The sequence below is a fragment of the Pongo pygmaeus genome, chromosome 17 (genome assembly GCF_028885625.2).
Source record: "Pongo pygmaeus isolate AG05252 chromosome 17, NHGRI_mPonPyg2-v2.0_pri, whole genome shotgun sequence".
NCBI lineage: Eukaryota > Metazoa > Chordata > Mammalia > Primates > Hominidae > Pongo > Pongo pygmaeus.
This window is the reverse complement of record NC_072390.2, coordinates 70,791,045-70,863,133: the sequence shown is the minus strand read 5'-3', so window position 1 is coordinate 70,863,133 and position 72,089 is coordinate 70,791,045. Positions and strand designations below refer to the sequence as shown.

The window sequence follows — 72,089 nt, the reverse complement described above, 5'->3', positions numbered from 1 at the left end:
TCCTCATAAGTACTTATCTCCCCGACATAGAAGTCAGATACACTTCCTTCCAGGCTGCTGTGAAGCAAGAATATGGACTATCCCAATCAAATACACTAGAGTAAGCCTTCAGTTCAGAAATAGGCACTGCAGGGAAACCTGTCTGATTCAGTTAACAACGCCAGTGGCAGAGTTCCAGCACGGTAGTCAGCATCAATGGTACTGAGACTCAGTGTCTATGCCCATAGGTAGCAATGGCAGTGTCTTCACTAGACTAGCCCTGCAGTATGTTGTGGATGTAGTTGTTGGCAGCATAATCCTAGGACGGATTTTCTGGTTTTCTGGAGACTGTGTCCATCTATACTGTTTAATAAATTCCTTTGCTTCTTATACCTGCTAGAGAGGCTTCTGTTATTTGCAACTAAGCAGTACAGCTGATATGTTTTTCAACCTTTAAAAACTGAGGAAATTTACCAAAACCCCTGAATTTCTAGTTTCTTTTGGAATATCAGATCTGGCAACCCTGAACTTAACTATTCCTGTAAGGTAACATTGAGCAGGATCTCACATCCTAGGCACATGCCACGCACCTTATATATATTTTCTCCCTGTAAGTATTTCATTGTTTAACTCCTGTCCACTTTTCATTCCTGCAAGACCCACAGTTTTCTATAGCCGTAACACTTCAGGTCATGTATTTATAGTACCTAATACTTTGACCAAGTCAAAATATAATATTTATATTCATTTGTTTCTAGTTAATGTATGTATTTAGCCTGAGTCACTAAATAACCTTTGTTAAGAATTGTAACTTGTTTTAAAAAATATGGTGGGCAGGGATGAAATAAAACAAACCACTATGTGGATTGTTCACATTTTCCCAGCAGCTAACAAACACATTGTCTGTATCATGCAAGGCGCCAATAAATGTACAATGACCTATTAATTTATTTATTCACTCAGCAAATGTGTATTCACTCTCTGGTACAGTGCTTATAGTAAAGTTCTTATAATGACCCAAAAGCTTCTGAATTATTTGATACTACCTGCCTACCCTGAACACAATTTTGAAGGAATAGTTCCCAAGAAAGGGAAGAAAGAAAGCAAAAAAGGAAAGAAGAAAGAGAAAAGGAAAAAAAAAAATGGAAAGGACACAGAAGGGATTAATTAAGACTATATGCAAAATATGAGTACCTGAAAGCTGTTAGTTGTCTCCATGATGCAGTATGGGCTGGAAGTGGTTCCCTGAGTGAGTTTGACCTATGCTTCTCTATTATACTGCTACATTACTTCATCAGATGTCTCTAATTGTTAATTATGTAGAATGATTGTGGAACCATGCCACAGTAAACTAGTTAGATCATATTTAACTGTCTTTTCATCATAAATTACCCTCTATAATGTATGCTTGTGTCCATAATCAAAAAGGCAAAATCTATTGTTATAAAAATCTTAGTACAAAGGATGGGAATCCAAACAATAGATGGTGGAAAGTTGAGTGTAAGTAAATTATAAACAATAACACTTCACAAGTCAGACCATTGGTGGGTGAAACTATTTGTTATTAACAGACACACTTGTTGTCATTTTAAGTAATTAATCATTACTCATAAATATAATTTGTATTGTGCATTTGCTTTGGAGCCAGATATGGACTCTGCAACTTGACACGATTTTGTTGTCTTCAGTTAGTGATTTATTGTCCCTGAGTCTCAGTTTCTTCCTCTGTGAAGGATTTGATAAGAAATAAAAATAAAAGAATAAATACTCCAAACTGGATCGATGTGGAAAACACATTCCAACCCCTCTGCTCCACACACATGCACACACAAACCTACCTCCCCAACTCACAGAAATATTCTGGCCAAGATTTTAGCAGTAATAAAAGTAAATTCTTGGAACATATCCAATGGACTTCTGATTAAATATTTAAATATAGCATAATGAACATGTGGATTTAGCATCAACCTTTCCTAAGATTCCATCAAAGTAAAGAAATAAAATTATATAAACCCTTAAAGACAAATTGAGTAGGAGAAGTCACAACAGGGAACAAGAAGTTATCAACAAATGTTAGAAGAGAGGTATGATAATGATAATTGACTCAGTGCAGAGGAGAACATTACCACACAAATTTAGGATAATGATATAATGCAAAGCATGCTTATTGGTGAGGCAGAAACCTAAAAGTTATCAAGAAATAAAAATACATGATGTAGTGTAACATGGTAGAAGGAGAATAAAACAAGGGCTAAAAATAGGGGAACTGGTTGGAAATGTGTATGTTCAACAAAATCCCCTCCCACCCTAGCCAGCCAATTATTCTATTTGAAAGTTTGCAGTACTAATACCTTCTAAAAAGATAAAAACATAGTTGAATACAAAGAAGTAGGAGTCAGATGGCATTAGATTTTCGGGAACAACACTGGGAGCTAGAAGACAACGCAGCAATCAAAAATTCAAAGGGAAAATAATTTCTATACCCAACCAAACTATCAATCAAACATGAATGAAGCCAAAAAAGAAAATTTCCAAATACATAAAAAATACTTACTACCTATATGGTTTCTTTTAAGAAGCTACTGGAAGATGTAGATTTGCAAAATAAAACAATAAATTTAGGAGTAAATATGGCATCCAAAGAAAAATCTCAGGACAATATTTGTGCACCAGACCTAAGGAATCCTCAACACAGACTAGAAGAGGAAAATGGGTGCATAAAGTGGAAAGATTCCAGAAACAAAAATGGAACTGACAAAATGCTATGCTTAGGAGCTTGAAATAAAATAGAAAAACAACAAAAAATGCCTGTATGTTGTTTAAAAGAAAGAAAATAACACAAAAATTTAAGACAGAGGATTGTTAAAAGATATTTCACACAACTCGAAGGAAAGCTGTTCTCTACACTTTAATATCAGATAAAATAAAATTATGGCAAAAATCATCAAGATAGGGACATTCCTAAACATAAAAGGTGCAGTTCACTGATGAGCTATATCAATCATGTTTGTCTTCACTTAAAAACTTAGCTGAAGGAATTAAAGCAAAAACTGACAGAATTCTAAGCAATGACATATCCATAATCATAGCAGGATATATTAACTCATGTCTCTCAGAAAATCCGTTCTCAAAAAGAACAAAAATTAGTAAGACCATAGAAAGTCTGATAATATTAACAAGCTGACAGAAGTCATGGATTTTTTGTTTTCTGGTTCACTGTTATAGCCCCCACCCCACTGCCTAGTTGAGTGCTTGGAACACAGTAGATATTAAATGTTTCCTGAATATATGAATGAATAAACAAATAGAACCCAGAATGCAACAAATAGACAATATACATTCTTATAAGTACATGCAGCACATTTACTTAAAAATTAACCTGGTGTCAGGCCACACAGGAAAATCTTAAAAAAAATTATAAATGACACAATCTGCATCCTATGACAACGCCTTACTTATAGTTAGCTGGTGTTTACAGTCATCATTTCATTTCTTTACGGAGAATTTAAGGAAACTCTTGAAATTTTTTAAGGAAGTGTATTGTTAGAGTGAAATTTTGACATTACAGAGAAAAAATATGTTGAAGTTCCTAGTTAATACTTCTTGCTCTGCTAGTAATTAGAATTGTTACTGAACCCAAAGGGAAGAATTAACTTAACTCTAAGTTTCAGCAACCTCTTCTAAAATTTGGTAGTTGGACTTTTGTATTTGCAATCCCTTCCAATTCTGACACTTGTTTACTACTTATCCATATTAAAAGTCCTGTCTGTCTTTCCTTCTTTTCCTTTTTATATCTGTTAACTGAAGAATGCATTGTGGCATAGTTTTAAATAACAAAAAGCATCTTGACCCATCCTAAGGTAAGTTAAAAAGACCTTGTGAGAAAGTTCTCATGTTAAGCGTATAGGAAAGTTGCCATGCAGAGAGTGAAGCCTAAATAATATGTACTATAGGAGCTGTCAATCAAAGGAGACTCAATAGCACATACATATATAAATGGAATACAGACTTAAAGAGGAAGGTAATTTCTGAAATGCCACTCTGTCTTAAAGATGGCCTCTTGGGGTCAGCAATTTGTCCAGAAAGGACACAAGCATCCTGCCTTGATCTGGAATGATCTTGGCATTCTTTTATGCTTCCTGCACAAGTTTAAGGCCTTAATATCCATTCAAACTGTCAGACTACTCCAATTATCTCTGGTACAAAATATCCCACAGTTCGGTACTGTAAGACATTGTGTGGCTTATAAATGACTAAGTTTTGCCCTGACTGATAACATTTTCCCAAAGTCAAACAGACTCTGCTTTTGTCTCTCTGCTTGTCTCAATATAGCTGCACTTTATTTCAATACTTCTCTTGTAATTGAGCAATTCCATAAAATCAAATAAAATGATTTATAATGGAATGATTACTCCAGGGTAACATTTCAAGTGAAATTAAGATTGAAATCTAATTTAAAAGCTTTAATGTAAATGGGTCATTAGAGGAGGCTCTCCGGGGAATTTGCAATTAAACTAAAGTGACAAGGGTTTCGTAGGGGTGATAGACCTAAAGGTGTTACAATACTGATACATGCTCATTTCAGATGCAGCTGGCCTTATCACAACTGCTCAACAAGATCAGAGTTGCTGAGTGAAAGGAGCAATCAAGTCTAACAAAAACACTCCAACCCATTACAAGAATTTCTCATGAAAAAAGAAAAAGAGTTCTGATTTATGTAAAGGCTTCAGTGAATTCAGTATATTTAATTGACATTAATTAATCTAGTTAACTGCTGTTAATCATTTCCGTATTTATCTCTTATCAAAATCTTACTTTTATTCACTATAACTATTCATTTAACAATAACTTTTCTATTAATACAATCTTTAATATGTAATTTGCAACTGTGTAGTCTTTAGGCACAATAATAGAATACCTCTCCTTTCCCCCCAGCCTTTCTGAATCCTGAATATCTTTACTTTTAGAGGTTTCCTTTTTGACCCTATAGCTCCTTGACAATCAATCATCAATTTCCTTTCTAAATTCCTTTTATTTCTGTTATTAGATCTTCTACTTATAGTAAACCTTGCTTGTGACTAGGTCTCAGTTCTCTAAAAGGAAACTATGCTGAATACTTTACAGTTCTTGCAATATTGCATTTAACATAACAATGGCCATAAATATTTGATTTTATTAATAATAATAATTATGTTAATAGTTAACTTTTATTGACCATTTAAAATGAGTTAAACTCATTTGAAATATGTTAAACCCTTGATGTAAATTATCTCATTTAATCTTCACAATCATTCTAGATGGTAGAAATATTATTATTTCCATTTTAAAAATCCATAAACTGAAGATTAGAAATGTTTCAGTAACTTATCCAAGGTCACAGAGCGAATAAGTGGCAGATCCAGGAGGTAAAACCAGGACTGTATATCTCTAAAGCCCATGGTAGTACCTACTGTGTTATGCAGTGAAAAGTTGAAGTTGCCTAAGATCAACAAGAAAAGCACATTTGTGATGATCCCTTCCCATTTTGTGTATCTGTATGTCTGACTGATTTTATACATTGGCAGATTTAATTGGTCCCAGATCTTTAAAGGTGAACTCTTTCAAAAATAATAAAAATACAATTCTTGAGCCATCCAACAGATGCTTCTAAATGTTTAGATTTATTTTTATGAAGGCTTCATAAAAAATCAATTCCAATTTATACACTTTATTTTTGTGGATGACAGAAGATTTGAAGAGCTCTATTGAGAGAGGTGGCTGAAGTTTTACTTATTGCTTTTGAAATTTTCCAATTTTATTTATACAACAGCTTTTGCAGAAGCAACAACACCGATGGCTCACAAACCACTCTTTTTTGTTGTCTATCATGTATAAGACAAGGGTCCAGTGACAGAGTGGAGTTCAGATGATGAACTGTATAGCTCAATAGAAGAAAATCAAGAGATTGCACTAGCCACTTTAAGGAAGGAACTTGGAGAGAAAATAATCATTCTGAGACTACATACTTTCTTACCCTTCTCTTACAAGGATACAATCTTTTCTTCAGATCATGAAAATAATTATATGATTCACTTTAATGTTATCATATTTGGTAACTTGCATAAATTTGATTTGCAGAGCAATGGAGGTGGAGGTAGAGTAAGGCGGAGAAATGGTTTCTAGGGGGAATGAAAGATGTAACAGCTAATAGATCATCAAGTACCTAGAGAGCTATACAATATTGGCAACTCCTTTTAGCTTGTTCAGATGGGTCCTCACATGGAAAAGCAAGTATTGCTGGACAGTCTCAGAAGGCAGCCAGGTATCTGTCTAACTTCTCAAGAATGAGCATTGATTGGTACTGGTAGTCAGAGAAATATCTAAATACATGTAGTCACGGTTTAATTCTACCTACAGTTAATTTTTGGAGAATTATTTTTTTCTATTGTAAAAGGCACAAAGGGAATCTTCTGGAAAAGATATTGATGCAGGATATTTTCTTGACCCCTTTGTGGGACTAGCAAGAGGGGTGCCTCATTTACTCAGCCTGCCTCTGTCTACCCCTCATGGGAGGCAGCATGTGAGCAAATGAGTGCAGGAACTGCAGTGAGAGAGTGCAGGAACTTTGGCACCTGTAGGTGTAAACACTACGCAGGCTCCACAGCAGTGTCCAGGCAGGGATGCCTCTGACCCCAAGGCCCAGAGGGCATGTTACAGTGCTCTCTTATCTCTGCTGTTTGCAGAGAGCAGTGTGTTATCAACTCAGTGGGCCCTCTGCCTTGTCACATGGGGTGGCTGCCTTCTGCCAGCAAGGGCAAAGGCAGGGTGACAGCCTTTTTGGTGACCCGCACCCAGTGTGTCCCGAATTCTTGTCCAGTACCCAAGAGGAATGAGATCACATGGACAAATGGAAGGATGGTGAATGTGGAGAATATTGTCCAGTGATGAAAATGGCTATCAGTGGTGAGGGGAGCTGGAAAGAGGATGGGAAGGGAAGGTTGCTCTCCCCTGAAGTCAAGCTGCCTATCTGCCTCTCTCTTCCGAACTCAAGCTTCCTCTCTTCAATGTTCAACTGCTTCTTCCCAATGTCTGGCTGTTTCCCCTCTCTGCCAGCTGAGTCTGGGGTCTTTATAGGCACAGGATGGGGTAGGCGGGCCCTGGGTAGTTTAGGAAAAGGCAACATTTGAACAAGGGAACAGGGATAGAACTTCTCACTTTGAGTCACAGGTTTCAGGTTTTGGGGCTTGAAGATGGGGTTTTGCCAGGGACCCGTCCCTGTCTACCCAGAATTTTTCTGCCTCCTGCCTCTATCATTTTATCGATATTACATTTGCACCCATGGTCTCCAAGCCATACAAGATATGGCCCTAGCTACCTGTTGAACCTCTTCAATCTCTTCCCCATCATTTACCCTCTTGCCACTCCACTCCAGCCATCCTGGGTTTCCATGACTCTTGAACACATCACACTTCTTCCTGCCTTCCACCTTAGGGCCTTTGTATTTGCTGCCTACTCTACTTGGAATTCTTTCCTAGATCTTTTCATCCTTTGGTTCTTCTCATTTAAACTTAGGTCTCTGCTTCAGTGTCACCTCCAGAGAACTATCCCTGACCATTCTGTGTATATGCACACATATACACATACACACAAAATAGTTTAATCTAAGAACTCCCGTTCTTTTAAAAGTTGACAGCAACTGATGAAAAAGAAAAGATGCACAAAATGTCACAGGTTAGAGAAGACTAGAAGATGAGATAGGTAAGTGCTGTGTGGTCTCCCGTATTAGACCAGGAACCAGAAAAGGATATGAGTGGGAAAACGGGTAAAAACCAAATAAAGTCTGTAGTTAAGTACATAGTATTTGTCTTAATCCATTTGGTGTTGCTATAAAGGAATACTTGAGACTGAGTAATTTATAAACCAAGAGAAGATTTATTTGAGTGATGATTTTGGTCTAGAAATGTTCAAGATTGGTTATCTGGTGAAGGCCTCAAGCTACTTCCACTCCTGGCAGAAAGTGAAGGAAAGCCAGAGTGTGCAGAGTTCACAGGGTGAGAGGGAGGAAAGAATGAGGAGCGGAAGGTCCCAGGCTCTTTTTAACAATCAACTCCCTTGGGAACTAATAGAGTGAAAACTCACTCACCCCTACCTCCACCTAGGTAGGGCATTAATCTATTCATGAAGGATTCATCTGCATAACCCAAACACTTCCCTTAGAGGCTCCACCTCCAACACTGCAGATCAAATTTCAACATGAGGTTTGGAGGAGACAAAGATCCAAACCACAGAAGTATTGTACCAATGTTAATTTCTTAGCTTTTGACAACTTTACCAATCATGGTTACATAAGATTTTAGCATTAGGGAATGCTAGGTGAAGGGTATACAGCAGCTGTCTATACTATCTTAGCAACTTTCCTATAAATCTAAAATTATTCAAAATAAAAAGTGTAGTGAAAGAAATTAACCGCTAAATAAGTTCTAAGGCTTTCTGTATCATGAAGCATGACAATTACCTAGTCTTCCTGTTGCCTTCGTTTTTTTCTTCTCTTGCCTTTTTTTTTACTGAGTCTGGAGTTCAGTTTTCAATACTGTAGTAAGGCTTTCTGGAGAGGACTTGCATCCTTGGTTTGTTGTGTTAGAAGTATGATGAGAAGCATCATGAAAAGTTGCAATACCACGTAATTCAAGGCTCTGGGCTCAGTTTATTCATTCATTTCCAAGGCATGCTGTCCAGGCTTTCCCTGGGCACAAACCTTAGAAGAATTCTTTGCTCCCTCTCCCAGATGGCTGACACTGGTCTGGTCTTTTGACCCTCTCAATGACTTATTAAAATCTGTGGACATCACGTTTCTGCAAAACACTCTTTATGGTCAGATTTACTGAATGTAGAGACAGATTTTCATTTGAAACAAAAGAAAGTGATATTTGGTACTTACTAACAACTGTGGACAAGAAACTTGCTTAGTCCTTTGGGGACACAAAGATTAAACAAACACAGACACTACCCCAAGGAGTCTGTACCATATATCCATGGAGGGCCAACCTATGTGAAGGAGGAAAGCTATGCTTATAACCCAAGAGTCATAGAATGGGTGACCCTTTCAAATAATCCATATGTTAGGTAAAAGCTTTGTATTCCAGGCACTGCCACTTACCAGCTGAGTAATCTTGGGCAAGTAATTTAACCTGCAACTCTAGTTTGTTAACATTAATCTGTAAAATGAAAATAATAATAATATCCACATGTGCAGATTTAATGAATTAATTTCTGTAATATACCAAGAACAGTACCTGTTAAATGTCAATTGTTCAATAAATGTTAGTTATTATTATTTAAATAAATATATAAATAGCAAATAAGACTAACAGTGTGAAAATTTGGTTGAAAATCTACCATCTATCATATTGTTTATTAATAATTTATGGTAAGTTATTCTTCCACATTATCGTCATGGAACCTACAATGAAAACAAGACTATCGTTTTGTCTATGGATTTGTGCAAAGTATAAGCAAAAAAGCAACATAAGCATAGATTTCGTCCCAATAAAACATAATACAGGCCCGCTCACTTTGCCCAAAAGATTTTTTTGAAAGTACAATACAAAGTAATAATTTCGTAGTTTGAGAAAAAATTCTCATCAATTTACATTATTAATTTCATATCTGATTGATCTTAAATTGGCCATAGTTCTTGAGATGTGAAATGTCAGTATTTCCTGCTCTGTTTACTTAACAAATTGATTATAGCTAAACGAGTTGTGTATTTCATTAGTTATCTGATAGGCAGGTAATCTTAGCTAATTCTTATCTACTTCATAGGCAGGTAACTAGTAAAATACACAAATTCTTTAGGTATTTGTCGACCTCCACTGCTATTCCAGTCTCCTGGATCAGTGAACTGGAGGCACTGATGATTTGTGATAACTTCCAGACATTGTAAGATAAAATTTTTGTCATTTTAATTGGTAGACGAATTCTGATGATGTTAATAGAATGGGGTGAAGCTAATGATTTTGATGAGACATATTTCCTCAATTTCACAATATTATTGGAGAGATAACAAGGTCTCTATAATAATAGTGTCTATCTGTCCTCCTCACCCCTAGCATTAAATTCTAACATCTAATCTCAAATATGAGCTTTACAAAAGAGAGAGCAAACTAAGAGAACACAGAAAAAGACTCCATGGGCTTTCTGTTCTGGTTTGTCTAGGCTCAGAACTGGTAAAATAGAGACCATGTCATCAGAAAAATTGTCTTTCATAAACACAACTCTTTTCTTTGCTTCAACATGGTCTAACTTCACGATTCTGGAAAGATTATCACATTTCAAATGGATGACCCTCAAAGAAAGAAGTAATGGCAGGTCTTATATTAAGGTGTTGGCCCCTGACAGTTCTTGCAAGACCATCAGCTTTCTATTTCTTGATCTTTCTATTTTTATGATGTGTTACCTGTTTTCTTAAAAAGCAACAGCATGAACATGGACTATTTAACAGAAGAAATGAGTTCAAACCCTTGGTCAATTATTCACAATTCTGTGACTTTGGGCTTATTCCTTCCTCATAGGAAAACAGGTGATATTTCATGTATTCATGCATAAAAGACCCCTAGGTGCTATATCATGTTCACATAAACCTCACAGTAATTCCTAGAGGACCTCTGAAAGAGGAGGGCACTGAGTTTGAGGAAAGAAGGGACTTGTTCAAGGTTATAATAACTCCTGGAGCTGGAATCAAACCTAGATTTAGTCTGACTCTGAACAATAAAATTAGCCGCACCTACAATGTGCCAGGCACTGTCTTAAGTATGCTATAGACATTAACTAATTTAAAATTCACGGCCATTCTAGAAGGCAAGTACAATTATTATTATTTCACAGAAATCCACCATGACGCCTTCCTTTGTCCACACACTTCTCATTTTATAAGCCCCCATTTATATGTGTATATGTGACATTTTTCTAATTTCTTTGTGACACATTGAATTACAAATGCTATTAAAGCTCATGCACTTGTTTCCCAACATTTGGGAAAACTAAGCTCAGCCCTATTTTGACATTTTGAGTGAGTTTTTCCTTTCACTGTAACCCTTTCTCCAGGCCCCCATGTGGCATATAGAGCAAGGAATACTTAATCCTCAATTTGCAGAGCCTCTTCTTTTAGTACACATAGAGAGGTTAAAATGCTAACTTCATTTATAGTATGTCACCATTCATTTAAAAACCCTCTGTGATTTTTTACCACCTTTATCTTTTCTCCTGAAGCAAAAAGTTACTTTTTATTGTTTTAAAAACCTCCAAGAAGCAACAAATTTAACAAGAAATTAATGACCAGGAGACTTATGTCAGTCAAATTCTGAACCAAATTGAACCCTAGGGTTTTAAAAATGCTCAAACACCACCGTATTTTGTGGGCATTTATTTTTTCTTGGCATCATGCAACTTCCTGTTTCTAAGAAAAAAGGATTAAAATGTCCCATTAAAAAAAAAAAAAAAAAAAGCAGAAACTCCAAAAGCTTCTTGGACATCAAAGAGACCTTACACAACAACATTTTGATGAGTTAAGTGTAAAGGAATCAAAAACACATGGATTAAATTTCCCATAAAACCCACATGTGTTTAAAAATCAAGAGAAAATGTGCTTGGCCAAACGCATTTGGGGTTTTCTCAAACCCCAAACATTTGAGGAATAGTGTGAGATGTTTAAGGAACCCAAAACACAGCTGGATCGGCCTATATCATTCTCAAAGCATATGCCAGTGGGAAATGTTAAAGGAGATAAACCCACAAAACGATAGAGTTTTGCTCAAAAATCACAACTTGATTATTGATCAGAAAGTTGCAGTTTTCAAATATACATATTTTTAATCACCTCTAAACTTAGAAAGTTATAACTTATATAACCTGTTAGAAGTCATTTATTAAAGAGCTCGTCTTTTTTTTAAAAAGAAAAAGGGATCACCATTTCCAACCTTCAGATTTTCCAGCATAAGCAGACGGGATCTTTTCTGCAGCTTTCAAATTTCTATCAAGTTACACCATGTTTTGTATTATACTTGATTTAGCTTTGCTAGACTAGGCACATTATTAATTGGCTCTCTTTTTATTTACAATACTATTGCTCGAAATATATACTAGAGAGTATAATTGAATTTTGGGTTTACTGTAATTTTAAAAAGTCAAAAGAGCAATAAACATAAGCATTAGTTAACAATTGCCTCTGAGAACCAGCATAAATCATCAAGATTAAATGATTTTAAATCATATTTAAACTCCTTAATTTTAATTTATGGTTGCCAATCTATTTTCAGTCATTGTCGACTGGAATTTCTTGCAGTGCTTTATATCTTTAGAGGTGATGGCAAGGGATGTTTGAACATTCCCTTTTTATGGGGGCCTACATTATCAGGCTGAAATCATTGATCCGTGCCTTTTCTTTCTTATTACTTTCCTAGTGCCTTCTATTTATTTTAAAAGTTAGCCAAGTAGTGGGGAGGGGAATTCGATCATGAATTTAAGTACTTTCTCAAGTCTGTTTTCTAATTTAATAAATAAGACTTTGATCCTTAGAGTAGATCTAGTTTATAGATGTATAAGTAAATGAATATTTATTTTAGCTAAATGATACCATGTATCACTTTTTGGATTACGGATAGAACTATCATGATTTCCAGGGAGTACAAAGGTTAATGAAACCGTCACTGTGCCTTCTTAACTCCCGCAAATAGCTAAATAGAAACATTGCAAATTTCTCTTTCCCCTTTCTACTATAATCAACATTACATATCCTGCAAAAATATAAAATAGTGAAAATACAAAAAAAAAAACCCGAAAGTATTTTTCCCTGATGAAAGCAGCACTGATGTGGGGAATGATTAATATTTTTTCCCACTCCCAGCCACAAGCACTGCAGTATGAATTAGCAGTTTCTACACACTTGGATCTCAGCTCAGCTCTCCAAAGGGTAATTTCTGATGTATAACAAGGTCACAGCTCAAGAGTTAACCCTGTAAACTAATAAAAACAGCAATAGCAGCCAGAATATCATTTATGGAAACCCACCATTTGCTAAGATCTGAGCCAGACATTTTACACACTACTTCTAATGTTCACAATAACCTGGACAAATGGATTTCTAATGTTTCCATTTTACAGTTGAAGATGTTGAGTCTTAAACACATTAAGTCATTTGCTGATGAATATACAGGTCTGTTTGGTGACAAAGCCCACACTCTGTCCTCCACCCTGTTGCCTCTTATATGTTTAAGGTGGATAAAAGAAAACAGTGACCATCTCTTAGGAGACTGACCAAAGGATAGAGAATAATACAACCCTAGCTTAAGAAGTTAGCAGGCTGTCATACCAATATGACCTGCAAGTCTTGAAATCACAGATCCTGTTCTGTTGCTCACCCTAATAAATATTCTATGTCGCATTGTGATACCTCTTTTGCCCCAGACATGACTTGGAACTGCTTGCCACATTTATAGTCTTTTGAATATCCTTTAAACATGCCCGGGGCATCATTTTGGAGAGCGGTCAATTGCTCAGGAACTGATTCCATGATGTTTTCGAGGCCATCACCTGTTTCTGATTATTTCTTTCCAGAGCTTAGCTAACAGACATGAGTGTTATACCTTGGGAATGAAAAGTCTGTGGCCAAGAAAACAAAATCACATCCATCAGCCTTGTGCTCTTCCTATTATTTTATCATCCCAACACTCTGGATGATGTGTCATGGGACGAAGAGGAAATCTGCTAAATGACAAGGCTTCTTAATTCTATACAGTCTTAAAGGGCTTTCCATTAATGACTGGGGACAGAAATCAGACTGGCAGGCCACTCTAGATTGGCAATCCATGGTTAAACTAATTAGGAGGTGATTCTAGACTTGAGCAGGCACTATACTGTGGATGAGAACTACAACAGGCCAAGTTTCTGAAGAATAACGCCAAAACCCAAAATTACTACATGAGACTAAATCAGCAAAGTGAAATCATGAAAGAAGTAAAGCTCCTTAAAAAGAGAGAAACTGTGCTGTCTTGAAAATCAGAGTGAATGTTTCGAATTACACTAAACTAAAATTAGGGGACATGGTGGAAGTTGAAAAATAGGGGGAAAAAAACAGAGGCATTCAAGTTATAAGACCTGGTACCTGCATTTCAGGTTTCTTAAAAAACTGAAAGCAGATATTTTTAAATGCCTAAAATGACTAGTCAATAGACAGACAAATACAGAGAAAAGATAATTCACAAAGGAAAAGAATTATAAAGAAAAATATTTATTCTTACTACAAACAAAAGAAATCTAAACTTTTAAAAATGATGCATTATTTTGGTCTGTTAAATTTCAATTTTTAAAAGCGTATAATAGACTTTGATGGTGAGGGTCAGAAGAAATGGATGGTTCCAAATATTGTTATTTGTTTCACTCTGAATTGTATCTGAATGGATACAAATCTTTTACAAAGAAATTGGGCAATGCATATTAAAATCCTCGGATATTTATGCATTTTGGTCTCTTGAGAAACTGATTCTAAGGAAATAATCTTAAGTAAATGTACAGCATTGTTCATTACAGCATTATGTAGAATCACAAAATATAGAAACAGCGCTTAAATGTCATAAAATAGAAGAATGTTAAAGCTGTTCAATGAGATGATTTAAAATTTGAGGATTATGAAGACTAACAAAAACTGAAAAATGCTTTTGCTATAATATAGACTGTAAAGAGCAGAAAAATTCTGACTATAAGCAATACAAAATTTTGTATTGGTAAAAAGACAGGAAAGAAGTATATCAGAACAATAGCAGGGATTTTCCTACCATGGTGAGACCCTTGCTAATTTTATTTTTCTTCTCCATTTTTTATGCCTTCTTAAATGTGATTGCATTACTATTTTTTTAAGGAGTAGAAGTAATATTTCAAGATCAATATATTTTTAAATAACTCATAGAAGGACCAGGCCAAGCAGAAAAACTATGAAGACAAATGCAAATAAAAAAAGCATTTATATTTAAGAGAAGGGTAACAACAGAAAGGCAAGTAAAAAGGCCGTACAATTTACGAAGATGAAACTTTTTTTTAATCTGGAAGAAAACAATATGTTGAAACATCAAAGAAAAGCTTTGTAAAAAGAAATACATTCCTTTAGAAGGAAATGAAATAAATTTCCTTCTAAAATAGGTTGAAATGTACATAGTGATGGGGAGGAAAGAACAGGTATCTATGAGGTTGACTGGGCTGGAGTGCCATGTGCTTGCCATTTTAGCCCATGCAGAGTCACATCAACAATTATTTGTCTTCCTATGTTTGAAATTATTTCTGAGTGTCTTCCCTGAGGCCAGAAGACTTCACTAGACTTCTCAAACTCTCTCCCAGCTCCAAAATTTGATGAGATGTATTAAATAATGAATAAACCATAAAGTATGCTAGCAAGTTGCCCTGATATTTGATTCCAGTTTGTGAATTTACTGAGACCCAATTGCTTATTAAGGGAAAAAAAATTTAATTCTTGATCTAGTAGAGTCACTTATTGGCATAATCTTTCCACAGGTTATTCACTGCCTGATTAAAAAAGAAATGGGAAATGAGGATGATGCTTTTTTCTGGAAAATTAAAAAATAATCCTGTTACTATCTAAAATAATTTGTCTTACACAGGGACATAGCATGGCTGAAATGGCTGGGAGGAGGCAAAGAAACAGTCTATGTCAGGGGTCCCCAACCCTGGGACCATGGACCAGTGCTGGTCTGCGGCCTGTTAGGAACTGGGCTACACAGCAGGAGGTGAGTGGCAGGCAAAGCTTCATCTGTATTTACAGCTGCTCCCCATCACTGGCATTACTGCCTGAGCTCCGCCTCCATCAGATCAGTGGCAGCATTAGATTCTGATAGGAGCACAAACCCTGTTTTGAACTGCACATGGGAAGGATCTAGGCTGCATGCTCCTTATGAGAATCTAATGCCTGATGATCTGTCACTGTCTCCCATCACCCCCAGATGGAACCGTCTAGTTGCAGGAGAACAAGCTCAGGGCTCCCACTGATTCTACATTATGGTGAGTTGTGTAATTATTTCATTATTTATTACAATGTAATAATAATTGAAATAAAGTGCACAATACATGTAATGTGCTTGAATCATCTCAAAATCATCCCCCACCCTGGTCTGTGGAAAAATTGTCTTCCACAAAACCACTCCCTGGTGCCAAAAAGGTTGGAGACCACTGGTCTATGTACTAGTGGTAGACTTGCCACAAGATGGTATAAACCTTTATTTGTAATCCCTATCTTGAATAAAAATTAGCATTTTTTAATGGAACAAAAGACTGTGATGTTGAATTCACAATTTGTATAGCTCATTTTGTACACCATTGTGTTTCATGTTCTATCACACATCTAGCCTTTATAGATTTTGATGTTCCCTCAAGGACATTTGGATGTCACATTGTATCATATGGGGGAGGTGATGCTGGAGGCTAATGGGAAGAACAGGCAGAGACATCTCCCTCCACCACTTTCAGAAATATCTTCCCCCTATATCCATAGAGATCCACAACAGGACCACAGTCAATGTGGCTCCAGAAATAAGAAGTGAAACGTAGGTGTTTCCAATATAAGTGGAGAAGACAAGGGACAGAATCAATGTGTTGGAGTCTTGCTCTTTGCAGAGTATGTCTTTGCTATAAATGAATGTCAGGTAGAGGTAGATATTGGTTGCTGTCTTCTCTCTTCTGAAGAGTTAATGATCTAGTTAAGAATCCAAACATGCAAGATAAAGGAAGAGAGGGTTAATTTATATTAAAAAATGAAAAGGAACAAAAGAGAAGGAAAGAAACAATACAATAAAGGCCTTCATTGATGTAGGATGTTTCCCTGAAGTCTATGATCTTTATTCTATACAAGGAAAGCATTACAGACTTTACAGAGAATAGTGAGACTTGACGATAAAGAGGTCATTTGCCTCTCTGGTGGTGGGTATTTCTTCATAAAATAAACAAGATACTTTTTTAAAAAAAGTATATTTATGCAAACATAAATTACATGGATAAGATTTCATATTTTTATAGAGACAACCTCAGTACTAGTGTCAATAATTTCTTTTTGGCCAATTATGGACCAGATCAGGGAATGACAGAAGCCCTGAGATTCAATACATTTAAGTGGTAGGCACTTTTCGATTCACAAGAGGACTCATTAAACTTTGTTGTCTAACCTTGACTGAATCTCAAATAATTTAGATGGTTGTATGGGAGAAATGATGTACACAGATAGAAGAAGAAAGGTTGACTTACAGAGTATTTCTTTATGTGCTTTCTTACTTGTTTTGCTTTCTTGTTCTTAAGTTTCAAAAATCCTGCAGTAACTGGAATGTATTTAACCATGTGCTGCCCGGAGGGAATCAAGGCTGTAAGAGAAGGAAACAGAGATTCAGCCTGAAGAATGCCTGCCTATGCTACCATTGCAAACATGTTGTTTTATGAAAATATATACAATGCCCCTTGCTTAAAAACCATGTACTTTGTTAAGATGTTAAATATGCCTCCTTTTCATATGGGCCTACTGTTTTTTGGTTATCACCTTAACAGAGAGAACAAAAGTCTACTTTTACCCTAAGGACAAAGTCCCAAATTGATGAAATTTTGCAGATGAGAGCTTATGGCAGTCTTTTAGAAATGTTATTTTTCCTGGAAATAGGAGTAGACATCTCCCCTTTATCTAGACCTATAAAGCATCAATTGTCCCCAAATTACTCTACTGACCTGGAATTTACATTTTTTGAAGGTAGTGATTTAATATGCCTCTGTTTTGCATAAGGTGAAAGTAGTATTTTCAATTAAACAACAATGTGCTTCAATCGTTCACTCTGCCTCTTTCTACAAAAGAATCCCCAGACAAAAGAATGTATTATAAAATATGTTACTTCATTGAATATATACTAAAATGATATATCTGTGTGTAAATTGGTCACTTATGTGTTCACCAGTATTGCTCTAATATCTTAAACAAATATGATACTTTAGCCAGAGTAGTCTCTGTAACTGCTTTATAACTACTATAACTTTGGCCTTTATTTAGTCTATGTGAACTATTATTTCCTGAAATCCAAGTAGCAGGAACTAGCATTTATGGGAATTCGCTCTGTGACAAAAAGACTATGCCAAGTAATTTAGGTCTATCATCTCAGTTGATCTTCATGGACGTATCTGTGAGATAAATGTCATTATCCCTGTTGCGCAGATGAGGAAATTGAGGCAGAGAAAATTCAAGTAACTTTTCTAAGGTCATTTAGATGATATGTAGAATACAATACTGAGCCCCAAATTTATACACTATTTACTGTATCACCACTAGACCATTATTATGTAACTACAGGTAGCTTATGGAATTCATTTATTCATCTTTTCTTTAAAAAATATGCATGTATGGGCACAACATTGGGAGCCTTTAAGAGGCATAATATGCACCTGCCATAGTAAGATGGGGAGAAAAAATCTAAATCATTGTTTTAAAAAACCCTCTGCACATGAGAGGATATTTTTAGGTTAAGGGAGACATACATGTTTAAAAAAAAAGTGACAGAGACAGACTGATTGACAACACAGGAGAGATGGGAGTTAGTTGAACAGTGAGCTTTTAGAGAAGGAGGCAGAACTCAATGAAATCAGTAGGAATTAGCCTTGGAAAGAGCAGATGTCCTACTGTGGAGGCATGAAGGATATGAAGATAGCTGAAGTCCAAGAGATTATTGGGTGTAGAGAGAAGGAAAGGCGTGGGATCTTGGTAGAGAGTCTTGGAATTGTTTAGCAAAGTATAAGATGGGTCAACTGTCCAGAGTGATGGGTGGAATTTGGAGTTTAAAGACAGAAAACAATCTGACTCAGTAAATTTTGGGACTGAGCTATACAAGGTGAAAGGGAAGGATGAGGAAGAGCAAAAGGATCCAGGAACATTTCGACAGCCAGATCAGCAGAGTCCCATTAATCTCTACAGTGAAGCTTTTCAACCAGGCATTACAGCATATGCTGTATAACATTTGTGCATGTCACTACCATGACACTAAGATCAACTGTTTCTGTGCCTGTCTTTACCTAACACTCTCTGATGGTGGGCACTAGATATTATTTGACTCCATGTTACCGTGTTACCAGCATGGAGATGAATATCATCTGGTGCCTGCCATCGAGTGTACAATAGACACTCAGTTTACATTTGGCTGATGAATATTGACTGATATGGTGGAAGATCAGGCAGGGAAGAGTTCTCAACCACAATGCCAACACACAATGGTGTGTCATTATGAGACTAGGGTTGACTTGCCTCTTAAAGTGTCACAGCCTATAATTTGAGCACATCACAGGGAATTGCAGTGTACAGAGCTGCTGTCTTTTGTGGATGGGAAAAAGGTGAGCATGTGCTGATGCAGGCATTCTCCAGTGTCAGGTGAGGTAAGGCAGAATATAGCTTCAGTTATTAGTACATTAAAAAAACATGAGTAACAAATAAGAGACAGCAGAGATCCCTAAAGAGGCCAAAGGCAGTTGGAGAGGGATTCAATTAAGACATGTACCATGATAGGCACTAAACATCTCACTTTATGAAGTATTTAAGGAAATGATTTATCTAGGTTAAGATCTTAAGACAAAAATTATTCATGTGAGACAAGTTGTAGTGGAATTTTATTTTCAAGTCTTTTTTTTAAAGAAAATTGCAGGCTGGGCGTGGCGGCTCATGCCTGTAATCCCAGCACTTTGGGAGGCCAAGGCAGGCGGATCACAAGGTCAAGAGATTGAGACCATCCTGGCCAACATAGTGAAACCCGGTCTCTATGAAAAATACAAAAATTAGCGGGGTGTGGTGGCACGCGCCTGTAGTCTCAGCTACTCAGGAGGCTGAGACGGGAGAATCGTTTCAACCCAGGAGGCAGAGGCTGCAGTGAGCCGAGAATGCGCCACTACACTCCAGCCTGGCAACAGAGCAAGACTCTGTTTCAAAAAAAAAAAAAAAATTCCATGATAGTTGTGTTGTAATAGGTTTTATTGGCACAGACTTTTACCATCACTGAGTATACGATGAGAACATCCTGCTGTCTCACAATGGTCACTGCCAGAAGACAGAGAACACGTTTCTTGTTGACTTTGATGCAACCTCAGACAGCATCTGTGAAGTATAGGGAGAAATTGCTTTGACTTTGGGATTTGGTGACAGAAAAGTAAGAACTTGAGAGACCTGAGGCTGGGTTCTTAATTATCTGTGTCCTAAAAGTAGATATTTCATGCCTGAAGAAGACCTTGTCCAGTTTCAAAGTTGGCTTCTCTCTGTTGGACTTTGTTGGTTTCTGCTGCCCTGAGTCCTGACCATGGCAGGAAGTAAGGCAGGAAGTGAGTCCTGAGTCCTAACTTACCCCCAGTTTAACCCTATACCATTACTCCCCACCTTTCCCTGAGTCTTCCTGTTTGGACTGTTACCCAATCCTAACAAGATAGGCAACATATACCAAATAGCAGCACACAATCCAAAAATACTTTATGATGTGTCTCTGCCTACATTGATATCCAATTCATAACCAGTTGGATTTGTAGGGGGTGTGTAGAAGTGGTGAAGCATCCCTTTCATTCTCTTTTTAAAGCACCTTCTAGAATTTTGGGTGGTTTTTATTTTTTGGTTTGTTTAATTTTACATTGTTATGATAGCTTATAAGTAAGAAAGCATTCCAAGTGCTTTTAGTGACATTTTCTTATATAGAGGCTGCCATCAACAGATTTGATGACAGACTTTTTTTAAATGATAACTTTGCCCCTTTCTCTAAATCACAGATAATCACAAGCAGAGTTGGTGGTTTTTTCAAATGGTTGCAAATCTCCAACCCATGTGATAAAAGATGCTGACATTAATATTCTGGTGTGCAAGCTAATTCCTTCAGCCCAGCTGTGAGGCAGAGGCTCTGTGACCGAGGTGAGACCACCGCAATGTGCAGTGTGTACCGGGTCCTCCGGAAGGCTGATCTGTTACTTGCACCTTGTGCAAATTGTGGCAGCTTGACTGTTTCCATGGGTGTGCAGAAGTGGCTCTGTTTTCTCACTGCTGCTTTCAACTTACTGGCTGCCTTGAAAGGTTCAGAGAGGGCCCAAGGTTTTACTGTTAACTATTTATGTCCTGTCAGTTTCTAGACTTCATTCATCCTTGAACCCTCTGGCATCGGCATGTGATTACTTGCTTATATAGGAGGGACGAGTAAACCTAATAAATACTATTTAGCTCCTGTGTCTGCAGTATGTTCATCGAGCAAATCTCCATGTTTCTTCAGGCCCCCTAGAGCAGCCCAGTGTTTAGAGATGAAAACTATGTTAAGTTGCAAAGATGTCCCCTTGCAGAGGCAAAGTACCCCTACTCACCTTGCTACTTTCAGGATACAGCAGCAGTTAACCCTATAGTTTCTTATAGCATTGTCTAGTTATTTCTTGCATGTGCTCTTGTCTTTGCAAACAGATTTTCAGGTCCTTTGGTTTACAAGGTAGTGTCACCTTCCTTGAATCCTCCCCAGCTTCCAACTATAGAGTAGGTTGCAAAACAACCCTTACTGCACGTGCAGAGCTAAGCACAGTGTGCAACATACAGGAAATGCCCCATAAATGTTTGTTGTTACTGAAATTAAGGGAAAAAAGAAGCAACAAGTTTTGACGCAATGAAAGAGTATCTGTATAATTTTGCCAAATTCCTTCTTTTCTGTCTGCTCTTCTTGACCTATGGACTGACATATGGAACCCACAAATAGCCCCATCCCAATCTTTATGATCTCTACCAATGGCATATGGTACTCTAGCTGAAACCGACTCTGCAAGTCCCTGCAGCCAAGTATCTGTGCCAGACAGCTTCCTAGGTTCATGTGGTACTGGAATGCCCTCCTGTTCTTATCCAGGTGAAAACCTCAGGCCTCTCCTTGCATAAGGCTTTTCAGGCCTGGCCTCTACCGTGAAGCAAATCACTCATTTGTGTCTCCAGGTTAATCTGTACCCTCTTTATTTTATTGATCTTACTGATTGATAGATTTTATTTACTTAGATCTCTCTCTTCCCTACCAGATGTAAGCCCTCAGAAAACCAGGCTGTGTCTTATTTATCCTTGTAGCTCAGTACATGACTGTATTAATCCGTTTTCATGCTGCTGATAAAGACTGGGCAATTTACAAAAGAATTACCATGAGACTGAGCAATTTACAAAAGAAACAGGTTTAATAGACTTACAGTTCCACATGGCTGAGGAGGCCTCACAATCATGGCGGAAGGCAAGGAGGAGCAAGTCACATCTTACATGGATGGCAGCAGGCAGAGAGAGAGAGCTTGTGCAGCGGAATTCCTGTTTTTAAAACTGTCAGATGTTGCGAGACTTATTCACTATCATGATAACAGCATGGGAAAGACCTGCCCCCATGATTCAATTACCTCCCACCAGGTGCCTCCCACACACATGGGAATTCAAGATGAGATTTTGGTGGGGGGTGGGGGGATGTAGCCAAACCATATTAGTGACATATAAGGTGTGATAAAGAAATATTTTCAAATGAAAGCACAAAGGTCTGTCCTCATATGTCCATTTCTAGGGTCACACTTCTCCTTCCCCACTCATACACTCCATCTCCCCAAGCTGTGAGCTCCTTCCAGCCTCTGACCAGCTGTGTCAATCCAGCTGGGCCTGCAACCTCTTCCTGATACTTGCCTGACAACTCTTAATTACTTTTGCTGTTTTGTTTGTTTACTTTTTGGATTTCCTCTGCTAACTCTTGATGGGGATCTACTAATTATTGTTTATCACCAAAATTCTTTCTTCATCTGAGAGGGAGGTATGCTCATGACAGGTATTGGTGGAGAAAATAAAAGATATTAACTATCTCGAAACAGTTTAGTTCACTCCAGCTCTCCAACACTAGGTGCTGGTGCAGATCTCACAAGAGACAATTCCTGCCTGCAGGAGCTTAGAGTCTGGCTAGACAGAGAGAATCTATGAGAAAGAGGAGGCTGCATATATCAAGTCACAGCTTTTCAAAACAGTGAGCTGAAAAATGTGAAGGAAAAAAGTCCTATGAACAGATAAAGAGAGGAAACAAAAGCAGTCGTTTGGCTCATTTGGTCAGAGATGGTCACGAAGCCGGTCAGTGGTTGAGCTTACACCAGAATCAAGGTCTCATATGGCCCTCCAAGGACTTGTTCTATGAGCATCTAGTCAGAATGAAAGCATTCTGTGCTGACAATCATGATGGATCTTTTGGGCATATGCATGGTTCTCAATAAACCCGAATCTTAATGTTGCCTCTTAGGGGTGGAGAGCAGGAGATGACAGAGAAGCTTTTTGTATGTTTGCTTGCATGCTTGCTTTTAATGGATCAAAGAAACAAGAAGGCTAAGAGAGAAACTCTGGACCCACCCTGACTGGGTTTCACTCTTGGCTCAGCCTCCTTTTAGCTGTAAGAACTTGGTTATGTTACTGAATAGCAATTTCTCTGTTTGAAACATGTGGATGATAATGACATCTACCTCCTAGGCTTGTCAAGAGGATTAAATAAGATAATGCCTATCATGCTGTTAGCATTATACCTGGCATGTAGCAAGTGACCAGAAAATATTACCAATTAACAATTAGAATATTTAATTTGACTTCCATGTTCAAATAGCTCTATCAGACTTGTTGATATTTCCACTGAATATTTGAGATCATTGTGATTTATAAGTCACTGCAAAGAAAATATTCTAATGTACGAGATTTACTCAGTTCTGTAGATCTATTGCGTCCTACTTTCAACATAGTTATTTTTTACATGATGCATTATGCATATAGCTGATAGATATACATATAGATGATATATGTCTGACAGCAATGAAGGATGCCTGTTTTTCTAGTAGCCACAGATGAAGCAAGATAAAGGGAAGGTGGCAGAAATACAAAAAGAATTCTGGTGCCTATGGAAATAAGGACAAGGTACAATGAGTAAAGAAGGTTCAGGCAGGGAACTAATTTGCCCCTTGTCACTCCCACACTCACCCAAAATCAGTGCATTGAGCTGAGGGAGAGCCTTTTGTGGGCTGTTCTTGGGCTCCTCTCCTTCTAGGGCAAGATAATCTCCACTCTTCTGCCAACAGCCTTCACATATCTTACAGGAGATGTAACCTGTCCAAAGACACAAAACTTATGCTGGACAAGCCAACACCGGGATCTCCATCTACACCTCCAAAGTTAAGACTTGGAAAGCTCCCCAGCTACCTTACTGCCCTATTCAGGAGAGGATACTTCTGGGTGATCTTTTATTTCTTATAGCCCTACAGAAATGTCATGAGAATAGGTCTATAATTCATGTGTGTCTTACGGACTAATGAATGGGTGGATGGACGGAATGAAGGCAGCAAGGATGAATGCAAATAAGAAAAAGTCCCAAGACCAGAATAACAGAAGGGAGAAGTATCCATATGGTTACTTCAACAAATGGCTTTGAGAAAAAAAATTCTTCTTAGTTGTGTGGGAGAGAATTCTCTGCAGATACTCTACATAAATATGGTAGCTGCAATCATGAAGATCTGGGGGAAAAAACAAAAATGACCTAGCCTCCAACACATTAAAATGAGAGCACGGCAGGGAGTCAGAGACAGAAAAATATTTTTTGAGACAGAAATGTTTTATTTTTTCTTTCCTTTTAACCATTCCCAAACTAACCATGGTGGGGTAAACTTTAGCAACAAGTAGGTCTTCATACTCAGTCCTGAATTTTTTTTTTTTTAACTTGAGCAAAGAATCAGGTCCCAGTGGGAGGAAGAGCAGAGTTGTCGTGCTTTTTGTACTTTGGTAACATCTTGAGTCAAAAGAATCTTTTTTTTTTCAGTAGCTCAAGCTAAGAGAGCTTATAAGAAAGTGTGGAATCGACGAACGCAGTGCTGAAGGGACCTTGGGGTCCTCCTATAGACATATCTAATAGGTGATGGAACCTGTCCATGGTCACCTCACTCACCAGTGAATGAACCAATACCAAGATCTACATCTGCAGCTTCAAAGTGAAGAAGCCAAAAGCTTTCCAGCTCCCTGTTGCACTATTATTTTTAAAATAATAAACAGATATATTGAAGGAGGCCTACTGTTTATGCTATTAGAGATCTATTTGGTTTTAATTGAGATAAGCTGATTTATGTAACATTATGCAAAAAGAGAATTACTACAAAACTGAACTAATCAAATATAATTTTTCTTTTAGTTATAATAATATATATATTCAATATAATTATTTTATGTTCTTTGGTTGATATTAGACCAGGTTGTTTGTGGTTTAGTTTCAACACAGATAAGGAACATTTATTTTACTTCATGTTAAAAACAATAATGAGAGAACCCATAGCAAAAATCTTTTTGTTGGCATAGTTAGAGAAGATGTAAATAATGTACCTTTATCAGTGATGTTGCGGAAAACTATAATATTTTAAACAGCACTATGGTTTTTGTTGTGTTTTATGCCAATTCTATTAAGTCAAAATATAATGAGTTGCCAGATTACTCCATTGACAGAAAATGGGCTTGATTCCATTCCTACCCTACCCCCAGGAGGGTGAGTTAAAATTATAATCAAAGAAATAGACAACAGTTGACAATAAGTGATGTTTGGATAAACAAATGACTAACAGGATTAACAGAGGTCCTTTTGGTGTAGAACCCAGGTAAATTTATGTTGCATGAGATTCACCTTCCCAAAGAACATATTTAGCAGCTGAGGCCATCTCCCTCTTTTAAAAACCTTCAGTGGCTCCCACTGCCTACAGGCTAAGGGTAGACTATCTTGGCCTGATATTTGACACCTAGCCTGGCACCTGTGCACCTGTGCCAGAGGAGCTGTCTCTACTCCTTACAAAAGCCTTGCGCTCCACCGAACTAATTTCCTAGGATTAAGATTTCTTGATAAATAAGTAACGTATAGTTCCAGAAAATGTAAAATGACTATGATTCAACAGAACTTTCTTTCATGATGGAAAGATTTCATATGTGCTTTCCAAAACAAGGGCTACTGAGCACCTCATATGTGGCTAGAGATACTGAGACACTGCATTTTAACATTTTTAAAATTTTAATTAATTTAAATTTAAGCAACCACATTTGGCTAATACCATATTGTAGCACACAGCTCTAGAATATCACAGTGGATTATGGATGCATGCTTTAAACAACTGTTTCAATTATTTACTGCTGCATAACAAAACACTCCAAAACTCAGTGGCTTAAAACAACGAAAAAATTATTTCTCCAATTTTGTAATCTATTCTAGGCCTAGCTGAGTGGTTGCTTTGCTCCCCATGATCGTTGCTGGGAGATCCAAGATGGCTCCTTCACTCAGCTGTCTGGTGCCTTAGCTGTGATGGCTGAAACAAAGGGGGCTGGCTGAGTTTCTATTTCTCTTTCTCTTCCCACAAGGTCTCTCCAAGTGGCTAGCCAGGCCTTTTTTACAACACAGTGGTCTCAAGGTAGTTCGAGTTTTTACATATAGCTGGCTTCCAAGAAAGAAAGTGGAAGCCTCCAGACCTCTTGACAGCTGGGATCAGAACTAGTCCAGTATCACTTCTTTCACATTCTGTTGACTAAAGCAAGTCACAAGGCCAGGCCAGATTTCAGGGGAAGGGATCTAGGCCTTATTTGTAAGGAGAGAAGTGTCACATGCATAGAAGGAGAGGAAGAATTGTGGCAGCCATCTTGTGAGATTACCACAGCAAGTCTAGCAGAGTTGACAGGGCATCAACAGAGCTGGTAAATGACAAAATAAAGGGCCACTTAGAACATAAACAAAGGTAGCTTTGTACGGATCAGAGAAAGGAGAAAGGAAAGGGAAGTGGAGAATCAAGTCCACTCTAGGGAGACCTGTGAAAGCAAAACATGATCAAAACAAGCAAAAACCATAAGATTACCACAGCCAAACTACAAGAGCACTGCTGCCCATGAGAGGTGTGATGGATGAGCACTGATGGGTCGAATGCAAAATATAGACCAAATGTCTCTCTGGTCCAACTTTGCCTGCTGAAGCTTCACATGCAAGCTCTTCATTAGTGATCATCCTGACCCTCTCTAGGACACTTGTCTTGATGTTCTATGCCCTCAGACTTAATGGCCCCTCACATAGAACCAAGGAACCTATCAGATTACAGTGTAGAGCTGCAAGCTTTGGTCAAGGGGAAAAACATAACTGAGGAAGACTCTGAAGCCTTCTACATAAAGGGCTTATGATGAGCCAAACCACATTTGCCTTGCAGCAGAATCACTCCCACATCCCAAATCTGTAGAAATGCCACAGCACCACACATAGGGGAAAGTGCTGGCAATGTTCCTGTTGGAACGAAATGAGGAGTTTTGATGAGACATTGACCCAGTTATCAGAACAGTGCAGGCTTTCTTATTGCAACAGTGATAGTATAGGACAAGAGACATAAAAAACAGAGAGGCTTGAATTGTCTCTGTGTACCTTGGACAATTAATTTAAAAACTGAATGTTTGATTTTTCATGCATACAATGAAGATAATTCCATCCACCTCGCAGGGTTGTCAGGGAGAATGAAATGCCAAAAAACATGGGTTCAATGCTATTTCCCATCCCTTATCCTCATCCGGAGTTTCCTTGATATCTCTTTTAGGACATCAAGTGGAGATCATCTAACTGTTAAAGAAATTATTAAATGTTCCACTGAGAGGGACAACCTCAGAAATTTAATAGTATTCCTGTAATAAATAAAACGTTTTCAGAATTTAAGTTGCTTTCAATTGCATTCCACACTTCAGAGAGGTTTAAATTTAGTTGTCTTTTCATCTGGAAGAAATAATACTGCACCAGTCAGTAGCAGAAAGAGTCTTATCTAAGTTTGATGAATTTAATCCAACACAAATCTGCACAGATTAACTGCCATGGGAATGTACCATGTTAACTTATCCAATTTCACAGACTCCCACACAATGCTTCATCGTTAAATCAGCCAAATGTCCTTGAGAGCCTACTATGTACTCAGGCCAAAGGGAACAAAAAGACATTTTGATTTCTCAGACAACACATGATCTCATTGGAGAGAAAAATAGACATATTACAAGATAGATCACTATGCCAGGGTATGCGTGGTGTATTCCAGATTAATGGTAGAGACCATAGGTGCTGTAAGATATGGAAGGAGAGTACAGCCACACCATGCAGTACTGCAGGCATGATTGCACCAAGAATGGAAGCTTTATATTAGGCCCAAAAGGAGAGAGCATGTAAAGAATGGGAAATGAAAAGAAAGTGCATTACTGAAAAGCAAGAGGCATGAGAGTGGTCTCACATAGGATGTGCAAGGCTTCATGCAGACTCAATGAGAATGCATGTCTGACTGGGGCATGCATGACTCTCGGGCATCATAAGAGAAACTGGGACTGGACCCCAAATCCTGGAGCGACAGGCCTGAATAGAAAGCACTGGGGGAAAAAAATGTTGAGATCAGGAGAATGACATGCACCAAATGTTCTGCGGGAGTCTGGACTTATTGCTCTCCTCCCTCTCCACTTATATTTACCTAAATTTTGGTTTAAACAGGACAGCTCCTGCTATAAGCAGATCACAGAGCACCTAGCATAAAACCTTATGCATTGGTGATCTGTAATTTCCTGTTGAGCTGAATTGAAATAATGACTCAAACAGCATTCTATAACTTCCCTTGCTGGGTTCTATGGAAGAAGTTCCTGACAGCTGTTATCACTTTGGTCTCCTTCCTAGAAATGCGATTTCTTATCCCTTTAGCCAAATGTGGAGACCAAATAGTAGCCTGAAGTCAGCAGTGAAAGAGGCAGAAAAAAAGCTAAAGTTAGTAAATAAAGTTTTAATACAAATATTTCTTCTCATTACTAAGTGTAGCCAAATGTATATAAAATACCTAGAAATGTGAGGGCCCTGCGGGTAGATTCATATTTTAGATGTGACCTGGGGCAAATGGAAAGTCAACTCCCTGACAGTCTTCATTGCCATTCTAGAACCTACATTCAGAATTGTGGATTCCTGTGCACTGAATCTCTCTCAATCTGAGCAGACGAGTTGACTAAATGTTTACTCTTGAACTTCTTTGAACACTAACTTCTGCTTTTCAGTTTGTCGTGTCAATTTGTCTGAGCACTGAAATGGAAAACTGAATAGTTATTTCAAAAGTACAGATGGAGCCCCTTGTTTACAGTATAATTCTTTACACCAAATGGAACTGCAGGAGGTTCAAAATTTGTAAAGGTCTTCCAAAAATCCAAACACATTATTCATTTCCACAAATCTGACAATTTTTGAACTACATAAATTCTTGAACAATTTTTTTAGTCCATTCGTGTTAACTGAGGTTAATTTGAAGATATTGCTACTTTCCAAAAGAAGTAGTTGAAATCCAGAAGGCAATTTATTCAAGAACATAATTCAGTTGCATTCTTCTATCCTGGGTGAACAAAGAAATTACCTGTTAGTAAGGACATTAAATTAAAAAAAAAATCAAGTCGAACTCATGTTATAGTTACTAGATAAATGTTTTTAACAAAGTGGGTAATGCACATCAATCTGCTTGCATGAAAAATAAGATACAGACATTACTTTTTCATATATCTCATTAGTTCTTACATTATTTTAATTACGTTTGTTATAAGCCTTTAGTTTTGTGCTTTAAAAAACAGATTTTTTGGTGAGGTAGGGAGAGTGAAATTTAATGGGAAAAGAGAATAATTTTAATTTACTTCAGCAAATTGCATTGGCTAGAGAGATTATGGCCTAAACTAGCCAGTATGTTGACAATTCTCCAATGACAGGGTGTTACCATTATAGGTGATTTTCAAAGCATGCGTTCAGAGAGAGCACTGTAAATATGTGTTCTTCTGGCATATTTTTAAATTTTGAATGCTAAAACTGCTACCTATAAAAGAAAATGAACAGAGAACAGTGAAAGCTGGAAGTCTGGCTGATTGCCGGGCTTTTCAACTTTCTTTTTTTTCCAACAGAGAAATAAAAATTGTTTCTCGAAATAAAATTAGTTTCTATCTCTGGACATCCTCAGTGAGATGTTAGTGTTCAATTTGATTTAGATGGGGGAGAAACCCAAACCTGATTTTTCCAAATCACCTTTGCATTTCACTGCTGATTGACACAATAGTATCAGAGAGCTATGCCCCAGAGAGCAGGTTCCCAAAGAAAAAATAAACGATTTGCAAAGTGACTTGGATAATTATGTGAACTGGCCACCCAAGTGTGCCTTGCTGATACCATCAAAGATAATTGTGGGGAGGACGGAATCTAACCTCTCCTTTCAAAAACGAACACCCTTCAAAACAACAAAAGAAAAATTTGGAATTTCATGAGGATTACTCAGAATCCTCCAAAATAGTCTTAGCTTTGTCAAATCTGGATTTAAATGTCAGTAATTTAAGGCTAGCTTTATGAATACAATGTCTCTCTCCTGCAGCTGGGCCATATTATTTCAGTGACTTTTTTATGCTGAAGTTGGCTATAAGTTCTATGCTTGATTTATGAAGCAAAACACTCTATTTACTGTACAATGCTATAGTGCTGACATGCGGGGTCACTCAGTAATGCATTTGGAGTGGAGCGTGGGAACAGGGTTAAATGAGCAACATGCAATGGTTTATGAATGCAAAATGCGGCTTTTACAAAAAGAAAGCAAGATTCTAAGGGCCCAAATGAAGATTGTGACAAACAGTAGCAAGCTGTTGAATTTATTTGTAAGCACAAAGATTACATTTGACTCAGCAACTTTGAATCACACTGTAAAGTGCAAAGTGTAAAAAAGTAAAATAAAAATGAAAGTACAGACTTCCCAATCACCCTCAGGGTAGGAGGGTTCCAAATGCTCATATGGGTTCTCCTTTATAACAACAGATTATTTTTCAGGGACAGAGGAATATGGGAAATAAGTAGGGAAATGGACAGTACAAATATTTTTGGAATTGATCACAGTTGTCAAATTTAAATGATCGATTACCTGAAAAACTACAGACATGTGCATTAATACAACACAGAGATAATTGTACCATGTTCTGAATTTTAATTATAAAGTTAAAGCTAAGCACTCATATAGCTTCTTTCTTATAAAATCAACGAAAGATGAAATGAATAGATGAATGGTACATAGGGCTACTCATTTTTCTCTTCGGGTAGTTTTCTGTTTGGGGGAGAAGGGAGGAGAGAGAAAGCAATTTTTCAAATTTTATTAAATGGCCGTGAAAACCATATGGAATTCAGGTGTGAGCTGGAAAATACAAATGGAGAGAAGCAATCAAGTGATGTGCTGATTCTTCAATCTGTGATTTTTACTCTTATTCAAATACTTCTAAAATCATTTGACTAACTAGAAATAGCAGAACTTTAAAATGAAATGTTCCAAGTTTGCCCCAGGTGGAAATTGTAGAATGCTTTTCTTAGCATGTTGAAATATCAGAGAACATACCAAAGGAAAAAAAAAAGAGTATGCCACCAAAATGTGAGTCCCGGAGAGTCAACAGCCTACAAAGAAAAACAGGCAAGAACTATGCCTGACCCGATGAACAGCTGGAAAGTCATCAGTGAACGGAAAGAAAAAAGTGAATGAGAAAAACACGTTGGTAGAAAGGCATTCTTTTGGAGGCAGATTCATTTTGTTGCTTCCATTTAAGATTAGGCAGCCACCACCACTTAACACCTGTCAGGGCTGGATACTATTTTACAGTGAAAACAATGCCCACTTGAAGAAATAAAACTGATTACTTTTGAGAAAACATTCAGACAATTTTTTCCAGATTCTCCTCTGACATTACGGGAGACTTTGCCAGGGTTGCCACGTGACTCAAAACGATGCTGATCTTGAAACTGGAACAGCTGTGTAAAATATTAAAGCTGACTTAAACATGTTCACTCTATGAAAAAAGTAATCAAAAGGTAATGCCCCAGAGCAACTGAATACTGTAAACTTATGAGGAGATCATTCTTAGATACTAAGGGTGTGACCCAAATGCTTCACTGAAACTTAATTTCCTGCTAGCCAGGCAAAGAATGACAAACACCTAATTTGACTAAGTCAGGAAGAGAGCTAGTGGTTCCTGCCACCGTTGTGACTGAGAAGATTTCAGCTATAATAGCTGCAGTCAGGGAATAGCCCCTGTCTTTATTTGGGACGACACTTTTGCTATCAAGTTGATGGAATATTTACCAATCTAAGAGAGGGAGAAAATAAAAGCATTTACATTCCCAAGCCTCTTGGAAAGCCTCTGCATTTTGACTTGTACTAGAGGGTTGGATCTGGTAGCATCAATAGCTCAGGAGATAATCGAAGGCAATGAGGATGACGTGAAGCCAGTGCAAAGCACCATTAGATAACAGTTCTTTCTGATTAAACAAAGTTGGGAGTATAATGCCAATTTTTATATTAAAATCGATGATTGCTGTTCTTCCCCTAACTCCTCTATTGACATTTTGTAAAGCTATTTGATATTTTGCTTGGAGTAAAAGAAAGACTGAAAGAGCTCACAATTAGTACAATCTAGGACAATGTAAATCTAGACTCTATGTAGCTTGTACTACCAAGTGTCTATGCAGTACTAAGCAGTAAGAAAGTCCACAATAAAATGCTAGCTTCAAGGGGCTGAAAAGCTATTTAAAAGAAAAAGGAAATCTTTTAAAAATTAGAGATGGCATAACATTAGATAGAAAAAATGTGAAGGAAAATATCAACATCAAGTAATACAAATGGAAATAATTACCAAGAAGATCCAACTTTTCATCTTTCTCCCCCATTTCTGCTTTTTTAGCACCAACTTAAATCCCCCTTGTCAGGTTCAACCTGAGTCACCTTTGACTTCCTGTTACTCAGGCGCTCCAAGTTATGAAGATTTTTAACCACATTCCTCTTAAGTGTGTTCCCTCCTTTTTGTTCCTATTACCTTTGTTGAGGCTCTCATCACTTCTGTTTGTTTGTTTGTTTTGTTTTGTTTTTGAGACAGAGTCTCACTCTTGTCACCCAGGCTGGAGTGAAATGGTGTGATCTCAGCTCACTGCAACCTCTGCCTCCCAGGTTCAAGCGATTCTCCTGCCTCAGTTTCCTGAGTAACTGGATTACAGGCACCCACCAACATGTTCGGCTAATTTTTGTATTTTTAGTAGAGCAGGGGTTTCACCATATTGGCCAGGCTGGTCTCGAACTCCTGACCTCAAGTGATCCACCTGCCTCGACCTCCCAAAGTGCCGAGATTACAGTTATGATCCGTCACGCCCAGCGGTTCTTGACACTTCTCATCTTGTCTCCTGGTCTCCATCTCTACTATGCTGTTTTCATCCTGTTCATGCTATAAACCAGTGCCCAGGAAAAACCGTGAAATGCAGGTCTGAGCATATGATGCCTCTGCCCTGAAATCTGCATTTACTCCCTATTGACTAAGGAATTTAATCACTAACTCTTCCTATTGTCCTCGGTCTGCTCAAATAGCTCCAACTTATTTTTGACCCTCCCTATACACCAGACACTCCAGTCCAACAATACTTATCACACAGCCCCCTGAACCTAAAGTTTAATGCTTTGAATCATCGAAATTCTACTCATTATTAAGATCCTTTTCAATTGTTATTTCCATCTTTAAAGTTGTTCCTACTCATCAGTTAGACATACTAGCCCTTCCTTATTAAACTTTCTTTATGACAATTATTTTATGTTGCCTGCTCCTATGGCTGTTTGGGTACTTATTGCACCTGAATTTAAGCTCCCTGAGGGCAGGGAATCTCTTTATCATTTTTAGTATTTCCTACAGCATTCTGAATAGTCCCTTAAACATCATAGCTACTCCATGAATATATGGTGATTCAAATAAGGTGGTTTAAGGGAAAAACAAAATTTTGTGTTCTTTTCAATAAAAGAGAGGAATATTTTGAAAAACATTATATATGAAATTTTAAAAAAGTAAATAGAAACTTCATTTTGGAGAAAAATATTAAGGAATGTCCATCATTCACATTCTAGAATGAGCTGCTCACCCCTCAGAAATGGAAAGAATTACCATTATTCCCAAACATACAATTATGGAAATTTAAAATGGAAAGCAGTTATTAGGTTATATTGGTTTTTTGCCCTGTCAACTCGAGATCCTTATTTAATTCCATTATTCAGTGTTACTGAAAGCAGAAGTCAATTTTAGTCCATTTTCAGGCCTTTCGACAAATGAATTTTAAATGAGTCACATGATTTTTTTTTAAGAGGCTGGTTTCATCAAGTAATAATGTATTCTCATGCATAAAATCTCCTCAACTCTTAAGAGATCACTAATTGCACAATTGTAGTTACCGTATTGACTCTATTTCTTTTGAATAAGTTGGTCTGGTTTTTAACACCTATCCCCTTTCCTCCAAAACCTATAGAATATGAAATATTCAAAGGCTTTGAGATGTTTTCCTTTGGAGTGGTGAGTTTTATTTATTTCAGATGTCATTGAGAAAAATGTTGAACACTGGCTGCTTCATTCCCATTGAAATTCCATGTCAGGGCAACTGCTAAGACTGGTGCTGGGTCATCAATCAGGAATTGGATGCATCAGGAAACCTGGCAAGGTGACACATTTGTTCTGGTTTACTTGAGATTTTTCTCAGTTTTAGCACTGAACCTTCCATTTCCCAGAAGACCCCTCAGTACAGGGCAAATGTGATGGTTGGTGGTCCCACTGTTAAAAGTGGTACCTGGGGGAAGAGTATCTTTTTATCATGTCCCCTTTTATACAATTCTAAATATTGTATTATGCTTATAGTATATATTCAAAATTTTTAAATTAAAAATGTAAAATCATGATTGGGAGCTCTAACAACCAGCTGGGGGAAAAAAGAGAACAGAAACATGTCAGATACTCCAAAAAATAAAACCTTGGTTGATTCCATGTTAGACTCCAGAGAACAATGCCTCTCTAGACCAGCGACATGAACCTGGAGATTCCAGGCCCTTCCAAAACTATGGAGTTTTCACAAGAAGTCTGCAGATCCATATGTTCACCAAATAATATCTGCAGACAGAATAATATGACTCACACATGTATGCATCTTTGCTCCTCAGATATTCGTAGGAACTACTGTCATAAATAAACCAAAAATTCATTTACAATTTTTAAAAATTCAGTGCACGGGTTTTAGAACTACAGAGTTTCAGAGCCGGATAGGACCTTGGAGATTGACTCTTCTGGCCCCATTCTTTTACAAATGTGGAAGCAGAGTTGCACAGCTAGTTAATGGAATGTGTGCTCCATGAACGAATCTACCTCATGGTGCTAAGCTAATTACAGTAGGGTTTACACAGCTCTTATAGAAGTGTGATTAAGCCTAGTGGGGATATGTGATAACCAATTGACTATTTATCTTCAATGGCATTAAACAGTGGCTCTCTCCCCTCCCCCCCCCCCCCCGCCCCCCGCCTTGATAGCAGACAGTGACAGTCTGGAGTACAGTTGCAAGGAGACAGAGACCTGCATCACAGGCCTGAGTCTCCCACTGCCTAGTTGAGTGACCTTGGGCAAGTCATTTACTATCTGTAGCCTTCACTGTTCTTGCCTAGAAAAATAAAAGGACTGGTTAAGATAACCTCTGGGATCCTTTTTTTGATAACGTTTTATGAGCCTGCAAACCATTAGGAGAACTTTCTTGGTCAAAGCTTATGGAAAATTTGCTCCCGGAGCTTTAGTGGAAGCCAAGATTACACACTTAGTCAATGGCAGAGTTACAATTAGAATCTAATTCTCTGGACTCCCTGCCTTTTATCTACTTTGGTCCCCCCACAGTACATGTAATTAAGCTTGCAATGACTGCCATCTGTCCCTAGGAAGTGTGGATCACAGATCAACACAACTATGGAAAGGAGAAAAGTAGAAGCCAGTTCTAAAGTTCAAGCTTGGTAACTTGAGATTTTCTATTTTGTGCCCTATGTACAAGCAGTGACCATTACTAATATCATTATTATCGTTAATATTATGTTAATGACTTATATTTGAGGAATGCCTTAGAGTTCACAAATCACATTACATATATGATCTTATTTAAGCCCACAGCTATACTCTGAAGTATTGCAAGAAATCATTTTTGTCACCAATTCATGAGCATGGTGATTGGTGCTCCACGACTACACTCTCCAATAAGTTAGCTATTAGCCATATGAGGCTATTTAAATTTAAATTACTAAGATTAAATAAAAGTTTGAATTCTGCTTCTCTATTACACTAGCAATATTTCAAGTACTCAGTAGCCACATAGGTGCCATGGTTAACATATTGAATAGCACAGATATAGAGCATTTCCATTACAGCAGAAAGCTCCATTGGATAGCACTGCTATAACAGATTGTGACTTGCTCAAGTTTACGTAGCTAGTAAGTGGCAGAGCCAAGGTCTTGGGTCTCTAACCCCAGAGCTAGTGGCCTCATCCCAGAGCAGCTTTGCCTCACCATCTAGCCTACCTATAGGTCCCTTACCACTTAATGAGTAGTGTCCACTAAAGAAAGGTAAACCAATTTTCGTATCACCCTTAGAGATGCACAAAAGGGTAGCACCATTCTAATTTACAAAATGTACAAAAGGATCAGGTGATAGGGAAGACGAGCAAAGTCTGAAAGTAAAGAGCTAAACCTCAAGCATGTTCACTAGCAACCTGAAAATTAAGTATTTGTTGCTCTGTGTCTATTAAACACCCAATAATTTTCAAATATTACCAGTGTCAGGCCTTTACTTTTCAAATATTATTAGTGACCAATTTTGAATCTTGAATTAGCCAGAGACAAACAGCAGACTGGAATTCATACTACTCAGAATTCTAGCCAGAGCTATTTCACCCACATTTAACATCCCAGTTTTTCTTTCAAAAAATATATATATAGGCAGGCATATTAGAGGAGAAATTGGAACATTATCATATTGTTTGCCTGTACTGATTTTTACACAGGTGTCATAGAAAATAGAAATAGTCATCATTATCTAGTTCCACATCAAAGCTTAATTCAAAACAGAGAGAGCACACTGAAGTGCTCCCAAAAAGGCAACAAAGACTAAGGAATTTTTTTTCAGCCCACTTTGGAATAGATCAAAGGTATATATCCTAAAAAAGAAACAGCATGGTATCTGTAAAGTCTGAACTTTGAAGCCACACAGTAGGTCTTGGTTAGAAACTTCACTGACTCTTTCCTAGTTTCTTGGCCTCTAGTAAATCCCTTAAACTTTCTGAGACTCAGTTTCCTCATCTAGAAAAAGAGATACAATATTTCTTACCTTACAAGGGTTGCTTTGAGGACTGATGATAATGCCTGTATAGCACCCAGTTTTTCTGAGTCCGGTGTATTTTCATCCACTCAAGGAGAGGTTAATTATTAACACACTGAAAGTGAGATAGGATACATGATGGCAAGTAGGTGACAATTTGTACTGGTAACATAGAATTCTCTTTGGTGAAAATTTTCACTTATTAATAGCTTGACTTTCTTCAACTGAAAAAATGACACGATTGGCTAGACAGTGCCAAGTAAATTGTGATCTTTAGTTAGAGGTATTATTATTAATTTCCCTTAAGGGAAAATACTAACACATCATGGAGTTTAGCCATTTTTCAACTGAAAAATGTCAGGCCAGGTGCAGTGGCTCACGCCTATAATCCCAACAGTTTGGGAGGCCAAGGTGGGCAGATCACCTGAAGTCAGGAGTTCGAGACCAGCCTGGCCAACATGGTGAAACCCTGTCTCTACTAAAAATACAAAAATTAGCCGAGCATGGTGGCAGGTGCCTGGAATCCCAGCTACTCAGTAGGTGGAGGCACGAAAATCGCTTGAAACTGGGAAGCAGAGGTTGCAGTGAGCTGAGATCATGCCACTGCACTCTAGCCTGGGCAACAAGAGCAAAACTCTGTCTCAAAAAAAAAAAAAAAAAAAAAATCAAGCTTTTAATAAGCAGAATTTTCACCTAAGATAATTCTATATTGCCACTCCAAATTGTCACTTAATTCCCATCTCACCTGCACTGTATTTATTTCCAATAAACCTCTCATTGAGTGAAGAACAATACACTGGATCAAGAAAAGTTTGTTTTCAGATCTCAGTTACATTATGTGTATGTTTGTAGATTTTACCCTGGGGAGAAAATACAAACACTCATCTTCTACCTATGTTTTATCAGAACAAGTTCTATGGTAACTTTTAAATTCATTATTAACAAAGGTTATATTTAAGATTCCTGTGTCTACTGCTTAATAACACCCAAATTAGTCTCGATGGAATTAGCTGTAATTAAGGACATTGTGAAATATGGTGGGGCAAACAGAATTACGCTATATTACTTTATTAATAATATTCTTTAACTACACTGTAAATTGCTATTAGGCCTGCATATTACTGCCTGGATATGGAAATAGTCTTTTGCTATGCTAATCTAACACAATTTTCTTTTAAATGTAAACAAATTATACTCTATTAATATGCTGTTCTACTTGCATAGTTAATTATTGTAACAGTAAGGAATAAAATTGTTCTGCTTTCTCTGTTTCTGATGGAAAAAGGGCTACATAAATAGTTTAATAGGGAACTAATTATGCAAAAAATTTAGATGCCTAAAATGTGTTTGTAATTACATTGAAATGGTCTTCTGTTCAAATATTGGAAAGCCTGCTAATTGGAGGCTAGCTGAAAATTTAAATATTGTGAATCAATGATTTTAATACAGTACATGTTTAGTTGTGTTTCTGTTCATATTTGTCTTGAAAATGAAGAGAATATTTAACAGTGTTTAATAAGAGGGGGTCTGAGTTTCATACCAATGAAGTTAGTCTGCGGCAGACTGGAATTTTAAGCATGCATTTTACAGCATTATCTTTAATTTACTCAAGAGGTATGGACAAGTTTTGGCTCAGCAACAAGGAAAACAAAAGTACACTGCTTGCAGGATAAGTTGATGTGAAAGGAAAATCTGATGTGGACCAAATCAAAGAGTCCTGGAAAACGCCCACGACAGGCAGACCAGAGTTGATATGGTTGTAAATTGTTAAATCGTTTTAGATAAAGAAACACATGTAGCAGATCACCTGCCTATTCCCCAAAGATTTCCAAGTGCATTGCTTTATCTGGTCATAATTAAGGAATGTTAAAGATGCAGTGCCTTGTCCTAAATGATTCTTTGTGGCATCCAAGCTTTTATTTTGATGTGGAACCGAGGTTCTTAATCTGAGAAAAATGCAATGCTAAAATAAGCCCACTCTTTTGGAGAGAATTTCAACAACCTGTCCTGAATTTTAAACTATTTTGGAAAAAAAGAAGGGCAAACTGTTCATTATAATTTTTACGACAATACAAATGAAAGCACTGCATATGTAACCAGGATTAATTGCACAGATAATTGGGAACCCAGAAATAACTTTATAATTTAAAATTCTTGCCTACTTAACAGAGCTGTTGTGAGTATCAAGAAATATGATGTACTTGAAAGCCCGCTGAAGACTGGAAAGCTCAGACAGGAGGTAGCAGGACAATCACCATGGTTATTAATAATAATGAAAAGATGAAATGTCATTTTTCATATAACATAATCCCTGCCATGGTTCTTTCCACTCAAACTTCTATAACTGTCATACCTCGATGGTACAAGCAGTGGTTAGGTTTGCACTCTGGACATAACGAACGAGGGTGTGAATCTTGGCTCTCCCTTTTAGGGCCTGATAATCTGCAAAACAGTGCTCTGTGGGCCTGTTTTAAGATTTAGTACAGGGAACAGTCACAATCAGTCAACTGACTAATTTCTCCTTAACCACTGCCACATTCTTTGACCTAAAGGATATCTTTGGCCAATTTTTAAAGATAATAAAAGACCCCCAAATCCATTGCAAGCACTTTAAAGATACTGTGCATTGGACTGAGCCCAACAGCTTAGCCTGGTCATGAACTTCTGCCCTCTTTTCACTCCCTACCTATCACCTATCTATTCAAGCTCTCTGCTCTACTCAGCACAGGGGAGTCCTTCTTTCCCAAAAATGCTGTGACCCTTCCCACATCTGGGCTATTGAGTCTGCCATTTGCCTCACTTGAAATGCTTCCTCCTCTTCCCATAACTCTTCTTTCAGCCTAACTCGAATTCTCTTTCTTCCTCTAGGACCTTCATTGAACATTTCAACACATACTTAGCAATTTCTCCCTTTCTTTTGAATTCACTAGCACGTGATATCTGTACTTTTTCTTGGCACTTGGTCTGTTATCTTGCTTGTTATCCTACTTTCTTAGTATTGTATTTCTTTTCCTCTAACTGGATAATAGGCTCTTTCAGGAATTTTATACATCTTTGTGTTTCTAGCACATGCTATGACCTATACACAGTAGACTTTGTACAGATGCTTGCTCTTACATGAGAGCAGAAGCACATGGTGATCAAAGAATGTGTGGAAATGGTCTCAAGTCAGGTCAGCTGGTTTACCCCAAATAATCCATTTAAATGGACAGGAAGGTTTGAGCCTACTGGCAGTTCTGTAATGCACATGACAGGCAGCTCTGTTTGTCTGAGAAAGCATCTTGGGTTATGGTAGAACCTGAACGGTTTAAATCAAATATTTTGATGAAGTGGTGCTTTGTCTAATTCTATCCTGTCATTACACAATTATCCACCTCTCTATATGCACAGGGAACATACTGTGTGTATACTCGAGTTAGACATAAGACACATATCTGAAAATTGTCAATCCTGTTTTTACTCTACTAAAATTATTTCTCATGTCTCTTTTCTTTTTTATTTGTTTGTTTTTTGAGACAGGGTCTCACTCTGTTGCCCAGGCTGGAGGGCAGTGGCACAATCATAGCTCACTGCAGCCTCAAACTCCTAGGCTCAAGCAATCCTCCCACCTCAGCCTCCCAAGTAGCTGGGACTACAGATGCACATCATCATGCCTGGCTAACTTTTAGTTTTAGTTTTTGTAGAGACAGGGTCTCACCAAGTTGCCCAGGCTAGTCTCAATCTCCCAGCCTCAAGCAATCCTCCTTCCTCGGCCTCCCAAAGCACTGAGATTATAATCATGAACCACTGCACCCAGCCTCATGTCCCTTCAAAATAGAAATTTCAAAGGTGTATGATTGCTATTTACTATAACTTTTTATTTAGGGTATTTGTTATGTCTCAGGAAAGCTGGATGACTATCTCATTCTCTGATGATGGAGAAGAATGTTCACAACCTGCTCCCCACCTCCCACTGGTATGTTAACCAAAAATATCTACCTTTTTAAAAATGCCACCAGACTTTTACACCAGTGGAAAGTTGTGTATTGATTGATGCAGTCTTCAAATAATGCATTCTCTTTTTCCTTCCCACAATTATTAATGAGCAGTGAAATACCAATATGGTGGAAACAGAAGGGAGAAGAAAGAACAGCGGAGACACTGATCATTGGAAACCAAAGAAGCAGCTCATGCATAATGGAGAGCTATCTGCATGCAAATTGCTAGGAGAAGTACTTCCTATTTTTCTGGGATATTGTATTTAGCCCTCTCTACTCTATTCAGAAGAGTTCTATTCCCCAGGCCAAGAAGGTAAAATGTGGATTGTACTTGAATAGTCTTGTGAGTGAAAAATGGCTAAATTCTTTTCATTAAGTGGAATAATCAAACTGGCAGAGTAATTTCCCTAAATTTAAATTCCCATTAGAAAGAAGAGACACATTCTTGCCCACTTGTGGCCTCTGTTCTTTATCATGTGCTTTCTCCCTAGCTGCAGAAGCCTAGAAGAACCTTGTTCAATGGATTGTCACAGAGAGAGCCAAAGGTATGGCCACAGAAAGTAGGGCACAGGGAGAAGCTAGCTCCCTAATTTCTTTTTCTTTTTTCAGTTGAGATATACATGATGCTTTCTTGATCTTTTGCTCTGTTTCCACCAGTTGTATTATCTATGCATATAAAATGTCCATCTAAAATACCATATAGTTTGTGCCAGACTAGTCCATTTTCACTGTCTTCTGATCTCTTACAGACAGAATATTAAAATCCAAGAAGGATTTAGCTCAGTGCACATGTTGCCACTGGTAACCCATGGTAATAAGGTAACCCTATATATTCACAAGTGCCATATGTTACATGCATAGATACATATGCAGACAGAGTGACTGTTTTTAGAAAATTCATGTCTTCCAGTAAAAAAAAAAAAAAAAAAAAAAAAGTGTTCCCTGGAGTACATCACCAGTGCTTTGGGCTATTGATGCAATTTACTCTCCAACTTTCGGAGCTTTATTTCTGGTTTTACAGGAATTACAGGAAAACCAAGTTATAAAAGTTCTCAAGAAACAAAGAATGAGTATTTACTGAAAAGTCTCCGTGAAGTGAAATCTAGCAGTAGACATCCAAATGTAAGCCACTTACAGGTTTACATTCAAGCCAGATAGAGACTTTTTCTTAAAAAAAAAAAAAGAGGTTTATTTTTGTCTTCATTTTCTAACAAAATAATATCCCCTATTCTTGACTGTTAATATATTAATGTAACCAGTAAAATTTAAAAATTATATATATGTAAAATTTAAATTTTACTTTACATATATGGACATGTAAAATTTTTAAATTATGTATATTTGGATTCCTTAACAGATTGCAATTTTTCCATATCCTCCTCAGAAGTCAAAACCTCAGGACACAGGAGATACATTAACAGATGAAGTGAACTCATATTTTTTTAGCCCAGCAAGACAAGACCAAACCTTAGCTGTGGCTCCACTTAGTCTAGTAGAGGAATGTGTAACAGTTTTTTAAAAGGGAAAACTACTTTCTTAAAAGACTTTATAGCTTCTTAACACTTTGAATTGATCCAGGATAGAAAGATAATACATTTAAACTCTATAGAAAAATTTAATCTGGAAGAAAATAGGTATATTTGTTTAGGTTTCAAAGACATTAATAAATGCCTCCAGTAAGATTACAATCAAGCAATATGAATAAAGACCAAGTCAGAGCTTCTGAAGCCCCTCAGTAAGCTCTTTTATCTAGAATCACCATCTGTTGAACTGAATGTAGAAGGCTGCCTCAGTTTCCTCAATGGGACTGTTACTAGGCAGGGTGTGAGAAAAAAGAGATTCTACTGTCAGGTACATTTATTTGGTTCCAATTCCAGAGAGCATAGTACAAAGGAATAGTGGAATATGCTATGCTATCAATTTTATAAGTGACTTCTTAGGAACAAAGGTGCTTTCTTCTACATATTCTTGAATATTCCTAAGAATTTTTTTTTTTTTTGAGACAGGGTCTCCCTCTGTCACCAAGGCTGGAGTGCAGTGGCGTGATCTCAGCTCACTGCAACCTCAACCTCCCAGGCTTAAGCAATCCTCCCACCTCAGCCTCCTGAGTAGTTGGAAGTAGTTGGGACCACAGGTACGTGCCACCATGCCTGCCAGGCTTACTTTTTGTAAAGATACAGTTTCACCATGTGGCCGAGGCTGGTCTCCAACTCCTGGGCTCCACCAATTTGCCTGCCTCAGCCTCCCAAAGTGCTGGGATTACAGGTGAGAGCCACCTCTCCCAAATCCTAAGAATATTTTTATATTACTCTATACTTTGTGTTTTCTCTGATGGTATGTATTGCCTTGATAGCCACAATTTTAAAAAAATGGTTTTAAAGAGGACAAAAGCAATGTCTGACCGTCCCTTCTTCCATCCTATATTACAAAAAAATAAAAAATAAAATCTTTATTTTCAGACATTCCCATTGTGCCTGAAGGCTTCTTTTCCCCTTTCCTGGCCAAAGATGCCTCCCTCCACTGGGAATACCAGGCCCACATGCCCTACTTGACCTCCTCTTCCATCAATATACAGTCCCCCCTTCTTCTCTAGAGGGCTCTGATCCTCTCCCTTCTTCGTCACTTTTGTATATGTTTACATTATGGTGGCCTCAAGGAATTGTATTACAGGTACCAGACCTAAAGTGCCGTGAAAATCCGATACCCTCACCTGCCCACATTACACAGCAGCAGGAATGGAGAAGGCTTGTTCCAGCCTGAGAATTACCAAAAAGTCAGTTTATATTAGCTGTGGTAATTCACAAAGCCTTGTGCATCCTAGTAATTTGGTTCTTTCTAATGCCTCCAATTATTCTGTTACAAATCAATAAAAATTAGAACCAAAAGTCAGCATATCTTCTTTTTATCTGAAACTATAGCAATGTCCCTTAAATGTCCAGGAAGTAGATAAATTCATAATAACATAGAGAAGCTACTAGAGAAAAGTAAAACAGATTACTCTCTTCTATATTTTGAGTTTTCTGTGTGTCCACACACAGTCATATATTCCTGGGTTCTTGTATCCAACCTCTTTTTAACACATCACCTGTTTTTTGTAGATGGATAAAGGAAAGACCCACAGACTCTTTTAGAGCAACCAAAGAATCTGTAGACTATTGTACTTCGAAAAAATAACCACTTGAACATTGTCCTTTATCCCTTCCTCCTTCAGAGTCTTCTCATTCTCTGTTGAGCCTTATAAGCTCTTCTGTTTCAAGACTGCTACTTTCAAAAATAAGTATGAGCTGCTCTGGGAAACAGAAGTTGTTTGTTGTTTGTCACTTCAGAGAAATGAAGGTGAACCCAGCACACTGTGGGGAACCAGTTGTTGCATAAAGCATGAATTTGCTATAAATGCAGAGAGAGGTACAGAGGCTCATCTCAGAGACATATACTGTATATGGATTTAAGATAAAGTTGGTTTTATTGACTAGAAAAAAACAGGAATTAATTATAACATGTTACTTAAAATATACTGCAGGTAAAAGAGGCAAAAATATAATAAATCAGCTATGGCAGTAATCTCTTTATATGATTTCTGTAACTTGATATTTCCCCTTATGGAAGTGAGGAATCAGCTCTAGGGCATTGAAAAAGAATGGAATTCATGCAAACATCTTTAACTTTTTTTAAAAAACAAAATCCCAGGATATCTAAGGGATTTGTTTTAGTGTCTCTTTATTCAGGAAAATCTTATGGAAACTTGAAAATTAGGGAGAGAAAAGCAGTAATAAGTAAACCATAGTGCCTGCATAGGAGATCAGGTGAGAGAAGAAATAGACGGAGTGAGGCCCAACTGTGGCCAACCCTGATTGTTAGTAAGAAGTATTTGTAAGAAGGCATCAATTAAAAACTTTAAAGTATGTATATTTAAGGGTTTTTTTTTTACTTTTGGTGAAACTTCTTTGCCATATTCATGTACATTGTTTATGTAATAGATTTTCCATGAATGTGAAAATGTACCATGTTGTTTACATTTTAACCAGAATACACTGAAAGTCCAGCAAAATGAGACTTTCTCTCTAAATATTGCCTTTTCACATTTTACCAGTTCTTTCTTTGCCCTGCTCTCTAGACTCCGTTTCTCCATGCCCCCTTTATAAGGCTAATTGCTATTTATCATTGTGTTCCACTTAGTGACACTCCCTAGGCAGGTCTTCCCTGTAACCTCACTCTAAGACAGATACCCAAGCTATGTGCTCCCACATCACTCTGAAATTCCCCTGGCAACATTAATTCCAGTTCACATTACTTTTTAAGTGTCTTCCCCTTTAGACCAAGTACCAAGGGCAAAAAAATCATGTCTGTCTCATGAACTCTGCTGTCTCCTGTACATTCAATAATATCACCTAGCACTCAAATGTTTATGTTAAAGCAAAATTTATCAGGCTACTTAAATTAGGCCCAACACATTTCCAATAATTCAGTGATTAAAAATAGAATGGAGAACAGATTTTCAAATTACCAAAATATGTCAAGTAAACGGCTGTAACAAGTTTGAACTCTTTAATCATTCAACATCCTTGTGTTTGCTATCACTATCAGCTACTTGCATTATCTCCCACAGTCTTGTTCTCTTCCTTTTCTTCCATTTGGAACTCTGAGTCTATGCCAGTAGCAGTCACTGTCCTCTTACTCCAAGACACCATCATCATGGAGTAAAACTGGATGGTCACAGTAACAGCAGATATAGTTCAGAAATAACTATATTTCTTCTTGATGGGGTCACATTCTCAGCTCTAGCTGCTCTCTGGCCAACCACAGACACATCCTACAGATACAAATTTTTAAAGTGAACAAAATACAAGGTTATTTACTTGAAATGAAATCATGTTATTAATATTTATGTTACCTACAAAGCCAACATCCAGGTACATTATCGCTATGCTTCAGGAGTCACTACAGTGTCATTTAACTCCTTGCTGCTCCTGGAAGCAAGAGTTTCCCTACGGACTCAATGTGATTTCGTCTAGTGCTGCTGCCACTTTTGCCAGATTATGTCTCTCAAACTTTCAGATGTTATGGGAGAAAGCCGCTTAATTTCTGAGCATCAATTTTCAAGAATTTTTTTTGAAGAGTGAGAAAAAATTCCGGAAGCATGATTTCTGAAATGCCCCAGAGACAGCTGAGATAATCCTGTCATCATTGAGCCTGAGTGATTCATCAATGATTCAAATGACCAATCAACCAAAAAAAAAAGAGGCAAAAGACTTTCATGATGTTCATTTGCTAGAATCAAGATCATCTAGAAAATAAATGACTGATGTAGAAAATGTAGGATACAGTTTCATAATTAGCCTTTGGGGGAATAAAACCTACAGAAGTAACTTCTACCAGAAATAATCACTGTTGATCTTATTTATCATGTGTTTTACTAGGTAATGGAAAAATACATCTATTTATGGATTACCTAGTAGGTTAAACACTACAACCATTTTTTAAGTTACAAACTATTTTTTAAATTGAGAAACACTAGTAAAAACATAAAAAGGCAAGCCACAGTCTGGGAGAAAAGATATATATCTTTGATAAGGAATTTATGTCCAGAATACATAAATAACTCCCATAAATTGATACTAAGAGGATAATCAGTAATAAAAATATAAAAAACAAATTTTTAAAGTGAACAAAATACATGAATAGGCACTTCACCAAAGAAGACATCTAAATGGTCCATAAAGACTTGAAAAGACACTCCAAAGCACTAGTAATCAGCAAATTAAACTAGTGAATTAAAACCACAATGAGATGCTACTACACAAGTAGTATAATGCCAAAAAGTAAAGAGTAAAAGCACAAAGTTCTGGTGTACTTATCCTTGATGAGAGTATAAAATGGTACCACCACTTTGGAAAATTGCATGGCATTTCCTAATGCAGTTAAACTATTACATATATTCCATCCTGGGTGTATATTGAGGATAAATAAATGCATATGTCAATAAAAGACTGCTGGAATAAGAATGTTCTAAGCAGCTGTATTCATAATAGCCAAAAAGCAGAAATATCACAAATGTCTATCTGCAAGAGAATATATATCAGTGGACATCTATGTTGTTGAATGTATCGATAGCACATTCCTTTTTATTACTGAGTGGTAATCTACTGTGTGAATACAAGAAAAACTCCTCAACTTCCAAGTAGGTGCCAGAACCTGTATTCGTATCCTACAGCTACTACCACAATCTGTAACTTGCTTTTTCAATAAAAATATGGTATTAACATCAATATTCTACATGACATAAAATTATTTGTGACATATATGAAAGACATATATGACATATATGCCATTTTCATTATTTGCATTATTATAATGAGTCAACAGACTTTGTTACATTTTACTAACTCAAATTCCAATGATCTCTGACCCAGGTAAGACACAGCAGAACTCACAAAGCTAAAAACAATGAATGAGGTTGATCCTTTAATGATAATTTTTAATAATGAATATTCTGTAAAAAATCTACAAATACCACAAACAAGAACCCTAAGGGCTTCCTTGACAATTAAGAACAGAGCTGCTTAAATGTCCCTACAAAGTCATGTCGGTTTGTATAACAGATGTCCACATTCTACCAAGGACAGTATTTATATTCAGAGTATATTGTAAATAAGACTACCGTCCTCTTCAATATTCTCATTTAATTGTATTTACCTAGAAACTGATTAAAATAAATACTAAGAGAGCTTTAATTTATTTTTACTTTTCAGGTGGCAAGCGTGATGCAACTCAGTAAATCACACTAGATAGAGTGCATTTTCCCACCAGAAACAGCCAATGTGCGGTTCAGTCACTGAAACATGGCAACTGGGAGGTTTTATGTAGGTTACTTTCAAATATACTTAACCCCTTTCCTTCACTATTTTCTGCATTTGTTATCTGTGCTGTTTCATTTGAATTATAAAATTCATGAGTGCTAGGTTGTATTTTCTTTGTTACATTGGAAAAGAACTTATCACATGAAATGAAAGCTCAATATGAACAATGATCATAACCTGTACATCATGAAAACTCCTTCAAGTGATCAATATAATATTTATTGATTAGGGTTGTTCTAGCCTACAAAACAGACTAAGTAGCCATTCATAAAGGAACTGTTAGGATTTTATTCTTTAGCAGTTTGGAAAACAATCTATGGTATAAATATGAATTCCCAAATACTTATAAGCAAAGCCTTGTTGTATAGCTAGCCCTTGGCATCCAAAACTGAAATATTAGAAAGTCTTTGATCAAGAAGAATCTCTATTGAAATGACCCATTACCAGGATTATAGGCTGTGGGGCTGTAAGTTAGCCCCTTATGCTAACCCTTAAATTAACCTTTTAAGTTAACTCCTTATCTGATGTTTACAGTTTAGTAAATTACATCAATTAAATAATGCCCTGTATTACATTTTTAGATGGTAAATGTTCACCATTCGCATTACAGCTTTGATGGAGAAAACAGTAGAGAGACGAAAAAAGTCAAAGGGGAAGTTTTGAACATGGAGTGAGTCTAGGTGCCCAGGTTTTGTGGAAGCCTGTGAGCAGAAAGGGAAGCGCTCAAGAGCTCAGTTCTGAAGGAGGAGCAGACACGGAGAGGGAAGTGAGGAATATCCTAGAGAAATGATACCATCTTGGGAATATGTTCTAAGATGCAAAGACCAGAACAAACGACCCTGCACAGGGCACTAATTGCCTTTCACTTTTTTATGTACAGAAGATTTTAAAAAATAGAAATAAATACTTGGGCTTATTGGAGAATAAAAAAGGTAAAAGTGTCTCTGGAGTTAATTGGATGCTCTGGATAAAAAGCTTTAAAACTATGCATATATTTTGAGACAGAAATACAAATGTTAGGCAGGACTCAGTGGCTCACACCTGTAATTCCAGCACTTTGAGAGGTTGAGGTGGGCAGATCACCTGATGTCAGGAGTTTGAGAGGAGCCTGGCCAACATGGTGAAATCCCATCTCTATTAAAAATACAAAAATTAGCCAAGTGTGGTGGTGCACGCCTGTGATCCCAGCTATTTGAGAGGCTGAAGCAGGAGAATCACTTGAACCTGGGAGGCAGAGGTTGCACCACTGGAGCCAAGATCGCACCACTGCACTCCAGCCTGGGTGACAGAGTGAGACTCTGTCTCAAAAATAAAATAAAAATAAAAATAAACAAACAAAAAAAGAAATATAAATGTTAGGATTTTTCTCCTGAGAAAATTATCAAGCAAATATGGCAAAGATTTATACCTGTGCAAAAAAAAAAGGTGCAGTGTTATTTCTAATATTAAAAAATTCAATCACCTAAATGTTTATGATAGAGATTGATTGACTATATCATCAAATATCCATACAGTGAAATTCTTATATCCAGTAGAAAAATGAGTATATAGTGCTGTATTTATTGACTTAAAAAATACATGTATGATATTTTCAGTGGAAAAAAAAGAATATTTACAAAGCAGTGTGTAGAGAGTGGTAAAAGATTTACATTAGTATAGAAAATAAAGGGCTTGAAAAATCTTCACCCGTGTGTGGTTATCGCTGCAGTGGGATTATGACTAAGTTTATTTTATTTTTTGTATGCCTTTTATCCTTTGCTTCATAACAGGGGAAATACACTGACGACAACATTAATTGTTGGAACTAAATGCACAAGAATCAGGAGCATCTTAACTCCATGCCCTGAACATGATCAGTACTGAAGAACTATGGATTAATTATTTTTTATTGATTGATTGATTGAAAATGTATCACTACAGAAAAGCAAATGTGAAGCTTACAGAGGGAGAGTGGTGCAGTTAAATGCTAAAGTTAAATCTACTTTTCTGGCAGCTGCAGAAAGATTCCTATTCTGCCTCCTATAATTGCTCTGAGGATATTTAAATTGTAGAGCTCTAAGTGGCTGCCCTCAATTTGCTTCAAAGATAATAACGTCACCTTACAGTTTATAAAGCACCTTGTTACATCCCTTTGGAGACCTACAGCAATCCCGTATGAATCTGGGGATTATTTATTCTTTTTTTCAAATAAGAAAACTGAAGCACAGAGGAAGGAGTTACACATTAAAAGCCAGGGAACTTGTACATTAGTTAAGGTAATGCTAGCAGCTATAACAAATAAATGCCAAAATCTCAGAACTTAATACAATAGATCTTACTTTTTGATTATCCTATGGCACCACACGGTGTTCTGGGTAGATGAGGAGTCATCCACAAGGTATTTCGGGGATCTAGGCTCCTTGGATCTGTGGGTCTACTACCTTCCTCTAGTCTTCAAATCTTCTGCATCCAACAAGCAGATGGAGAATGAGGAATTGGAATAGGCATTCCTTTGTTTAAGCTCTTTGGTCCAGAACTGATACACATAACATCTGCTGATATCCTGTGACTAGAACGTCACCTGGCCCTCATCTGGATACAAGAGGATGGTACTGAGAAACAATTGCAGCCTGGGCAGATGCTTTTCAGTGCAATTCTATTCTAAAGAAGAGGCAGACTGAATGCTACATGCCAGTATGTAGAATCTCCAGGACTCAAAAACAGACACATGACATTAAATCCAGTGCTCTTGCTACTACAACACACTGCCTCTGTATTCAGAGTTGCGTCAGCCTAGATCGTAGTTTTGGAATGAGTTAGAACCTGACCCTAACACTTGACAGTGTTAAAAGGGGGACTGTCACCAGTGGGACGAACCCTTGAACTAAGCATGAGGAGAACCTGGCTTGTGCCCTGGCTCTGCCCTATCTGACTGATTGAGTAAATCATGAAATCACTCTGCATCTCTTTTTTTCAAAGTCATTGATACAAACCTTTACTTCTCAACTTTTCCCAATTAAGCTACTAGAATCTTATATTATTTTTCCCTAAGATGCTCAGACATTCCTATAATGTTATACAAGTCCATGTTATAAGAGCCCCTTAACAATAAGTGGTAGCTGATAAAACCGTATCAATACACAATTCTATACAAAGGTAAGAAACTGGAAACATTATTTGGCCTTCATAGACCTTGCTTGGATAACTGCTCAATTTCTATGAAGGTATTGGAATTATTGGGAGGTGAAATTGGCCACTCCTGTAACTATTTCTGCAGATCTCCAATTGGGAACCATAGAGGTTCATGACCTAAGGCTCCAACCAGTTAACATCTGAAAATGTCTTTTGTCTCTGTAATCTTGACAAGTGAATTCCAGTCACACCCATCCTAAGAAGAGTGTGCCTGGAAATACTGGTTTTCTTCTTCTCAAGTTGTCTGAATCCAGAAGTATATATTAGTCTGGAAGTGGCTGGAGGTGATGGAAAAGAGAGGATGTTGAAAAAAGCACCCTTGGTGAAGTGGAGCAGCAACTCGCTCAGAAGCCTCATGAATCTGTAACATCGTTTGAACTCCAAAGCTTTCTTCATCACTCATAAATCCATAATCATCACTCCACCTCGGAAAAATCTCACTCTGCTCTTCTCTATCTTCTACATGAAACGTATCAGGAAGAAAAATTAACATAAGGAACTTTCACCAGTTTTATAAAATCTTAACCCTTTTGTACACTTGTTTCTGATAATTTTAAGAACTAATATCAATAATCATTAAAACGTTGAACCATGCCCATATACTGTTCCTGTGTCTCATTTTCCTATTTCCTTTCCCAGAGGTAATCCCTAAGCTAAATCTGAATAAACTGTAAATCTGGTAAACATCAGCTTGATGTTGATTATTTCCACGCATAAATGTTCATTAACAATATATAGCAAGTTTTTTGCATGGTGGCAAACTTCATATAAATGGCATCATACTGTATGTATTATCCTACACTTGTTTTCTTTATTGCTTAAAATGTTTTTAAATTTTAATGATTGAAAGCATAGTACTCTAACACATTCATTTTAAAAGCTATAAAGCCATCTTTCCTATGAATACACCAAATTTTAAAACCCGTTCTCCCTATGGAGAAGTGATATATCAATAAACAATATAATATTGCATTAACATTATTATATATGTTTTCTTGTACAAAAGTATGAGAGTCCCTGTGATACACACATGTAGAAATGAGTCAGGGATAGCATTCTCTTCTACTTGACTAGATATTGACACATTTTTCTCAAAAGTGATTTTGACAGTTCCTAAAAATTCCTGTTACTTCACTTATTTGCCAAACTCCTTTTTATTAATCTGATTGGTTTTGAGGCAGAAGGCAGGACTCGACTCTGGATCAGATTGAGGACTAGCTGAAACAGGGAAGAGGCACCTAAAGCACTTCTCCGTAAGACACGACCACTAGAACCATAACAATTTACCATTGCCATGGTGACACCTCAAAATTACCACCCTTTTCCATGGAGACAACCTGGAAATTACCATCCTTTTTCTAGAAATTTCTAAATAGCTTGCCCCTTAAAATGAGAATAAATATGACTGCAGAACTGCCCCTGAGCCGCTGCTCTCAACACACTGCCTATGGGGCAGCCCTGCCTTGCAGGAGCAGTCAGGGCGCTGTAACACTGGTGCCTCAGTAAAGCTGTTTTCTTCTACCACCAGCTCACTCTTGAATTCTTTCCCCAGCAAAGCCAAAAACCAGTCCAGACTAAGCCCCAGTTTTGGGGCTCATCTGCCCTGCATCAGTTTGAATTTGAATATCAATAATTCCTGGTATAATTAGGAAGCTTTCATGTATGTACTGACCATTTGGGTTACCTATTCTGTGAATTTCTTGTTCATATCCTTAGCTCATTTTTACACTGGGTTTTCAAAAATAATTTATAGAATGTCATTATGTGTTCTGGATAGTAATCCTTAATCTGTTGTTGAGTTGAAAATATCTTTTCCTAGTATCTATTTGTATGGCTTGTGTTGTTGTTGTTATTTTTAACTTTACTTTTAATGTTTTTGTTTGTAATAATTTGATATTTTAGTACAGCAAAAGTCCTAAATCTTTTCCTGTATGTTTTATTCTTTTTGCATGTTATTTAAGGAGGATAGTTTGCACTCACAAAGATATTTCCTATTTTTTTTTCTGAAAGCAGTAGCTTTAACATCTGAATATTTTATCTGCCCTGAAATTTATATGTATGCACTGGTGTAATGAAAAATATAATTTCATGGAAAAGCAAATGTTCAAGCCCTGTTCATTGAACTAGTAGAGCTAGTTCCTTTATTATTATTCAGAATTCATTCATTTTTCTTGGCTCTTTTTTACAGTAATAGTTTTAGAATCATCTGATAAGATTTTTTCAATTAAAATGGCATTCCATTTATAGATTAGTTGTGGAGATAGGAATTAATATCTTTATAGTATTAGTTTTTCTCATTTAGGATCTTGGTTTATCTTTTTATTCTGGCATTCTTTTGTCTTTCAATAATATTTGTAAGTTTCTCCACAAAGATATTACTCGTCTTTAGTTAAATTTATGTTTAGGTACCTTATAGCATTTGTCATTATTTGAAACAATGTTTAATTTTAAATTATATTGTAATTGATTATTTCATATGGAAGAGAAGCACTATTTAATTTTTGTTTATTGATGTTTTATCCAACAACCTTTCTGAATTCTCCTGTTAGTTCAAATAATTTGTCTATATAGTTTCTTGGTTTGTTTGTGGTTTTTTCTATAGAACAGTTATGTTACCTAAAATAAGAACAATTTTATCTATTCTTTTCTAATGTGTGCAATTGTTACTTCTTTTTCTTATCTTACTGCACTAACTAGAACTACCAGTAAAATACTAAAGCATGTTGATGGTGGGTATTCTTGTCTTTTTGCTAACCAAAATGGAATGTTTCTCATGGCTCACAGATAAACGATGTTTGCTCGAGGCTTTTCAAAGTTCATCCTTTGGGTTTGGAAAATTTTCTTCTATTCCTAACTTGCTCTGAGTTTTGTATTTTGTTACTGTTCTAAAATTATGAATGAATGCAGAATCTTATGAATTTAGTTTGCATCTCTTAAGATAATCACCTACTTTATCTCTGTTTGTCAGCTAATGTGAATTACTTCAGTACATTTTCTGGAGTTAAATTATCCTTAAATCCCTGAAGTAAATAACTTGTTTATATGTTTTTTTAAAAATTCACCAGTAGAGGATAATTAGATATTATTTTATTTAGGATTTATGTAACTATGCTTGTATGACTAATCTATATTTCCTTCTTTTACTTTTCTTTTAAAAGTTTTGCCAGCATTATAATTTTTCTTCCTTTTCTGTGCTCTGAAGTAGAGAAGACAAGGCATGATGCATTTGCTTCTTAAAGCTTTGGTGCTGGGACCTGAGTTATTAGTACGATCATCTAAAACACCAGTTATTTATTTGTAAATGTTATCACATTTATTGTAATATTTTTTATTTCAATAGCTATATTTTTTCCAACATCTCTGTGTTTTTGCATATCTTCCTGTTTCAACTCTGCCTGACTTTGGTTCATGATCTTTTTCTTTTTAATGAATATAATATTTTCCTTGATCTCTTTGAACATTCTTAACATTTTCATCTAAGTCTTTCCTAACTGCACCATTAAATTAACTCTTGTTCTGGTTGTTGATTTTGTTGATTATTTTGTTTAGCATTAGATTTCTTTTCTTGTTTTGGGTTTTTCTTTTTCCCCTGCAGAATTTGTTCTGTTCTCTCTCTGTTCCTATTTGTCTTTCTCTCTTTTTCTTCCTGGGTTCTCCCTTCCCAGTCTTTAGCAGTGAAGACTGACACCCAGTCAACACCCAGCTCATATTAGAGTGCATCTTTTCTCCTGCTCTACCATAATTTGAGAGATATAACAAATCAAATAATCAGATGGGTTGGCTCAACTCCTTGTTGTGAGGCAGTGTTGTTGTCTGTTGTCTGCCTAGGCCCACAGAGTCCTATAAAGCTACGGCTTCAGGCAGTGACTCAGCAGTAACTTTTTCCAACCTCATTACAGGAAGTGGTAGTCTTACCTCAGTTCCTAGATTCAAGCTGTACATTTGTCTAAGTATGTCCTCTGTACATTTGGCTAAGTATGTCATCTGTATGTTTGATACAGGATCCAAGCTGCCATTACCTGATTCCAGAGTTGGAATCTGGCAGAGCTGCATGTTCAGCCCTTACGACACTTTTTGTTCCTGTTTTATCTGTGATTCACAGATCTGTTTATCCCATTTTGGTGTCTACCTACATCATCTTGGTCATCTTTTTTTAAATTTCATCTGTATCTTCCAGTTGTTTGAAAAAGAGGATTTTGTTAAAGCATAAATTCACTTAGCAATTTTACACAAAATTGCAAAAAATTATTTCTTAAATTCATTTTTCATCTTTCCTAATGCTTGATAAGAGCTATGCACACTATCCACCCTTATGAGTTCCTATGAGATGAATGGATGAATAAATGAGTGATGAAGGAAGGAATGAAATAACATGAATAATTAGAAGAGGAGAAAGACTATAAAATGCTTAATCAAATAAGCTTAAATGAGTAGAATAATTAATAATCACATAATTCAACGTTCCCAAATGGTATACGCTTGTGACAACGTCCTATCAGGACTACAGTCCTATTTCTCTGTGATTCTCTTAACTCAGCCTTTCTCCGACCTGGAGCTGCAGGCTACCTACTAGCAGCAACTAAGACAATCTGCTTCCTCATTCACATTTAGTAAGAGAAAGAGAGAATGGCTTCCCACAACTCTCTCAAGATAGTGAAACAGCCTTACAAGCCTCCCATAACCCTCTAGCTGGGTTTTATTTGATACAACCACATTACACATTCTCTCTCAAACAAAGGACTTGCAAGGGAGAGGGAACTGTTCTTATACCAATCTGGCCCATCCTTTAATTAGGGGTCACTTCTGTAACCACATTGCTGCCTTTTACTGAGACAGAAGGTATGGAATGGATGCTGGACAGTCAAACACAATATTCACTCCAGCAGGTAACTGACTTATCTTTTTTAACGCCAATACGTAAGTTATTGGATTGAATATGGAAAAAATGGTAGGTATAAGTTAGATGTTATTATTCAGACTATGTTAAGGAAATTTTTTTAAAGTTTGGTCTATTCATGAAGTGATAATTGTGATGAGGGAGAATATTGCTTAAAATCTTTCAAAATATTGTATTCACTTGATGTATTTTTATTTTTGAAAAAAGCTCGTTTACAAAGTTCTTAAGCAGTCCTAAATAATCCTGTGAAGCAGACAGTTACTACTATTCTCATTTTACAAACGAACACTGAACTTATCAAACAGTAGATGCCAAATATTTGAGGAAGACGAGTTTATGGAGACTGTGTCCAAATAATATAACTGTTTGTCAAGTATTCACTTTCTTCTTGCACCTTCATGGAGGAATATAAGATTCTGCTACTTTGATGCTTGGCCATGTGACTCGATTTATCTAATGAGATACTAGCAGACAAGAAATGAACAGATATTTGAAATACACTTGTGCAATTTGGCTTGTTCTTCTGCACTTCTACCATCACATGAAAGTGACATGCCCAAGCTGGCCCACAGGTGCCAGGAAAACAGAAGACACAGGGAGCTGAGCTGGACTCACTTGCAGCTTGGTGCCAACATCTACTGAGCCCAGCCTAAATCCCCCAAGTCCCTGCAGTTTGGCCAAATTCAGGTGCATGAACAAGAAGAAATGATTGTTGTCTTAAGCCGCTAAGTTTTGGGGTGGTTCGTTAGGCAGTATTACTGGGGTAATAGCTAAGTGATGCAGACAGGAAGAGAAAATGGAAAGCCAACAGGTCATTTTTAAAAATAAGTAAATAAGCACAAGTAAATATTTTGATTGCTCAATATCACTCCGAAAATGGGAGAGCCAAATTCAAATCAAATTCCTCTGCCTCCACATGTTTTGGCTTTTCTAAGACATGGATTGGCTCTCTACAGTAGTAGCAATGTTGCAAGCAGTTTCACTATTTGTCTGTGGCACTATAATTTCAGTGAGTAATTCTCTCATTCATATTATCACATGGATTGTTATTATTTACTCCATTATACTGGTTTTTATCAATGAGGAGATATAGTTATTAAATATGAGAAAAATGGCTAATAACTAACCACCATTTTAAAAACTTCTTTTGTGCCATTAACACATCCACCACATTTGTATAGAGCTGCTCTGTTCAATATGGCAGTAGTAATCAAATGTGACCATTTTAATTTAAATAAAATTAAATTTAAAATTCAGCTCCCCATTCACAGTAGCCACGTCTCAAGGATATAGCAGCTATATGTTGCTAGTGGCTACCATATTGGACAGCACCAATATAGAATATTTCCATCATTACAGAAAGTTCTTTTGGACAGCACTGTTATAGAGAATATGCAAAAAGTAACACCCTCTTTTCAATTATGTCTAGTTGACTCATTTATAGATCTTTGGGATACTTTCGACATGCTGTGCTTCACCGGGAATCCCTTGCTAAATAAATCTCTCTTGAATTAGGACATGGGGAGCCATACAATTCTGTCAGCAAAGCTGGCTGGTGACGTTAAAGAAAATGTGTAAAGGTAGTCCTGACCTCTGGCCCCTGATTCAGCTGGAGCTTACAGGATAAAAGAGCTTCTGTCTCCATCTGAAAGCATCTGGAGCATGCTCAGCAGTCATGCAGCTGTGCTTACCTCCAACTTGCTGCCAAGCTCAGAAGGGAACAAAATCAATTAAAGGAATAGATCACAGTGTTTACCAAGGAGGAACACCCCCACATCTGGAAGAGTGAGAAGAGTGGGCTGGTGATGAAAAAACACTGGGCATTGAGAAAATTACAAGTCTTGGTCCAGATCAGCCTCTATCTAGAGAAGTCATTTTCACTCTTTGAATTTTGTATTCCTGTCTGTAAGATAAACTGAGCACATTTCCATACTGCCAAATGCCATCCTGCAGAATTTCCAGGCTTATCAAGCTATGATAATCCCCACCCTTCCCTTCAATGTCATCAGAGAGCTCTGTTCCATCTACAGGCTAACAGACAATGTTCAATTGCCCTTTGTATAAATCTGACATTAGACATGTGCTAGAATGCCTCTCTCGGGAATAGTAAAAAAAAAGTGAGCTTCTATGTAAAAGCACTTGGGGGTCTTGCATCTTGAGAAGGAGCTACCCATCTCGCAATGCAGATTCTCAGCCTCAGAAAAAGGCTAAACATTTAAAGATTGAGTATGTAAAACACTATAGTTGCACTTGCAACTTTCTAAATGCTTGAAATACAAAAATGAATACATGCCTGGTGTGAGCAGTGTTTTACAATTTCTCTTCCAAATGAAAGAAGCCCCCTGTTTCTTTTCATTTGGTGGCTTGGTTTATACTTTCATTTTTACAGTCCAGACAACCAGCAAAGTAAAATTCAAGCCTACTTTTGTTCTTTACAAAAGGAGCTTGTTTTAAAATAAAAAGGTTAATAAAAAAATGAATAAAAGAGCTTGTCTGACCTTTTCTGAAAGGTATATTATTACCATGGAGAATGAAGTAATCACTTATTCCATAAGTATTTTATTCCACCTGAGTTTCCAAACTTAAATAAAACTACCAGCACTAAAGGTCTTATTATACTTACCAATATAGAGACCATTCAATTCCAAACTGTCCTAAATTCTAAAAAACAGTTTAGAAGTTAAAAAAATCTAACTTATTCCCCCTCATTACTCAAAATATTTTATTTAAGAAAACAATAACACAGATAAGTCACTCAAATCTACCTGATGATTCAAATCTGATGATTCAATGCTTCATCAATTATAAGCACATGATTAACTGATAATTGTTGATTAGCATTTTCTGAAATTATTTATTTATTTATCCTAGGAATACAATTCTCATTAAGGTATATTATATACCCAAAAGGTGTGGTTGAATTCATCACAAGGCAATTAACCACTATGTAGAAAGCAATATAAGAAGACACTACTAGCTCAAAGAGATATACATAAACATAAAGATGTCATGGTTCCTGTTTTCTAGAAGTAGTGATTTGGTAGGGTTGAAAATACAAACTACTCACCATAGGTCTAGGTACAGTGAAGTAGAGGTATATACAAAAATCCAAATGAAATGCAATACATTCGGACGACTTGGATCACAGAAGATTTGGCAGAGAATGGAGCACTAAAGTCAAACCTAACACAACAGGGGTCCCCAATCCCCGGGCCATGGACAGCACCTGTCTGTGGCCTGTTAGGAACCAGGCTGCACAGCAGGAGGTGAGTGGCAGGCAAGTGAGCATTACTGCCCGAGCTCTGCCTCCAGTCAGATCAGTGGTGACATTAGATTATCATAGGAGCATTATTGTGAACTGTGCATGTGAGGAATCTAGGTTGTGCACTCCTTATGACAGTCTAATGCCTAATGATCTGAGATGGAACAGTTTCGTCCTGAAACCATCCCCACCCACCAGGTCCATGGAAAAATTGTCTTTCATGAAACCAGTCCCTGATGCCAAAATGACTGGAGATCACTGCTTTAAAGGATAGGCAGAAAGTGAGGAAGAGTGTTCCAGTCTATAAGAAGGAAATATAATTGCAATTTCATGGAGGTGAAGGTAGCCAAGAGAATGAGCATCAGGCATGTGGTGGAGACCAGAGGAGATGAAGCCAGAAGGGAACATTGAAAGCAGATGATTGAGAGCACTGAATGACACCTTAAGGGATTTGAATTTTACTTGTAGATCAGAAGTTTGCTTTGTGAGTAGTCAATCCCCACCTAGAGATTTCTAAGCAGGGGATTGACGTATTCTTATCAGCATATTAGGAAGTTCATCCTGACAGCCCATGACAGCTGGAATCAAAGAGATCTTTTGGGAAAGTGTTTTGTGGTCAAGAGATGGTCCAGGCATGATGTGGGGCAGGATGTGCAGGAGACAGATATGTACATTTCAGATACACAACCATGGAAATGGCTTTGAGACAGAAGGCAAAGCTACATTTGTAGCCTTGATGAATGAGAGGAGGATGACCTTCTAAAGCAAATCAATTTTGCCTCTGTTATGCTTTTGTTTCAAATGTTATTTATTTATGGATGGGCTAAGATCCCCTAAAGATACAGTGTTAACATATGTATCTATATTAACATATTTATATGTCATGCTCTGTTATTTATCTATCACCTGATCCTAGTAGAAAGCATAAATCCAAAAGTAGGTAAGTCTTCAATAGCAGATAGTCATTCATGCATTTATGTGATCAACAAACCTTAGTTGAGCACCTCATTAGGAAATAGGTTGTGAATAACATATACATAAACAGCTATTGCAAAACCCCAATTTTTTATGTTCAGGAAGAAAAAAATGCTTCTGTAAGAAGGATCAAGAAAACATCTTTGGAGATGCTTATAGTTAAAGTAGACTTGGGAGAATGGGAAGGATTTAGATAGAGATGGGTTGAGAGAAAAGGCAAGAGGGTAGGTAAGTTAGATGTGCCTGACAAAGGGCAGGGAGTCTAGGTTTGCTGTGGAGTAGGATTCATAAAGAGAATTAGTGAAAGCTGAGGTATGAAGAGTAAGCTGGGAACTGATTTTGGAACACCTTGAAAATTAGGACTTTGGAAGACAACAGTCACTGCTGAGGACTTTAACCAGGGGCTTGACTTGCCTAAAATATTATTCAAAAACAATACTGGAGTCAAATTTTTACATAGTCTAGAAAGCTCATCTTCACTTACTTTGTGTTTTAAGACTATCATAAAACACAAGGAAAATTTTCTCTCTCTAATTTGAGTAATAATTAGCATATGGAGAATGAAAGTGTTTGGGGTATCATCAATTCTAGGTTCCGTCTCTGCCATAGAAACATCATCATGCTGTTAGGAATAAAGGGCAAATGAAAATATATTACCAAGAAATTAAGTACAGTTTTCAATGCTTCTGTGAAATGGCCAAATTTTATTTAACAAAGGCAATGTTCATAGTTCTCACTGTTCATTTGTTTTCATTCATCCAGAACATTTAAACTTTCTCTTTTTTCTTTTTAAAAATTGTTTTATTTTTAATGTTTGTGGATACATAGTAGTTGTCTATATTTATGAAGTACATGAGATGTTTTGATACCAGAAAGCAATATGAAATAAGCACATCATGGAGAATGGGGTATCCATCCCCTTAGGCATTTATCCTTTCAGTTACAAACAATCCAATTACACTCTTTAAGTCTTTTTTTAATGTACAATTCAGTTATTATTGATTATAGTCAACCTATTGTGCTATCATATAGTAGGTCTTATTCATTCTAACTAATTTTTTGTATCCATTAACCATCTCCACCTTCCTCCCAGCCCCCTACTACCCTTCGCAGCCTCTGGTAACCATGCTTCTACTCTCTCCATCCTTTAAACTCTTCCTTAATTCAAAAGAAGTAAATAAAAATATCTGGTCTGAGAGCCAAGTCCTACAATTTCATAACTGATCGCGTCTAAAAATTGTTATGGCTGAGCAACAAATCCCTGAAAACTGATGCTTATATTCATAATAGAAATGTCACCAGAGCCTTAAATATAGCAGCTCGACTTATCATCTTTACTACTGTGCAGCAACGTCAAATTTGTAATTGATTTTGACTTGTACCTGCTACCATGTGTGTTGAGTTTGGGAGTGCTGGACAGCATTTCTAAAAAATTTGAAACCTTAATTTTAGTCTAATGAAATTAATCTGTAAATCAATTGTCTCCACTTATATTTTTACATACCTATCTTTCTCTTCTAAGAGCAGACGAATTTATTCTTGGACTATTTTATTGGCAAATAATGAATTTCAGTCGTTGTTAAAATAGTTCTTAGAACTCTTTCATCTTCCATCTGCTCTTAAATGGAGAGAGGTTAAAAATGAAGAAATCTGGCCTGGCGCAGTGGCTCATGCCTGTGATCCCAGCAGTTTGGGAGGCCGAGGCAGGCGGGTCACCTGAGGTCAGGAGTTTAAGACCAGCATGGCCAACATAGTGAAACCCAATCTCTACTAAAAATCCCAAAATTATCCAGGCATGGTGGTGGGTGCCTGTAATCCCAGCTATTCGGGAGGCTGATGCAGGAAAATCATTTGAACCCAGGAGGCAGAGGTTGCAGTGAGCCAAGATCGCATCAATTGCACTCCAGCCTGAGTTTCGACAAGAGTGAAACTCAGTCTCAAAAAAAAAAAAAAAAAAGAGAGAGAGACATCTCCAAGTGAAATTTTTCATTTATACAGAACCGAACTTCTGATTAAGAAGGCACTGATCAACATTCTACAGCTGTTAGGAAACTATGTGTCAACATTATTTATCAAAGTGATTTGATGGTAATTGTGGTCTCTGTTATGGTATAGGAGTTAGCAAGCCAAATAGATACACGTACTTAATGACTTTAGCATCCACCACTCAAAATCCAGTTAATTGTTTGTTGTTGGAGCCATGTAAAGCAGCAGTACAAGCTGTCTGTGCAGAATACAATAACTGTATGCAGCAGTATGGATTCAAAGTTTCAAAAATTAATTTACAAATGGGTTTCAGAGATTCCACCAGATGGGAGAGCAACAGAGTTATGTTTAACCCTTGAGCTGGCAGTCTATGTCAGGAACATTGCCAGCTATAAAAAATAATAATCAGAGGCCCATGAACTGCTCTTTTTAAATGGTTACATTAAAACCCAGACACCTGTAGTTTTACTAGTTGCTAAAACGGCTTGTAATTGCACATGCATGAAACAGATGTGTAACCAGAGCTGTATAACTGGTTTCCATTATACAAACACAGGTGAATGAATGGCGGGCAGAAGGGGGAATGGAAAACTGAGATTTGTATCCGCGAAAATCTAACATCAGAGATTCGTATGAACCTTTGAAAACATTTTTTGCTAAATATATTGGCCTGCTTTTAAATCATGGATATTTACATTTCCCAAAATAATCTGCTTAAATTTGGACAAGATAATAATGACTAATCCCCATCCCCTAAGACACGTGTTCTTCACTAGTCTTACTGAAATGGCTGCCAATGCTATGCAGGAAACTTTTTAACCAACTTGAACATTTTAGGGTTTTTTTTTTTTTTTTGAGAGTTTTGTTAGGAAAACAACATAACTTAAGAGTTATAAAAAATCAACATTCAAGGATGTTTCCAGAACTTTAGTCTTTCAAAAACTATGAACCAAGGCCTCATTTCCAGCATCCTGGAGTTTGGTTGTTATAAAATTTACAGTATGGTGTGTCAGTTCATTTGGGACTGAGTCACACAGCCCAGGACGCGGTGCACTGAGGAAGTCATGTGAACCATTGCACAAATACATTTTTGTCAGTGTTTGGTTTGAGAGCTGGGACTCAGCAGAACTTTGGGGGATTGAATTTTAATTCAAATGTTCCAAAATTCTGGTTTACAACAACATCTGGGACTTGAAGAATGGATCACTTATTTTGAAATTCCTTAGAAAGGAAAAATGAAATGCAGACAATTATAACATTCAACAAGAATTGTCCTTCCAGAAATCCTCATCCCACCTGGGACGGAACCTTTGAGCCAATGCTTCCTTTCAGATGTCTTAGCAAAAGGACTGCAAACAGAATGAATGAGTTGGAGCAAACAGGGATCTATGTGAAAATCTTTCTGAATTGAGAAGGAAAACAGGATATGTGTTCACGCTCCCATAACTCATCAGGAAAACTCATTCCAAGTCATTCCCAGGGATGATCAGCTCCCCCAGAAGACCTTATCTGTCCACATTTTTTCCATTCTGAAAACATACTTTTAAAAAATTAAAAGTCGTTCTTGGAATGAAAATGCAGCCTCTTGCAGAATGTGAATTAAAGACATTTTGACCTGTAGGTGCACGTAGTATTTTTAAAGGGCTACGTGGCTGTTCATTCTGCAGCCCCAGCAGTTCTCTGAATTCAAATAATTCCTCAGAGACTACAGCACTAGTTGTGATGAGGAAAGTGAGGTGTAGAAAGCACCTGCTAAGTCTTCAAACTACAGCCAAAAAACAGCAAATGGAATCAACAGGGCAAAGCTGTTTGGACATATTGCAAAGTCATTTTGGATATTCCCACTATATCTGTTAAATATTCATGTATATTCTGACAACTATGCCCTTGTTCCAGGAGCTTGAAGTTATTGGGTCTTTAAGTTAGGCTCAGAGTATAAACTGAGCACTCCTTGAAGTGTATTAATTCTTTCAGACTAGTGGTTTACCATTCACTGCACAAATGTTCCATGCTCAATTGGTGAGTCAGGGCACCAAAACATTCAGCCCACCCATATTTTAAGACTGTGTATACATTCTGGTTCATGTGCCAACATAAGGTGGTAGTGTTCCAATCTGGCTGTGCATTGGAATGACCAGTAGGGCTTTATTAAAATGCAGGAGTCTGATTCCACTCCTAGATTTTCACACAGTTGGTCAGAGGTCCTTTCATCTGAATATTTTCTAAAATGTAAACCTGCTGATAATTTTTATTATGTTACCAGGACTAGAAAATACTGATGAAGAGTGAAATGTTTATTAAAACTCTGCTCAGGCACACTTGCAAAGTAAAACTTACAAACCCATGAAAATGCAGGATAATTGAGCTCATTGCAGTTACGTAGGTCTGGTATGTTAAAAAATGTGCAGGAGTTGAGGGGCTACAAAAATCAGGGAACACTGGAGGCAGTGTAGGGATGGTTTCTTAAGTCCATTTGTGCCAGTGTCTCTTTTCCTGTCCCACAAATAATACTGTGATGGCCAGAAGTTACAAAGACTATGATGGCAGCTGGCTCTCAGCAATGTTACCGGGAAGGATTTCCCTTTAATTGTCCAGAGGCTCATTTCTAACATCTACAGTAAAAACTGGGAGATAGCACTCAACAAAGTCATCCAACAGAGGTACCTCCAAAATGGATACAACTGTTGCCAAAATAGACCCAGATAAGGCACTTCTCCCAAAACAATCACAAAATCAAGGTTATCCAAATTGAAAGTATTACTTCCCTTTTATCATCATGGACACAGATGTCCATTTTAAGTCTGTATCAAGGATCAGAAGAAACCCCAAAATACCTGACTTTAAGAGGAAAAACTGAACTTATCCTTATAATGCTCTTTCTGTGTAAGGTATGAGTTGAAAGTGTTTCATGAAGGATTTCTTTCTTGAGTTTGTACTAGTAACCAGTTATGAAGCCCTTGTCCTCCATTCTAAAGTTTTGAGCAAGAAACTTTTCATAGCTTCTTAGTAGTGAATAAAGAAATCCAGGTTATATCTACACCAGGGACCAAAAGTTTCATACAGCAAAGAAAACATTCAGATATCTGGTTTACAGATGCAAGCATCCCCATCATTGACTGGTTTTTTACCTTTTCATCAGATACTCTGATACTTTATAAAACATCAATTTTATAACTTCAGTAAAATCACTTAATCATGACTTTTTAAACCCAATTAAAAAAGAGAAAGAGAATACATATAAAACATCTTGAAAATCAAATATTTCAATGCTACACAACTCAAATTATTTTTCATCTTTTCCCCTTTTTTCCATTAAGGATAGAATAAAAAATGTGTGCTTCTAATTTGTGCTTTTTTACTAATACAAAATATTTATGTCCAAGTCCAATTGTTTCAAAATCCTTTGTGTCTATGATAACAACTTTCATTTCAAAACTGGAGTTTATAATATTTAATTACTATTAGATTGGAATTATAGGCTGTTGCAGTCTTTCATTTGTTCTTATAAACATATGTACTTTTTATTTGTATTAAATATTTCCCATATCTTCCAGAGAACACAGTGCTGTTGAAGCAGCTTCCTTCAATCAGGTGGTATGGTGAGGAATATCTTTCCACAAATTCTGTAAATGCAAGGAAAAATAAATGAAAGAAAAAAGAATCTCTTGTTTGATCACAAGTGCTTCACCTTTGAGAATTACTCTCTGGCCTTATAACATGACCCATTCTATATGTAGCTGCTTTTTTGTTATTGTCTCACCCTGAATTCATTTTAAAATGCCAGTATCCATAATTATTTAATGCAGCTGTTAAGGCATCCTCTTTCTTTTGATCATTGTTATTAATGATGTGCCATAATATATGCGAGGCTAGCAATCCTAGCTACTCTTCCTTACACAGACCATTGTGTACTCGCTTCGAGACCCTGTCCTCCTGCCCTGTTCCTCCAGCCTCAGCCAGCATCAGCCTCTCGCAACCTTTGAGGAGGCTCATCTGCTGATGGAAGCTCATTTCAGAGTTATTAGTCCAGGACTTGGGAACTATGTGGGCCATTCTTTTGTGGTATACACAGTCAGAAAAGAAATTGTTCTTCACTATTCTCCAGAGAAGCAGCTTGGCCTGAATTTTAGTCTTCTGTTTGCTGTGGAATTGTTTATGGCAAAATCTTAATGCTACCTTTTGGTAACTGTTATTCCCCTCGATGTTTTGAAATTGTTGCTTCACAAATGTATTTTCCTTCCCAAAGTCAAAATCAATTGGTAGAACCCTTAAGGTTCTAAAAGAAAAAGAAAAAGGTATTAACCATAAATAAAATGAGATAATACAGGGTTGGAAATAAAATGTTTGATTATAAGCAACTTTGTGGGAAAAAAAGTACTATACAGATTTGTATATAATACTAGGAAATCAGCATCACCTCTAACACTTTATTCCTCCCTATATTTTTCAAATTTGTAAAAAAGTTTGAAATCCATAATCACTTTTGTGATTTTAATACCTCCTTCAGCAGATGCTCACTCAAGAGGGCTTATTTGATTTCTAAAGTTTTGGGTTCTTTTGTTGTTGTTGTTGTTGTTGTTCTTTTTAAAACAAAAAAAATCTGTTCTTTAAACGAATCGAGCTTTTTAATAGGTCAATATAGAAAAGTATTGTATCTTGGGGAATACAGTTGTTGACACTGCAGTTACTTGAAAGTTTATAAACATATTTATATGGTTTTCATTAGAAGGTTTCTTCTTGACTTTTAGTTAATTATTTGATTTAGTGCACTCAAATGATCTTTGGAAAAGGCTTGTTTTTTGGGAAGACTTTCTCAATGAGCTGAAAGGCTGTATACTCCACAGTGAATTCTGATGAGGAATATACTAAAGAATTTTAGGCTCTGAAATAAGAAAGTTCTTGGAATTGTTTTTTCTGGTAAAAAACAGTCCAAAAATTGTGTCATGTTTTAATCGAAAAGCATTTAGATAAACGACATAAGGTAAACGTCTCTGTAGCAGCCAAAACATTATCTTAGTTCTTGATTTACGAAATATTAATGTCATTTTTGTGGCAGGAAACCTTTTTTGCTTTAAGCATCTCTTTAGAAAAAGAATGTCAGAAAACAGAAAATGTTAACTGTGTTGTGGAAGTGTTTTTAAAGGAGCATATCAGCCAGGTCTTTGAACTTCTGTTTCTGCCATAAGTCAGACCAGGACACGGAGGTAGGTTGGTGAGGCTTTGGAAACTGTGCAGAAGGTCACTGCTGGTCTTGTTCCTTTATGGCATTCTTTATTTAACAATGACATTAACTGCAGGCAAATTGCATGAAGATACATAAGTTCATAAAGGAAACTAGGGGAAAGGAAGGGGTATGAATGAAGCTAAGATTTTCGGGAGAATGAGGATCAGAGGGAGATGGTAATGAGATCAGAACAGAGACCTGCAATTAGAAAACCTTCTCTCCTTCTTCTTATTTTAATGTGGATGTTTCAACTGGTTTCATTTCCTTAACACTGAGAATAGGTATAACGATCAGAGGAATATCAGATGATATAGTGGGTGATTTCTGGCCTTGACTTCTACAGTTGCTGTCATGAGAAATAAGAAAAGGAAACCAATGTATTATCTAGGAGCATTTTTTGTCAAAGAATAACTTGCATTATTGGTGATATTTACTATTGAATAAAGTTATTTAAAAAATATTTCTGACTGAAAGAGTAAAAACTTGAAAGAGATTCTTTCCAAGTACTTTGTAATTCCGTAAAAAGAAGTCACCCCACTTCATAATCATGGAAGTCCTACATCAACAATGCTTAGGTCCAGGAGTGACAACCCAGGTGAGGTCAATTTTCCATCCCAATACTAAATAAAGTAAGCAGAAAAATGAACATTTCATGTTAAGATCGAGAGTAGCTTCCCAAAGTAGAAATGAGTTACCAGCTTCAAGCACATGGCAAATCACGGCAAAACCTTAGGACTGCATATCAAGATTAACCCTGAGTCTGGCTGTAGGCAATTTTATTCTGATATTCCTCCACCCTGCTGTCTCACTCCTGAAGTCAGTAGCTCACACATACACACACACAGAGACACACAGTCACACACATGAGTGTGTATAGGTATGTTCATAAAAATGTATGTGTTTAGGTATACATACACGCTGTGGATATGAAAGTGTTACATGCATTTAATTTAAATAATAATGCCCCTGACATTCTTTCCTGGGGTTTGTTGACTGGCTAATAGCAAGTAAGGGGCTTTGCATGATTAATTCCAGGATTTTGTTAATCTCTAGGATATGCTTTTCCCTGATATTTTCACTACCATTATTAACAAAAACGTAAAGTTCAATGTCTTCGAGTCCAAAGGGCACAGATTAGTTTTATAAGAAGTATAGTTTCAAGTGGGGCCCTTCCAACCTCTTGATGACTCTTTCCAATGAAATGGCATAGATTCCCTCTCAGGAGATGAATCAATTTGTAATTATTGTTACTACATATTTTTCTTAAAGTTCTATGAATCAATCTAGTGAGCAAAGCCTCACATGTAAAAGTTTCCTCTTCTCTATTTTCTTCAAGTTCCCAAAGCAAAGGAATGGCACATGAATGAAAAAAAAATATTTCATGCTGCAATTTTTTTTAAATTGCTATATGGGCAAAACAGGTGCTGAAATGTGAAACCCTTTGGAGGAATTTTCTCAGTAGAACAAATGAGTACTAACACTACCTTAAAATGAAGCTGGCTTTAATGTGGAATGTCATACAAACGCAGTGCCTATTGACAGATGATCCATAGATGACTGTCCCAAAAAGACCAAAAAAAAAAAAGTATACTGTCACTTTAAGAAAAAATAAACTAAAATATGAACTACCAAAAACCCTGCCATTTCCAGCCTGGGCTTGATTAATGATTTTTCTATCTAATAAAAGGTTCACAAACCATCTGTTTTTCTCCCTAATGCCTTGCCCAAAGGTTTTTCGTTCCTATTTCAGGCTCGGGGCCAACTGACATTCCACTCTTTTTTTTTCCCAGCCTTGTAAACAAACCCTTCTCTCTTTTTAATCTTCCAGTGCTGTTTCCTACCCATCGTTATGCATATTCATTGCGAGTAAACATTTTTAGTGTCTACACTTAATCTCTTCCACTGGCAATTACTGTTCTATGCTGTTTTGTAATGCAGAAGGGCCAACGCTTTCCGTTCTAATAACAGCTGGGCCGCAGATGGGGCCTGCAGTCATTGTAGAAAATAAAAATTTACAAGATGCCAGTGGAATTTATTTCAGTTTTATGGAGTCACAGGAGGAACCTTTCTGTTATCCGCCTTCAGTGAAATCTGCAGGCACAAGGCAAGCTTTTGACATTTAATCAAAGGGGGGTTCAGGTAGGGTCTGGAACAATGCAAGGAAGAAAGCAGGTGGATCGTATTAGGCAGTGCCATGGTTAATTTATTTAGAAGTGATTGGCTTAGATGTGTGCAGCCAATATTTGACATCACGTATATATCTTGTTTAGCATCCTGCCTCTAAATTGTTACCACTGGAGACACAGTGAGCTGTCACTGTGGACCGAACCAGGTGTTTGGTGGGGTTGCTACTTAGAGGTGCTGATGGAGATGGCACTGTACTCACCAAAGACGAAGCTTTTTGCGTGGTTTCTAAAAGTTGATTCATTTTTACTTCACCGCATCGTTCTCTGAACTACTGTAAGTGCTTCTTCAGCAGAACCCCAGAGCTTGCGGATGGGCTTTTGAATACGGGCTGCAACCTTTAATTTAACATTGTGGTTTAACTGGAAGTTTTCTGTTACACGACTCGAGTATGTGAAAATGGATTTATTTGCGAAGCTTAAATTTCCGATGTGCGCTGTTACGCTGATCCAGGGTGGGATTAAGACGGTGCCGTGACACACTGAGCCGCCTGAGCTTGGTGGTTAAGAGCTAACTACGACTCCCGAAATGAAAGAAAAATGGTCACACACACACAGTATAAAACTGCAACCCAATTCAGATACGACGCCGTTTCTGGAAGGATTCGCTGTGGTTCTTGAACCCATCCTGCTTGATCCTCCACTCTGTAATCCTTCCTTACCCCCACACCTTTCCCCCCAAGCGCGGAAAGGGAATGCAGGAAACCCACCCAAGGACATCCCATAATTAATTAAGTAAATGCACATGGCTTTCTAGACTGGATGAAACCTACGCCAAAGGTGCTTATGTTTTCACATTTGGGGCCCTCTTTTGCCACACACCTTCATCCGGTTGCTTAGCAACCAGGAGAGACCCACTGAGCATGCTCACTGAGGAGCCTAATTGCTATCACAATTTACTTTTGTTGTTGTTTTTTTTAAGCCCATTAACCAAAACAGGATGCTTTCCTTTCTGAAGGACAAGTAAGGTCTGCATGAATTTCGAAGGCAAGAGAGTATATTTCGATACCAAAACAATTCAATGCAATCCCAGGTATGCAGGCGGGTACAGATAACAAACATAAAAATTGGAGCAGATTGACATTAAATAACGTATAAATTCCCATTTATTCAGATTTTTATAGACCCATTTCTTTTATTCTCTTTATCTTTTCTGATTGTGGCTTTCTTTTTTCTCTAAGAAAGTCATTAAGAGGGAAAAGTGGAATTTAATGTCATATGATCAAGTACATGAAGAAACTTTATTAAAGAATTTACATTGATAGATAGCAATTTTTCTTCCACCCTTCCTTTCCTTCCTTCCTTTCTTCCTTTTTTTTTCTTTTTGAAAAATTTCCTGGTGGTTCCAAGTCTGTGGCTACGACTTAACTCCCTTAATCTTTTCACAAAGGGCAAGAAATAATTTTGTGTATCTCAGAGAGAAAGGCAGTTTTTCCCCAACTTCAAGAAAAAACATATTTTATGTTAGGTTAATCTGATCTATTCATTTGTTGAAATCTTATTACAGTTGCATGATTTTTTCCAATTTCTGGGTTGGTATATAAAATAAAATATGCTTGGAACACCATCTATTTAACTAGTTTCCTTACTAAACAGAATGCCCTTTCACAGGAAATGTTATACATGGTTCAAAACTACATTTCCATGGCATTTCCCTATTTCTTTTCAAATTTTCTAACTCATTTGGGAAAATTAACTCTTGTTCTTTTTAACTCTACATATTTTATATAAACTACCTTACATTGCGTGAATCTAGGAATTCTAATATGGGCACTGGCTTTTTAACTAGTTCCATGGCCCGTCTCCTGTCCAGCTAGTCCTATGGAACCAAACGTGATGCACTCATTGGTATCAAATGGCTTTCGTGGTGGGAAAGACTGTTAGGATAAAGCTCTCCCACCCTCCTTTGGGAACTTAACAGGTATCAACAAGGAATGAAGATGAAATAAGCTCCCGAGGTGAGGTAGCGGCAGTGTTCTTATCTAAGCCTTAGATACAGAACAACCCTCACCTCCTACTCCAGCCTCCCCGTCTCCCAATCCCTCCCAACTTTTTATTTTCCTTCAGTGGCCAAGGCATTCTGGGAAGAAAGTGTTGCGCTGGTTGTGCTACTGGTGTCAGTGTCAGAAGAGCACAGAGCTAACTCACAATGCACTGGTACTGTTTCCCTGAGGACAAATTGGTGTGTGTGGTGTGTGTGTGTTTTCCCAAACAATAGTTCTTGTTTACGTGTGAGCCAGTAGTTTTGCCATTCCCTCAGAGACAGCCAGCAGAGGGAGCAAATTTAGCACACAGCAGTATTCCCTAATGTCCTAGCATTGGTAAGAAT

General features: G+C 37.1%; 1 long non-coding RNA gene across 1 annotated transcript; it reads left to right on the top strand.

Moving 5' to 3' along the window:
* The first annotated feature begins 19,330 nt into the window (after positions 1-19,330).
* Positions 19,331-51,831, top strand: LOC129018686 (uncharacterized). The gene is made up of 4 exons (XR_008495413.1): positions 19,331-19,368; positions 41,093-41,183; positions 41,317-41,518; positions 49,832-51,831. It is a non-coding gene; the product is annotated as an uncharacterized LOC129018686 (long non-coding RNA).
* The last annotated feature ends 20,258 nt before the right edge of the window (positions 51,832-72,089 follow it).